Source organism: Gastrolobium bilobum, unplaced genomic scaffold (assembly GCF_033153095.1).
Source record: "Gastrolobium bilobum isolate Gb01-03AN ecotype WA unplaced genomic scaffold, APGP_CSIRO_Gbil_v1 utg22537, whole genome shotgun sequence".
NCBI classification, from domain to species: domain Eukaryota; kingdom Viridiplantae; phylum Streptophyta; class Magnoliopsida; order Fabales; family Fabaceae; genus Gastrolobium; species Gastrolobium bilobum.
The window spans coordinates 215,418-286,576 of NW_026897453.1; the positions used below are offsets into that span (position 1 = coordinate 215,418).

At 33.9% G+C, this 71,159-nt stretch overlaps 6 protein-coding genes and 1 long non-coding RNA gene across 7 annotated transcripts; 3 read left to right on the top strand and 4 right to left on the bottom strand.

The window, feature by feature from the left end:
- Positions 1-1,093: 1,093 nt before the first annotated feature.
- Positions 1,094-4,452, bottom strand: LOC133307057 (uncharacterized). The gene is made up of 4 exons (XM_061507475.1): positions 3,964-4,452; positions 3,197-3,276; positions 3,056-3,114; positions 1,094-1,616 (listed from the first exon to the last, which is right to left on the bottom strand). Exons 1-4 carry the CDS (start codon positions 4,261-4,263, stop codon positions 1,312-1,314), a joined length of 744 nt encoding a protein of 247 aa, XP_061363459.1. The 5' UTR covers positions 4,264-4,452; the 3' UTR covers positions 1,094-1,311.
- Positions 4,453-7,272: 2,820 nt separating this feature from the next.
- LOC133307052 (uncharacterized) lies at positions 7,273-8,814 on the top strand. Its single transcript, XR_009751003.1, has 4 exons — positions 7,273-7,551; positions 7,849-7,925; positions 8,025-8,089; positions 8,520-8,814. It is a non-coding gene; the product is annotated as an uncharacterized LOC133307052 (long non-coding RNA).
- A 3,757-nt stretch (positions 8,815-12,571) lies between these two features.
- Positions 12,572-15,186, top strand: LOC133307037 (peroxidase 19). The gene is made up of 3 exons (XM_061507452.1): positions 12,572-12,823; positions 13,063-13,263; positions 14,572-15,186. The coding sequence occupies exons 1-3, from the start codon at positions 12,572-12,574 to the stop codon at positions 15,148-15,150; spliced, it is 1,032 nt and encodes a 343-aa protein (XP_061363436.1). The 3' UTR covers positions 15,151-15,186.
- Positions 15,187-16,213: 1,027 nt separating this feature from the next.
- LOC133307056 (negative regulator of systemic acquired resistance SNI1) lies at positions 16,214-22,292 on the bottom strand. The gene is made up of 15 exons (XM_061507474.1): positions 22,021-22,292; positions 21,672-21,738; positions 21,404-21,497; positions 21,218-21,301; positions 21,011-21,100; positions 20,228-20,299; positions 19,846-19,915; positions 19,714-19,763; positions 19,287-19,502; positions 19,132-19,202; positions 18,943-19,012; positions 18,521-18,586; positions 18,220-18,372; positions 16,721-16,854; positions 16,214-16,435 (listed from the first exon to the last, which is right to left on the bottom strand). The coding sequence occupies exons 1-15, from the start codon at positions 22,136-22,138 to the stop codon at positions 16,363-16,365; spliced, it is 1,428 nt and encodes a 475-aa protein (XP_061363458.1). The 5' UTR covers positions 22,139-22,292; the 3' UTR covers positions 16,214-16,362.
- A 10,826-nt stretch (positions 22,293-33,118) lies between these two features.
- LOC133307038 (GDSL esterase/lipase At5g45960-like) lies at positions 33,119-36,983 on the bottom strand. The gene is made up of 5 exons (XM_061507453.1): positions 36,722-36,983; positions 35,850-35,980; positions 34,553-34,786; positions 33,451-33,724; positions 33,119-33,312 (listed from the first exon to the last, which is right to left on the bottom strand). The coding sequence occupies exons 1-5, from the start codon at positions 36,981-36,983 to the stop codon at positions 33,119-33,121; spliced, it is 1,095 nt and encodes a 364-aa protein (XP_061363437.1).
- Positions 36,984-49,738: 12,755 nt separating this feature from the next.
- On the bottom strand, positions 49,739-50,158 carry LOC133307039 (magnesium transporter MRS2-3-like). The gene has a single exon (XM_061507455.1). The coding sequence runs from the start codon at positions 50,156-50,158 to the stop codon at positions 49,739-49,741; it is 420 nt and encodes a 139-aa protein (XP_061363439.1).
- Positions 50,159-57,785: 7,627 nt separating this feature from the next.
- Positions 57,786-58,613, top strand: LOC133307040 (ethylene-responsive transcription factor ERF091-like). Its single transcript, XM_061507456.1, has one exon. The coding sequence runs from the start codon at positions 57,786-57,788 to the stop codon at positions 58,611-58,613; it is 828 nt and encodes a 275-aa protein (XP_061363440.1).
- Positions 58,614-71,159: the final 12,546 nt, after the last annotated feature.

A 71,159-nucleotide genomic window follows, 5' to 3' on the forward strand; every position in this document is an offset into this window, starting at 1 on the left:
TAATAGTATAAATTAAAAAATAACAATACATAAATTAAAAAATAAAGTGAAAATATAAATACATAAAAAAGAAAAATGTATAAGAGAAAAAAATAAAAAAGGAATAAATAAAAAATAAAGAGATAAGAGGAAAACAACTAAAAATGAGATAAACATAACCCATATATATATATATATAGAGGTTTAAGATAACACTTTTATTTTAGTCTTTCAGGTTTTATCTCAAAATTATTATCCTTCATTTTAATCCCGTACCTATAAGAAGACAAATGAGACTTATTGCACGCACAATAGACATATTTTGAGATAATAATCAGAAAGACTAACATATTGCACTTACACTTATTTTTGTTTTTTAAAATTATTTTCTTATTTTGTTCCTCAGAACTGTTCTTTACTAACTTTCCTTTTTTTTTTTTCTTAAAATGGATAGCTTTTGGTTTTCATTTCTCAATGACATCGATCATTTTTCTAAAATTTCTTGAGCTTTTGTTAAAAAATAAGTCCATTTTTCTCAAAAAAAAATTTAAAAATTATATTTTTAAAGCTTTTGCATCACCTAAATTCAACTTTAAAGCTTTTTTTAGGCTTTCAAATGGGATTTTTGTTGTTGTGAATTTTCAATATTTTTTGATGAGTTTTACCCTGTCTTTGTTACTGAAGTTAGTATTCGGGCTTCTACAATCTCCCATTTTTATCTTCCGGTTAACCCTGTAATTTCGTTCTTATGTTATGCAATGAAATCCAACGTGGCACAAAAGGCCTCCTAAAATAGAGCATATCTTTGGTGCTATAGGAATATGTACCTCTTTACTAAAAATAGAAAAATATGGGATTTAGTAAAAATAACCATAAAAATGTGGATAAAATGAGAAAAATCAATTATGTTACTTTTTTCCAAATATAATAAAAGATGTATTGAGTCTTCATTACTACTAGATATTTTCCTTAAACTATTACAGTGAACAGTTAAACTTCTCATTTTTCTTTTTTACTTGTTTGTTTGTTACACTATAGATGTAAGTATGTAACACTTAGCAAAGTTTCAATCCAAGATATTTTTATTGAAACTAGACAAGGAATGTTCAGCAAGAAAGAATAACTAAACACCGGATCAAGGGCTATATAGAAAGTTGAGTCCAAGTCTCCTTCCTTATACCAAGAAGGACAAATAAATAAAAAAGAATTTGATTACAAAAGATGAAAAAACCTCTCTCCTACCAGCTCATGTTATTCCCTTCTATTTGCTCCAATCAACCCTTCTACTTCAGTGTTGTTATTTAGTTTAGCAGGGTGTCCAATTAAAAATGGTTACATATTAGGCATGTCCAATGCTTGCAAGACATCCTTGAACTCAAAATCACGTGTTTCTTTGTTGAACCTCTCAACCAGTTTGTACCTCACATCATTCAAATAAAAAGACTGAGCAGTTTCCAAAAGCCATTTTGCCTCTGAGTCAGTCAACTTGCTGGTAAATACAATATCCCCACGGATCAGTACCAAATCCTTGCTCTCTGCAAATTCTGTGTAAAAGGACACAGTAAAGTAGGGAGCTGCCTGTGTTCCCCTGGCCTTGTAATCTTCAAGACCAGTAAAAATAATGTGTGGCATCTGGACTGCAAGAGAAGAATGAATATGTATGTGTAGATAACAACGAAAGTGTCAAAAAAAAAAAAGGCATATAAAAATACTCATAATAAATAAACCGTTTATTTCAGTTTGTTTTATTACAGTTTATGTAAGTTAAAAAAAAAATGTTAAGGGGGCAAAACCATTCTTGAAATCTTCCTCTCTTCATCCTACTCACAAAAATTGTTTTGCTGTTGACAGTTGTTTAATATTGCAAATAAGATCTAAGGATAGAGCGGATGGAAAACAAGTGAAAACAATATTCTCCAGCACCCTTTTCTTAACTGTGGTTAAGATTCCAACCAGAATGAGACTAATATCGTAAACCAATAAAAATACTCGGTTTTGGAAACTAGTTTTTGACACTAGAACTACCAATAAAGACAGTTTGTCAGCAATAAAAATGGGGAGAAAAAAACATAACCAGAAACAGAAAAAGCAAGGTACAGGACAACTTTCTTACCAAATATCAAAGATAACTTAAGGAAGCAATTTCTTTTGATACGTTTATTTTCTTCCAAGCCAAACAATACATAAGATTTCAATGTATTCCAAATTTACGATTATCATTATTTTCAAATTCTGATTTATATGCAGTTTTTACATTTTTCGCTGTTGAAAGATCAGTTTCAAAACTTCCACTAAACATTGCTGAACTGCCTAAGTTATTCAACTTCAAATATCTGTTCTATGATTGCATGCTTTTCTGTTAAAAACAATTAAACGAATAAATAGCAAACTCAAATATTTTAGAGTGCATTTCTATATAAAGATGTATCTCAAGACATTCCTTGAATCTTTTTTTTCTTAAATGATTTCAAAATCTCACCTTCTAAAAAATCATTTTGGAATGTCTCCAGTTCTTCAAATGTTTCTTCATGCATCAAGTTCTATTCTATCAATGAATATGAGGACAAACTAAAATTTCAAGTTCAAATATCCTTGTGTTTGGTAGAATATTAGGGTATCATGTACTAAATAGTATTATTGAGTTTAGCTATATTGTTTTAGTACGTTGTCAGTGTGATTGGGTTGAGCATGTAGTACAGTAGTAGTTGTACAAGTACTTGACCTAGATTATAAGTACAAATGTAAGTATAATGTCAGCGTTATGTATCACAACTATTCCAACTCTCTTTTGAAAATTATACTTGTGCTCCATCTCTATCTCTATCTCTGTTTTCTCTTTTCATCTAATCATACAATTTCAACAATTTCCTAGAATGACCTTTTTCTCTTTCACTGCAATCTTTCAAATTCTCTCATACTTCCTACATCCAAGGAATATATAATAATGCCTATTTTAAAGGGAAAAAAGGTTTCTGTTTTCAAAAGACAAGTAAGCAATCAGGCGTAACACAGTTTTGATTCACAACAATTATTGAATTTTTTCAAATAAATGATAACAGAGAACTTTATATCAAACCTTGAATAAACATTGTCGTATAACCACTTCCCCTCCACAAAGGAATGACAAAATATCGGCTGCCAAGGATAAATAAAGATGAGAACATGAAATCAAGAACATCATAAATTCATAGTATAATTATTGATCAAAATGAAATACCATTCTGAAGCTCTATGCTCCAGCAAGTGATAAAGTTTTGCTTTCATAGTTGCTCCAATATGACCTCTTCCTATGTGATACTGAAATAAAACCAGCCAATTCATACAGTTAAAAAAAAAAAAACCTTTTTTGGCATACAATTGCTAAACAGACTTACAGCTTTTTCACAAGTTGCATCAACATTCCATCAAAACTCAGAAAATCTACTCCGACTCAATAATGACAATAAACATGTCATAACAAAGAAGATGCTCCATATACAGGCCTTCAGCATATGATCCAACACAACAACAAAATTAAAAGCAGGTTCAAAGGAAAATCCTAGAGACCCACATCAAAGAAGAACAATTTGGTTGCTACTAAAAATATCACATTACTATATGTTCATGGACATTTTCTGGTTATAACTTACTAACCACACAGAAGAGAGGGTAAGCGTTTCCCATTCATCAACAAGCAGAAGCATTACTAAAAGCACAAATTTTCTTTTGTTGGTTCACTTTCTTCTTCCTCCTTGATGATCATATCCAACCTATCTTTTTCCTTTTTTTCAGTCTCTAACAACTGAAACAAATCTAACAAAAGCAAGCGGCAAAGACAAACAAAAAGCATTTTGAGAATACTGTGATCTTTCTCTAAAGGCAATCTAATACTTTATTCTATTCTTCCAACCAGCTTCACATACACATATTACAGTCTACAAATCAAACAAGAGAAAATGATAAAGAACAAAGTAATTGAAAAAATTACAGAAAATGAGACATTACATCATCCCAAACAGAAGCGATATCCTCAGGATAACGATCCTTCAGTCTCTCGACATCTACGATAGAATCCAACGGTTTAGGTTGCAAAGGGTTGAACCCAGTGGCGAACCTTGATGTCCTGCAGAATCCAAGCGAACCCCATTTCTGGAAATCGCACGGAATCTCCGGCTGATGTAATTTCTGTGAAGTTGCTCGGATGGAAATTGTAGAGAAAGAGCGCGTAGAAGGGTCGTTGAAGAGTAACAGATTTCTGGCCACAGAGGCTATGGTCCTCGAAATTCTTGAGGATACCCTTTGCATTGTAGAATTCGAAAATGAGCAAAAGAAACAAACTTGAGAATTCCCACAATGGCAGGCTTCAGTACGAGGTGCTTCAAGTGGATGCTATAAAGGAGTCGAAACCAAATTGGCGTAATATTTAGACTATTTAAGAACTAAGTTCAGTGGAGAATTTTATCAAACATTTTCTCCGCAGTTTTGATACATGAAGTATGATATACCTGAGCGCGTGGGCTTTTGTTATGGATTACACAAGGTTTTTTTTAAATAAAAAAAAAAATATTTATCTTTTAAACGACACAACTTATATCATTTCACTCTCACAAAGAAGTGGGACCCACACTTCTATTTTTTTTTTGTCAACACTCTCTCCTCCTTTATTTATCTTTTTCTCTCTCTTAAAATGACACAACTTTACATCCTTTAAAATAACACACACTTTTCCCTAAAAAAAACGTTATAAATGTGAAAATGAATATAAATAAAATCAGGGTTTAATTTTGATGTAATTTTTTTGAATTTGGATCCTCTCATGTAAAAAAAATGGTCATATAATCGTATTATTTGAATACAATCATTCATTTTCACTCATTGAGATGATAAAAGAGAACAAAAAAATGATTTGTAAGTAAATAGTTATGATGAAATAACATGACCAAATGATCATTTTTTCACATCATTCAATTTTTTTTTGTCTTACATTTTCATTCATTGAGAAAGCTTAAATTATTACAATCATTTAAAAAAGTAATTTTTTTAATGATGTGTCAACATATCATTTGATAAAGCTCAAAGATTATTTTTTGGTGAGGAAGCTCAAAGACTTTACACTAAGGGCGCATTTGGTTGAGGAGAAATTTTTTGAATATTAGGAAAATGTAATTGATAGGGAAATGGTTGGAAAGTGAGATAGGCAGGAAAATGTAAAAAAAAATTGTTTGGTGGGGAAAAAATTTATTGGAAAAATTGGGTAACTTTTATGAAATCTATGTTTGGTTGAAGGTAAAATATAGATGGAAAAACAAGTTGATATTACGAAAATAACCCTGATTTTTATTTTTATTTTTTACGGTATGTTTGGTATTACAAAATCTCAAACATACGAAAATCTATGTTTGAGATTTTGTCTTTTTGAGGCCTCTTTTTGCTCATTGTAATTTTAATTTTCAAGGTATTGTTCATATTTTAACAGTGCACTGCAGAAACAAGAAGCATCCAATTCCAGAGTTAAATGAGCCAAAACAATACAATTGAATCCAAAGACTTCAAAGTTAAAATGCTCCAATGACGGAGTCTGCCACCCAAAAATTCGTGCTACAAGTCTCATGTGTCTATTTCTGCTGCAAAAAGGGATAAGAAGAGAGCAAAAACCGAGGATGCTTTGGCAAGAGAGGTAACTGTTGCTACAAGTTTCCTTTTTGAGAGGGTATAATGGTCTCTAACAATTTCTCTACACAGTCATTTAGCTGGTTTTCACACAAAAATCACCTTCAACAAATCTTTCTCAACAGTGACAAAACCTATCATTCCACCAGCAAATGGAAAAAGCAATGCAAATAGGATAACTGAGTATTTAGATTGAATCTATTCAGCCAAACAAGTCATTTCTGGATTCCTTCCTTCATTTGCATAAGAAACTTTGAAAACTCTCTCAACCAAACACCACCTAATGGTACACTAAACTTAGACCCATAAAAGTATATAAATACTGGTTTAATCTTTCTACAATGAATGTAAATAAATTATTTATATTCGTTCTCAAAATGATATTGTTTTGAGTTGAAAAATTAAAAAATTATAATGAAAAAATTATTATAACCCTGAAATAAATTATAATTACAAAAATACCTTGATTTCTGCCTTAAAACAACGCCGTTTAGGGCTCAATATAGATAAATTATCTACATTGACCGTAGAAAAAGCGAACTCATAAATATTTATTTATTTTTCTTCTCATTCTCTATTAATAACAAATGAGAAAAAAGAAGTAAATATAATATTTCTTTAAGAAAAAATTTCTTTTTTTAATTTTTACCTTTCAAAAATATATATTTAGAATAGATATTTTTCTCAAAAAGTGAAACAATAATTAAAAATTTCAAATTAACAATGGTTAAGATGATGCTAAGTTTTGAGTTGGGAATGGTATTTCCTAATTTTGTAGTGTTCAAGGAGGCTGCTAAGGACTACGCAATCTATAAAGGGAAATATCTCATTTTTATTTTTATTTTTTTTCTAAAACTGACAACTTAAGGAAATTGTGTTGGAAATTTAAGTGTGAGTGAAAAGTCATATTGGGAATGAATAAGTTAAGCAATGAACATATAAATAAAAAGAGTCATAAACCAAATGTCTTTTATATTTTGGTTCAGATATCATGTCGAGTTAGTTTATGGTGAGTTTGTTGTTTAGGCTTATTATTACGTTGGATGGTAATCTCTTATAATTTGGGCTTCACAGATAACAGATTATCATGCACACTCCTATGTTCATTTGGTTCTGACTTACTGTCTTACTAAATTAAGAATTTAAAGATACTCATGGTTGTAGTGAAGTGTTGAAGGTGCAACAAGCTACTTCAAAATGACTTGGTAAGAAATTAGAATCTTATATAAGAATAAATCCGTAATCACATTACTAGTACTTTTGGTGTTATGGTGACTCAACCTAAGGCATATAGTATAATAGCCCATATTAATTAATTAGTAAATCAAGTGTAATTAATTAATTAAATATGTTTTAGTGAGTAAAATTAAGTATAATGCTAAATTAAATGAATCTGAGTCACTTTGGAGTTAAAAAGTGTACTCAGTGAAAATTAAGGGGTATAAATGGGTACTGGCAAAAGTACCCAAAATATAAAAATAAAAATAGTAACATTCCTAGAATAATATTCCAGACTTTTGGGTAAAGTTTGGTAATTATTGGAGTTGAATAGATAGACGAACTAATACCCGCTTAAAGCCACTTAACCTATGTTAAGTGACTTAAGCTACCAAATGACCCCCATTTCCCCCAAGTCCCGTCGCCAGAAAACAAAGAGAAGGAGAAGAAGAAGGAGAAAGAAGAGGAAGGAAGGGAGGAAGAGAGAGAGATCAAACCTTGACCGTTTTGGGTGATTCAAAAGCCTAAATCGCTTAGAATCTCGCCCTCTTTCATAATCCAAGCTTAGTTTTAAGTGGGGAGCTTTGTGTGGTGAGATATTGGCTCTCAAAAATTCGGCCCTTTGGAGAAATTTGGGGTTTTGAGAGTTTCTACCTCCATTGAAGCTTGAGGAGCCATCAATCCTTGGTTGTGTGACCATTGGTGGTAAGATTCTAACCCTTGAACCTCATGATTCCTTGAAATTTGCATGAGTTAGGGTTTATGAATAGTAAATTGGGATTTTGATGAAATGTAGTTGAATTTGCTATGTTCTAGGAAGAATGAGATTTAGTGCATGTTGTAAGAAATGCTAGGAATGACATTTAATCGGTGAAAATGAGCCTAGATAGTCATTTGATAATTGTTCATAATATTGGAAAGTTCATGCTTGGATTGGTTAGTATTCTAGCATGTTGAACAATTGGTGAGTTGAATGATTGATTGTGTCCTAATGATGTCTAGGATTGAGACATTTGGACCGACCGTGAGTGATCAACCGCTTGAACAAGCTATGGAGCTTGAGTAGCTCATTGGAATTGGTAAGCTCACACTTGTGTGGTGTTTTGAATTGAACATTTGATGGTTGATTGTGAAATACTCTTGGATGCAATGTGTTGATTGCATTACACCATGTGTAGGTGTTGTTTTTGGAGTAGAGTATTGTTGACATTGGTGGTGAACAAAGGTCGAATTGAAGCTTGAGGTAAGCCTTCGGACCTTGGGTGTAATTCCCTTGATTGTTCCACCAAGCCCTGAAAGGGTAGTGGTAATTATAATGTATATAAATGCAATGAAATAGTGTAATGCTTTGTTATATGTATGTGTATGCATTTGGTGTGGCATAGGATGGTGTTTCCCTATGTGGTATGTTGCATGACGATGCGTAAATCATACTTGGTAGTTAGCTGGCCAGTAGGACTATTTGCATCTGAGTTTCCTTAGGACAGCTTGAGAGCTCGAGGGATTTCTCCTGGAGATGTATTGCACTTTGCATAGATATGTATTTACTGCATTATTATTGTTATTGCTATTACACTGATATGGAACTGTGGGGTGGAGAGATGCTCCAAGGACCCCTGGTTTACTGGATATATTCGTATATCTCACCCCGTGTTGTGGGGACCCCCTTTCAGGTAAGGATGCCGCAGGAGCCTCTGGTGGCAAGTGGCCATATCTGGATTATGCATGAAATGTGGCATTTCTTTTGAGTTTATGCATGCCTTTTGTAGTTGACATGTATAGGATTTTATTTTGAAAGCCCATGGTCATTTGTATATCTTGATTCATTGGATGAACTTAGCCTATGCTCATGCCTTTGGTTACACCTTTTGTTGATGGGAGCCAAGGGAATGATCATAGTGTTTTGTAAGCTAAGTTCTATGATTTGTAAAGGATATGTAATGTAAATGATGCCTACTTGAAATTCAATATATGCATGCTTGTTATGTATTGAGTTGTTGAATTGGTTGGGCTGAGAATCAATTAGGTACCCTTTGTTTAAATTGGTAAACGATGAGAAAACAAAGGTCATGCTGCCCAAATTCTAGCTAAATCTCATGAGGAAAGGTTGGATGAGTGCTAGGATTTAGTTTGGGGCGTGGATAATTGGGGTTTGTAATGGGGATGCATCTTCCCCTAGGCTTGGACTTGAAAAATGTGGGAATTGGAATTCCCTGGCAGCGCGCTTAAGCGCCCAGGAGCGCGCCCAAGCGCCCTGCTGCCCCTGCGAGTGCCAATGCATTCTGCCTCCTCGCGCTGGAGCGCCCAAGTGGGGGCTTAAGCGCCCAGGATTGCGCGCTGGAGCGCCCTGGCGTGCGCTTAAGCGCCCTTTGCTGCAGAAAGTTGGGTGGCTTACTGCCCCCTCGTGTTTTAGCGCCCTGGTCCGCGCTTAAGCGCCCTTCGCCACTGAAGGAGGAGATGCTTCTGTCTCTGCGCGCTAAAACGTCTCCGTGGGAGCTTGAGCGCCCAGGATAGCGCGCCTGAGCGCCCTGTTGCGCGCTTAAGCGCCCATCCACACTGGAATGCCTGATGCTTACTGCCTCCGTGCGCTTAAGCGCCCAGATGGAGGCTTTAGCGCCCGATAGCGCGCGCTTGAGCGCCCGGTAGCGCGCTGAAGCGCGCGGGGCCTGTGACCAACACTCTCTTGTGTTGCTTCAATTTGTCCTAACTTGGGCTACAGTGCTCCGATTTGAGCGCGGTTGGAAGCCACGGGTAGCTAATGAAGAAACCTACAATATAGTAGAAGTTTTGAACTAAACAAGAAGTAAATTAATGGTTTAAAAATGGGAAATGAACATGATGTTAAGCTTAATTTATCTGTTTCCGCAAGGTAATATGGTTATGATCACGAAATTGGGTATTATAAGTTCGGTACGTTTTAAAATGAAAAATTTATCCGGATTTTAATTGAACCCATGTGATTGTAACTGCGCTTAATATCATAATGCGATGTTAACAAACCGGTTCTAGAACGGGGTGTTACATATAGAGCATCATAGATTGCATGTGAAATTGTGAAGGGTTAAGAGAAAGAGCAGTATGAACAATGTTGGGATTGCTGTAATGAGTTGTTGGATAAAAGCCAAAACTTAACAATTCAGATGAGTGTAGACAAACTTGCCCCTGGCCTCCCACCTTTATTTAACAGAGTTTATATCTGTTTTGATGCTTGTAAACATGGTTGGATAGAGTGCTGTAAGGAACATTATGTTGGGGAACTATTAACAACTGTTTGTTAAGATGGGGATAATGGTTTCTATCCTATTGCAATAGCTGTTGTTAGTCAAAGAGGTAAATGCGAGTTGGTTGTGGTTTTTGACTAGATTGATTGAGGATCTTGGACCACATGGAGCTTGGATTTTTTATATCATATAGATAGAAGGTAAGCTTTATTTTCAATTTCATGACAGCTTTTGTTTGCATTTTTGCATGTTTTCTGACTAATTATTGTAAGTTGTAGGGTCTAAAACTAGCCCTTAATGCCCTGTTGATGGGTGTGGACCATTGATATTTTTGTAGGCATATTTGGGCCAAATTTTTTAAGAAACGGAAAGGAAGGAAATAGAGACAAGTTTTGGATACTTGCAATGCCGCACACAATGGGTGAATTTGAACATAAGATGGCCGAGCTTAAGGTATTCAAAAAAGAAGCCTGGGATTATTTGGTTGCCATTGGTCCCATTCAGTGGACAAGGACTACATTTAGGACATATCCCAAGAATTATATCACCCACAATATTTGTGAGCAATTCAACTCCAAGTCCAAGATACTACCATCAGGAAATTGACACTGATTTTGAACAAATCCAATATTTGCAATCGTTTAGTTAGTGTTGGATGGTAAGTTTCTGTAAAGAACCAATTCAACCCAAAAGCTTAAGTTTTTAGGTGAGGCTACATTAATGGTTTTATATATCTCAACACACTCCCTCACACGAAAGTCCACTGGACTTGAAGGGTGGACAATGCACAGATCCACCTACCTATGCGAAGAAAGAAATTCCACTAGAAAAAAAGTGAGGGGCAACGAGGATCGAACCCGGTACACCGAGACTCTGATACCATGTAAAGAACCAATTCAACCCAAAAGCTTAAGCTTTTGGGTGAGGCTACATTAATGATTTTATATATCTCAACAGTTTCAATGTGGAGGCATAATTGAGAGGAGATGATATCACAACACATACGTGAATTTGCTTTTGGTTTTAGCATTTTTGATCAACCAAAGTTCAAAAGGATAAGAAGAAGATTAAAGAAAGAATCATCACCATCATTGTCATAATAACAGAATTTGCTCATTTAAATCATGATAATATTAATGGTTCTATAAAAGATTCATTGAAGTTTAAGGATAAGTTAAGTGAGTAACCTTATTTCAAGAACACTTGGTGATTCTTTAGTTGCATATGTGAGATCACAAACATGACATTCATACTCCAACAATTAGTATTAGAGTTACATCTTTAATTTTATTTAACAAAAACAAAAGCATCTGTGTGTGTAAAAAAATTTAACTAGTTGACCCTAGGAAGTGGAGGGTGGAACCCCAGTGAAAGGCTGTGTGACCTGTGTCACTTCCACTTTACTCACTGAATGCCCTTATGCCCATAATTCTAGCTATGCTAAAGTACATTATAATGCTAAGCTTACAGGAGGAATAAATTTGCTGAGATGGCCCACCAGCTTTTTTATATAGTCACAACAAAAGGCTCCCCACCATAAGACGAACCTGAAAAAGGAAAAGCAACTCATAGTTTGGTCCTCTACATGCACAGAACTACAGAAGGGGATGGAGAAATCAGTGAACTAAATTAATTAGTCTGAAGAGGTACACTTATTTATAATCTAGTGGGGTTTTGGTTGCACATGCCCAGCATTTAATAACTCATGCAAAGGCTGTGCCACACTGTTGTTAATTGGTGGGGTTCACTGACTCACTCTATCGTCCTTTCACTCAATTACTGCTCAAGCTATTTTTGTAAATTGAAAATATTACTTTCATATTTTTTTTTTGCTCTATTACTTTTTACGGTGCATATGGTTTTGAAACTAATATTTCACAAATATTTTGTAGAATGCATAATGTACCAATATCATTATCCTTTATAAATTATAGATATGCAATTGCTACTAATGAGACTAGTATCCTCTTCCTTATTCAAAAATTGCCAATTATATGAACTAGAAAAATGAATGACATAGTTTAACTGTTTTCAAAATAATCAATGATAATTGATTAACCATAGTTTCTCCCATTGATCAATTGTCACTGATTATTTCAATCAACTGACCCAAAGTGGCAATGATGCTTCTAGGTAGACCATACATATTCATTTGACCAAAACAAAAACCCATTATGATTAAACAAAAATGTGTCAGAAAGCTGTTATCAGGTGGGTGAACTTCAAGTCTAATTTCAAGATGTTCAAAGGGATGTCTTTTGGATTTTATTGAATTCTTTTTTTTTTTTGGGTTGTCTGGCCTTTTCTGCATTAAAAAGAACCAATTAATTCAGCTTCGTTTTTCTCTTATATGAGATTCACGGGATTTGATTCCCTCTAATTTTTAAACCCCCTTATTCTTATTAGAAACCTGTCTCATGGAAACATTCAACCTTGCCTTCACTTTTGATCTTCTACATTACTCTCACCCTTCTTTGTCCTAAACTGCCCCATTATCTAAACTCATGGCTCTCCCTTCTTTTTCATTTCCATTCATTTCTTTGTTTGTTTTCTTCATTTTGAATGAAACTTCATCATGCTTAGCCATATTTAGCAACACTACCCCTCCCCATAGCCAGCTCTCAGTTGATTACTATGGCAAATCTTGTCCACAGCTAGAGAAGCTTATTGGCTCAGTCACCTCTCAACAATTCAAAGAATCACCTGTTTCTGGGCCTGCCACCATTCGCCTCCTATTCCACGATTGCTTTGTAGAAGTAAGCCAAATTCCACAAAATAAAGGCTTTAGCTTTGCATGCATGTATTGGCTTATTTTCCTAACTATTGTCAAAGATTTTTCTTTTCCTAACTATTGACAAATATTCAAAACCAGAAAGAAAAACCCATTTGTTTTCCTAGGTGCATTTAACTTATTCATCCTTGTTTGATTGTGAATTTTGTGGTTTGGTGCTCTTTTTCTTAGGGTCACTGATAATTCTTGAATGGGTGAGTGCAGGGCTGTGATGCATCAATTTTAATAGCATCAAAGCCTGGAAGCAAGGATTTAGCAGAGAAAGATGCAGAGGATAATAGAGAATTGAGGGTGGAAGGTTTTGAGACTATAAGGAAAGCTAAGGAACTAGTTGAGAGCAAGTGCCCTGGTGTGGTGTCCTGTGCAGACATTCTTGTAATTGCAGCCAGGGATTATGTACACTTGGTAAGTTATTGCTTCTTTGTTTCAATTCCTATAATGCTTACATCTAAAAGTTTTATTTGTTTTCTTTTATTCTACCCCTACTTTTTGGTTTCTTCCTTTTGCCATTATAAAATGTGGGCACTTTACCAACACCTTCTAGTGCTAAAGTTTTGACATCAATATGTACCAGTTCACATGAAAGATAAATTAAAAATAAAGAAATTGGATAGTAGTTTTTGGAAAGAGGTTTTCTATAATGTAAAAAAGAAAAAGAAAAAGAAAAATTGAAAAAGACAATACAGCCAATCTAGTTCTTCCTAAACAGAGACAAAAAAGCTAAAAACTATGTTGTAGAATAAATTCCTCTTTGCATGGTAGTTTGTCTAGCGAGAAAAAGACACACAATGAGCTAGGCATTGGTAACTACAGGCTGGTTTTGATTCTATATCATCCAAAATCACTTAATTTAGCTCTAGAAAGTAGAAACAGACAAGTTGTTCTTGGTTCAAGAGTTTTTCCTACGTCAAAATATGGAAATGCTTCTTCTATAATAGTAATTGCAGTCTTGTAGCAGTTAGAAAAGTGGCCTGTTTCATACAATGATTTCACATAAAGTCAAATTAAATTTGTTTTCATATTGTCATAAATTGTTTGGTAAGTTAGACTCCAAAGCAACCGAACTCTTGTACTTTTACGTGTGGATTATTTGTGCACCAAACACAACGCTGCTTCTTAATCTTAGATCTAATTCTTAGTGTTGTCCTTCTCTATATAAGTTACTTCCTTTGACCAGAAAGTGTTTATAAACAGACCTATCCAATCTAAATTAAAAGGGACCATATAAAAAATTTAAAATAAAAAAATTTCTTCTTAATTGTTAATTTTTTTTTTTTGGTAATAGTTATTTCTTTTATTAAGGATTTTAATAACGTGAAAGCACCATTTATTATCCAAGAATTTAGCTAAAGCAAATGCTAGAAAAAGCCCAGGTCCACAATTTGATATTCCTAATAAAATAACATAAACTCAGCATTATAAAACAAAATGGACCCATTTTAAAGATTAACTAAGCAGCGCTTGATATAAATAAGGTTTTTGTAAAAGAAGTTATCTTGTAGGAAAAGTGAACTTGTCATGTTATAGAAATTCGTCTTTAGTTTTTTTTTTTTTTTTTGCTTTAAAAAATACGGACCCCATAAAATGTTGTATATATAAAAAAATCTTTTTTTTTTTTTTTCTGTTGCGAGATAGATGCAAATCCCTATAAATAATGATGATTTAGTCTACCAAAAAAAATAAAAAATGATGATTTAGTGGCATGTGATACAGCTAGGAGGGCCCTATTACCAAGTGAAGAAAGGAAGATGGGATGGAAAGATATCAATGGCATCAAGGGTGGGACCCAACATCCCTCATGCAAACTCAACCGTTGATCAACTCATCAAACTCTTCAACTCAAAAGGCTTAACTATACAGGACATGGTTGCTCTTTCGGGTGCCCACACAATCGGGTTCGCCCATTGCAAGCACTTTGTGACCCGACTCTACAATTACATGGGCAAGGGTCAACCCGACCGTTATATGAACCCAAAATTACTGCATGCACTGAGAATGTATTGTCCAAACTTTGGTGGAAACTCAGATATTGTTGCCCCATTTGATGCCACAACCCCATTCTTATTTGACAATGCTTATTATGTTAACTTGAACAACAACATGGGTTTGCTAGCCTCTGACCAGGCTTTGGTTTTGGACCCAAGAACCAAGCCACTGGTTCAAAACCTTGCTAAAGATAAGCAAAAGTTTTTTCAAGATTTTGCAGCTGCCATGGACAAATTGAGTTTGGTGAAAGTGGTAAGAGGGAAAAAGCATGGGGAGAAAAGAAGAGATTGTAGCATGCATATGTGAAAACTGACATGTAATTTACACAATTCTTGCATTCATAACTGCATACATAACTTCCCTTGAACTTTTCTTTTATTAAGTTCATTGTGGTTTTGCAGTTATAAATGCAATAGTTGTGCAGATATTACTATTCGTTGAGATTAATCTTTTATTTATTTTTTCCTTCTTTGGTTCGTGAGATTTTGTGTTTTGACTACATATAATCTTGTATTTAACCCGTTGTTTTAATGTATTCCTTAAGGTGGTGTTTAGTATGTGGACATATTTTTTTCCCAAGGAAATTGATAGTGGCAATCTGATATTGCCATGTTTGGTATAAAGAAATCTACCTAAAAATATTTTATTCCCAAGATTTTAAATAAAACATAACAATCCTAACGTAAAATGTCATTCAAGATGTGGTAAAATGCCATTCAGGATGTGGTATTTCAAAAATCCTAATGGATAAAAAAATGTTGACCGAAAATCAGCCTAATATTTCTGAAAAGAGTAAATACCATTTTTAATCCCTAACAAAAAACACAGTCCCCACTTTAATCCCTTACAAAAATAAATTAGTCAGTTAGTCCCTAACAAATTCAAAATGGATCCATTTAGTTGAAATCGTGGTCCCTCAAAAATTCAAAAAAGACCCATATTAGTCCCTCAAAAAGACTAAAATAGGTCCACCTTGAATTTGTTAGGTACTAACTGACTAATTTATTTTTGTAAGGAACTAAAATGGAGACTGTGTTTTTTTGTTAAGGATCAAAAAAGATCTTTACTCTTCTGAAAATATTTTGACTAACCAAACAACTTTTTATAACATTTCCGATAAACTCATTTTTCCAACATATTTATCGGGAACAGGATTCCCAGATATTTTTTTTTTATTCTCTATCAACGCCCCTAAGAGAATGGATTTATTATACATTAATATTATGTGATGATTACAATAATAAATGTTATTAAGTGATGATTAGAAATATTAATTACTAAAATTAATGTACATTTATCATTTTCGTTTATGATATATAGAAGTTAATTCCAATCAGATAAAGTAAGCTGAATTTTTTTAAAAATAGAGCAACTTCCTATACTCCATAATCATATTGTACTGCATTAAAAAATTCATATGGCACTGAATCAAAACCTCCAATGCTATCTTCAAGTCAAAATGAGTTAATCCTGTACCATCAGAATGAGTGAATCGAGTCAATGCAGTTATTTACACTCCTATGACTTCATGGAGATAATAGTTGCTGCAGTAAATAATGCCTCTTTTCCAAGGGACGATATTTCCATTTCCCTACACCATGGCAGACAACAAATTTGGACATTGTCAAGATAATTAAAAAAAAGATTTTAAAGCTTACCGAAAAAATTATGGATTTTATAGGATCTGTTCAAATTATTGGTACACTTAAGTCAAGCATAGAAGGAAACTCAAATTAACATGGTTTCATATATTAATTGTAAATGCAAACATTCTTTATAAGTAAATAAATATGACCAGTTGTCATAATATCCCAGGTCATGCAAAGATAGATGCAAAAGTAAACAAAGTTAAAATCCTAAGAAATGGTTCCCTTACTCGTCTGTGCTTCTCAAGCTATCAAAAGTAGAGATAAACGTCTGGCACAAAGCTACAAGGGCACTGACTTCTCCTTCTTTGTCACCAGCAATGTTGTCATCTACATGTCCTTCTGACAATATTGACAATTGAGCCTGAAAGCCAGTAAAAACCCAATTTAAAAAAGAAAGAACTAATTTTAGCAGCTCCTCATAGGCTCATACAATGTTCAAGGAGTATGGGCTACTATTTTAGCTTCCCAAAGGGCAAAAATGACTAAGCTTCATACTAAAAAAAATCCAAATGGCAAAAACTTCTAGTTAGTCCCAATACCATGAGAATAACAGCTATCAAAGGGGTCATTATCCAACCCCAGGGATTTAGGAAGTTCTTTGTCTATATGCAAAGGGGTTTGTTTAACTTTCATTGTGATATTCTTCTTGTTTTGATGTGTTCATTTCTTCTTTAGGAGGATTCCAATCCTCAATCTTTGTACTCCTTTTATCTAAAATAGTTGATTAAAAGGGTCCGTTTGCTTTGCTCAAAAACAAGGGACAGTACAACACTAAAAAATTGTGCTTCATTTGGTTGTTCAAATACTATAATACTCAACAAAAGTCTCTAAATTTTTGTTACCCACTAAACCAAGTGTTAGAGAATAATATAAACTATTAAAAAGACCCTCATCCAACACCTTAAGGTTTTGGGTTGAATTGGTTCTTTACATGGTATCAGAGCTTCAGTGACCATAAGGTCACGAGTTCGATCCTCACCGCCCCTCACTTGTGGAATTAAATAAGTATATGTAAAGAACCTTGGGATACACCACCCCAAAAGCTAGCTCAAAGGGTGGGAGTGCCCAAGGTCTTATAAACTCCACATTAGTTGCACATACAACCAATGTGGGACTATATATCTCAACACGCCCCCTCACACAAGAGCCCATTGGGCTTGAAGAGTGGACAATGCAACAGGCCCAGCCTACCTGTGCTAAGAAACACCACAAGAGAAAGTGGAGGGCGGCGAGGCTCTGATACCATGTAAAGAACCTTGGGATACACCACCCCAAAAGCTAGCTCAAAGGGTGGGAGTGCCCAAGGTCTTATAAACTCCACATTAGTTGCACATACAACCAATGTGGGACTATATATCTCAACAGTATAAGGTAAACTAAAAATTGTGCCTATGCAATAATCCACGCTTCAAGCCCAAAGGGCTCTTGCGTAAGTTATAAAATCTTTTCTACAGCACAAAAAGAGAAAAGGACCAATAACCTTTACCACTACATTATCCCAAGTTATATTATAATAAATTTTGCTTTCTTCAATTCAGGGATATCACAAATTTGCAGTCCTGTGCATTGGTCATCAAACAGCTAACACAAAATATTGTCATGAGATTCAAATACTTTTGTTGTCCTATTCTGTTAGTGTAGTGTAGTCTCTCAAGCACAACCAAAAAGTTATGTCATTCAAAACAAAATATATTATGCATTGATTCATCAAATAAAGACAAAGTACCTGAAAACCATGAGCCAAAAGCAACTGAACTACATCGGCACCAATTTTTTTTAGTATGCTCTTAGTGCCAGTTTTATTTGAAAAGCATTTCAAAGCCCCATCAAATGTTGCATCTTCAGTACAACCATCAGACTTACGGGTGCGAACAGAAGGCTGCAATTTCGTATATTACAAAGGTAGTTAAATCAAGAGATTATCAAAAGCTTATAGCCCACTACCAATAAAGCCTCCCCTTCGAGAGAAAGAAAATATAACGTTAAGCAACTATGAAAGATTTTCTAATAGTCTAGCGGTGGACTACCTTAGTTATGTATTTCCAAAGATACTGCACAACTATTTCAAGCTTCCATTTAGGTTCACTGAAAATCTGCAGCCATTCTCATGAAAATCAAAAGAAACTATTAGCCACAAGATAACACCCTTAAAACATGACTTGAAATTGGAATTTGGAAAGGTTAACTAGTAACTACCGAATTAAGAAGTGTCAAGTAATCCAATATTAGATACTATGTAAATAATGGTAAATCCTCATATCATTATCCGGAGATTGGTTTGTTTTACATCTTGATCAGAATATGTCCTGACAAAGGTTTTTAAAGGAAAAGCATAATCTTATACATTATTACTTCATCCAGCCCATACACAAACAATTATATGCAAAGGAGAAGAGAGTGAGAGGAACAGAGGGAGGGAAAGGGAAGAGAGACAGTATTCATGAACCACCTTAAGAAAAAGGGGAACGGTATCTTTGCTGTAAGCTAGTTCATCCAGAATTATGTCCATCAAAGGCGTTCTGTACCAAATGCACAAAATATAATATTGCATCCATTCAATCAGAAGAATGACATACAAAGAAACAAAATAATCAACTGAAGAACAACACTGTAATGAAACAAAATTTTGACAAACTACCTTGGACCATCTGCTCTTGAAGTATGACCATCAATATCTGCTTTCTTCCTTGACATATCAAGGTCCATAATCTAAAATCATCATAATGTAAGCAGACACAGAGTGTTGTTTGTAGTTTACATATATACAACAAATAAAATTATTCAGGAACATACCATCACCAAAAGTTTCTCCATAGAGACACATGTGTTCTTCATTACTTCAAGTATAGCAAGAGATAATGCAGTATGACAATTTTTGGATAACAGAGATTCAGAATTCTTTCGAAGCTCTTGATATGTACTGAGTTCATTCTGAAGAAGTAGAGGTAGTTGACAAATAACTGCCATGCAATCTTTCATCAAGCTTTTGTAATTTATTTTCCTTGATCCCTGCAAAAACTAGATCAGATATACATTTCTGCAACAACAAAAGGAAAAATCTTTCAAGGTGGTGGAATCAAGATGCATAAGATCTCAACAACAGGACATATGGAAAGAAGAGTGTTAGTATGCATATACTTAGAACATTAATTAATATAGTTAATTGTTAGTTGTTAGTCACACAAAATCTTCCAATGCTTTTGGCTTGAAAAACAAATACCAGTAACATGTTGAGCAAAGACTCCCTCTGCGTGCTCCAGTACATGGTTGCTGCAGCAGCACATTTACTTTAGAATTTACAAGCAGTTTAAGGCATAGCAACAGCAGAGATGAAATTCAACTTCATACACACCGTTACGAGGTAGAAAATCGCCTTCAAGAACAATGACAAGATATTGAAAGAGTAACATGTTCCGCAAGGGCTGCAATGAGATTATGTAAAGAAATCAGACAAATATATCTTTTATTTTTTTAAAAAAAATTGCACATAATTTGTAACTTTATGAACCAAACCTTAAAATAAATACATAACCACATGGGAAAGCTAGAAGCTTGGAATCTAAAACAAGTAAATATAGTTGACAGTAGACAACATATTATAGCCTCAGTTAGAATTTTATCCATATCCAATGGAAAATTACAAGTAGTGAGTCTCAACTCTCAAAAACTCATGCAAAACAAGTATCCATAAGATTCTAGAACGGAGTCAGAATGTACAAAATTGGTGAACTAACCTTCATGCTTGTTGCTTGAAATTCGGTCTCGGTGAAAATTTTAGCAAGTTCTTCAATCAGGAGCTGAAAGCTCTAAGGTAGGTGGAGAAAATAAAGAACAAAAATGAGTTTAAGAACTCAATATCAAATTGCAATTTAACAGAAAGAAACTTGAGAAAACCTTGTGGAAAATTTTATAAACAAAAGGATATAAATTTAAAAATATAAATAAGTTTATTGAGCTGCACTGCTTTTAATAGTTATAACTTGAATTAAAATGTGTTTACCTCCATCCTTATATTGTGCAACACAATAAAAAATTAATATAGATTACCTAAAGTAAAGGAGAGAATTAGATAACTTTTTTTGCTTGCCTAACCCAAATAAAGTACTCTAACCTAGCATGAATTTATATGATACATGTAAGAGGTGCACATATGCAACGAGTGCCATCATTGGTACATTTTCACCATCAGCAATTCCCTAAAGCAATCAGACAAGCAGATCCGAAAGTAGATCTCCTTAGATTGGGTAAATAAAAGTAGGAAGGCAATATGAACTTGTCAAAAAAATAAAAGAGAGAGAGAAAAAGTTAAGGAAAAACAACCAGTAATTCTGTATCATAATTTGAAATGCTTAAGAGCAATAATTTTGCCAAGAAAAGTTATACTCTTTTCTTTTGGCACACATAAGGATAGGAGAAAAAGTGAACGCAACAGCAAAATATTTTGCGAGTAAATGAAAGAAGAAATAAGAACACTATAGGATAAACTATAAAGTTGAGTCCAGGAGTAACCAACACACAGAGGGGTCAAGAGGTGCACCAGACTTTCTGTCACCTGCTTCACCGACAGCAGTGGCATTATCCAGGCAAACAACAATGGGAGACCATGCCTAGCAGAAAATATTTATATATTTGTAAATAAGTTCAACCAGTATCTCATATCACCATTAAATATACCTATAATAGAACAAAAACAACAGATTGAGATGACTAATAGTCATTCGTACCTCTTTAACTACAACCAATTTTGATGTAGAGTTAGAGGATGATGGGGAATCATCTGTGCCGGATAAATACACACGAGGGAAGTGCTAAACCCAAAAATAATTTAGTAATTACACATTTAAAGGTATCAGTTACAATTTAGGACCTATGAATATAAAGAGGTAAAGTCATGTGGCAGGCAAAAATACCTTGTCTAAATCAACCAGAAGCTTATAACTTGCCATAATCAACTCTAAAGACTTCCCAGCCCTCAGCATGTGGAAGACCGCCCCAAAAATTTTTCTTGACAAGTTAAAAACAAACACTAAGTAGGCATAAATAAACACAAAACACAATTCACTCTCCCACATACAACCTGCTATTGGTGGAGAATCAATGACAATATGAAACTTTTTCCTTTATAGAAGGAAAATGATAGGCATTCCCAAGTGTATGTGAGTGAGATAAAACACTTACGAAGTGGGGGATTTTCCATGTTCAAGCACAATTGAAGAAGCACGAACAGCATCCAGAAACGCAATCCCTGCATAAAAACCAAAAAAGATAACAACTTTTTTTTGTCATTTAACATGTATAAATTAAATTAAATAGCTATTTTTTCATGCCCAGACCAAAATAAAAAAATAAAAAAGAAAACACACATTTTCCGCTCAAGTTTTAATTTTTCTGACTACCCAGAAGTCCGATTAGCCTAAACACATTGATTTTCTTCGTGGGCACGAATGCAGTGCACTATCAAGTGGATATGAGAAGAAGAAACTAACAGAAACTATTTTTTTTTTTTTTAAAGGAGTGTGATTGGTACCGTCATCGAGTGCATCTTGATGAGCATCCTTAGCTTCAGAGGCATCAAGCATGGCGAGTATGTTATCGTCAATCCCTGCTCTATTTCTTCTTTCCCTACTGCTAGTAGGGTTCTCCATTTTCACTTCACTCCCCTTTTTCTTCGTTTTCTTTTTTTCACAAACAAATTTTGAAATTAAACAAATCAAAAGGTCTTACCTCTTCCCGCCAGCAAACATCATAGTCTCCTCTAATGGTTGTTTGGAGATTGATTTTGAATTGTTTTTTTTTTTTTGAGTACAAGAAAGGGGCAAAAGCCTAAAAGCAACAAAGGAAAGTAAATTACTAAGAAGCCAGCAGCAGCATCAGAAGTCAGCAAACGCCCTAATTCAAAGGGAGGGTCCTGATGAATGATCAAGCCATTATCTGGTCTACAGGGAAAATGGCGCCAAATGATCAGCGCACCTATTCGCTTCTCTTTTCGCAAAAAAACAAAGGTGATCTCCCACTCCTTCAATTTCGGGGTTTTTGACCACTATAGCTTTTTTTTAATAATTAATTACCAAATTGACCCTATTTATAAACTATTTCAAAAATTTAACCTCTCCAGAAAACATAACATCAATCTGCCCCTGTTTGACCGTTGACCATGAAGCCTACCCGGGTACACCCCTACTTACCCGGGTAAATTTTAAAATTTTTTACCTACCCGGGTACACCCCTCCCTACCCGAGTATATTTCTTGAATCTGAAAAATGTTTGAATTATTTACCCGGGTAGGGAGGGGTGTACCCGGGTAAATAATCATAAACTGGTTGTGTGCGCCCATCCTCTTTGTGTGAACAGCAAATGAAAATCTCTAAATTGAAGGACTAACGCATGGAGAACAAAATCTGAAAACAGGTTATTGATGAAAGATATTCCACTGGATCATATGCCTGAGATTAGTGAAGCAAATAATCAAGGTTCTGCTCCAACAAATGCTATTACATGTCACCAGTCAGACAATTCAAAAAAATGTTCAGAATTAGAGGTGAAGGAATTGGGCGTTAACAAGCTTGAGTTGTGGAAAACTGTAAAAGAGACAACTGAAGATGGCAAGAGGAAGATGTTGGAGAGGGTTGTCTCAGATGCTCAGAAATTGGCCATTCTTAAAATGACTCTGCAAGGTTTGAAAAAGAAACCAGAAACAAAGAAGAAAAGCAAGAAGAGAAAAGCTTGAGTTATGATTATTTACCCGGGTACACCCCTCTCTACCCGGGTAAATAATTCAAACATTTTTCAGATTCAAGAAATATACCCGGGTAGGGAGGGGTGTACCCGGGTAGGTAAAAAATTTTAAAATTTACCCGGGTAGGTAGGGGTGTACCCGGGTAGGCTTCATGGTCAACGGTCAAACAGGGGCAGATTGGTGTTATGTTTTCTGAAGAGGTTAAATTTTTGAAATAGTTTATAAATAGGGTCAATTTGGTAATTAATTATTAAAAAAGGCTATAGTGGTCAAAAAGCCTCAATTTCGAGATTGAAACAAGGGGGTGTTTGGTTCAGGAAATTTTTTTGAATGGTAGAGAAATGAAATAGATAGAGAAATGATTGGAAAGATAGATAAAGTGAGATAGGTTGAAAAATATAAAAAAAAGTTGTTTGGTGGGAAAAAATTTTACTGGGAAAATTAGGTAACTTTATGAAATCAACAGCGCATTAAAAGTCAGATAACCGGTTTTCCAAAAAATCTCATCTTCAAATTGGGTTTCTAAACAGTGCGGATATCTATGTTTCTTATAAATCTAGACAAATTGGATAGATGGATTTTTGGTGAAAAACGTTGAAACAAACATAGTATTTCTAAAAGCCATACTTGAGAAAGATAGATATCCGCTAAAAAGCTCCCGACCAAACACCACCTAAGGGAAAAGTGATTGTGATTTTAAATAACATAAACTTATCTCATTTTAAGAAACTTATCTCATTTTAAGAGAGAGATCACACACACATTTTTTTTTATTTCAATTTTAAATTATAAAAAATCACTCACTCTCTTTCTTCTATGATTTCTATTTTTCTGTGTTTATTTCTCTCCTAAAATGATATAATTTATGTCATTTAAAATGACAAACACCAAACTCTTGAATTAAATTAGGTTGGTTTTGTTTCTTTTTTTTTGGATATAGGTTGATTTGGTTTCCTAATATATTTTAAGAAAAATATTTTTGCAGTTATTGCAAATAAATTATATGTATTTAATCTCAAAACGACATTATTATGGGATTGAAAGATTAAAAAATTATAATTATAAAGACTATAATAATTCTAAAATAAATTAAAATTACAAAAATGTATTACGGTTAGGATCATCCAATGCTTCCTGTACACTATTCGGAATACAAACACTAGATAATTGTTTTACGGTTAGAACACATGATTTGGACAGTTTTTTAGTGGATACATGGTTACTGATTGGGTACTTAGCTTTTGCTTTTGGGTCAGGCTCATAGAAATGTTTGGGTATTCCTTTGTTATTTCTGGCAGATCTTCTTATTTGTGGGGTAGGAACAGAAGGTAAAACAGAATCAATGGGATCAGAATGTACCTCAATATTGTCTTCAGGGAATTCAACAAAAGATGTCTCGGGTATGTGTGTTAGATTGGGTGCTTCAGTGAGGGGAATTTCTTCTGGGTTGGTCTGTTCTGAGCTCTGACCGTTTATATTGGACGAAACAGATGGGGCAGAAGATCCTACCTGAATAGGCAGCCATGTTTCTTCTTCTCCAAGCAGTGGTGGTGCTGTCTCCCCCTGAGAAGAAGAAGAAGCAGAGACTCCCCTGAGAAATATGGTTGAGATTCATGAAATGAGACTTCTAAACTGACATACAGTTTGTGGGATATAGGATCAAAGCATCTATACCCTTTCTGGACATCAGAATACCCAACAAATATGCATTTTTTTGCACAGGGCTCTAATTTGTTTCGGAGAGGTTTGGGAACATGTACATAGGAGGTGCATCCGAAAACTCTTGGTTCAAGATTAGATACATGAGGAAGGGAGAAATGAGACTCAAGGGATTGAAGAGGAGTTCGAAAATGTAGGCTACTAGAAGGGGTTCTGTTTATTAAATAGGCAGCAGAAGTAAGGGCCTCACCCCAATAAGATGGAGGAACATGCATGTCAAACAAAGATGCTCTAACAACTTCTAACAAATGACGATTTTTTCGTTCGGCCAAACCATTCTGTTGGGGTGTATAAGGGCAAGATGCTTGATGTTTAATACCGTGGGAGAGAAGAAATTCAGTGAATAAGCCATTTACATATTCGGTGCCATTGTCAGATTGAAGGACATGGATAGAGGAGGAATATTGATTTTTAACCATAGCATTAAAGTGTTTAAAGGCAGAGAAGACATCTTTTTTGTGTTTAAGTAAGACAAGCCAAACCATGCGAGTGCTTTCATCAATAAAGGAGACATAATAATAGTAATTAGAAATCGAAGGGTATTTAGCAGGACCCCATACATCTGAATGGATTACTTGAAATGGAATAGAACTTTTATTAAAACTAGGGGAAAAAGGAATACGATGGCTCTTGGCCATTTCACAAACAGAACATTGAAAATCAGAGACAGAACAATTTAAAAATAAAGCAGGAAATAATTTCTTGAGGTAGCTGAAGGAGGGATGTCCTAGACGTCTATGCCAAAGCCAAATGGATTGCTTGTTGTGTTCTTCACTTGTAGTAGTCGTAGTATTAGCAGAGAAGTCATGTCCACCATCCGGGTCCAAGAAGTACAGCTTCCCCTTTCTAACACCATAGCCAAGAATCTTCTGGTTTTGGTTTCCCTGAAAGATACAGAAGTTTGGGCAGAATAAGACTTGACAATTTAAATCACAGGTTAATTTGCTAACTGAGAGCAAATTAAACTCAAGTGTAGGGACAACCAAAACAGAGGTAAGAGTTAAAGTAGGGGATAGGATTACGGAACCCTGACCAATAATGGCAGAGGTACCACCATTAGCAGTGGATACATAGGATTTTGTTGAGGTACAGAGAGAAGAAAGAATAGTGGGGTCACAAACCATGTGGTCTGAGGCCTCTGTGTCAATTATCCAGGTTGTAGTCCGAGAAAATGTAGAGAGAGCAAGAGACGTACCTAAAATGCCTTCAAAAATTGTATTTGCAGTAGGTTTAGAGAGGTTATCATCAGCGGAGACAGTAGCAGCAACATTGTTGAGAACCTTTCAACGAGGGCGTTTGTTGAAATCCCACCAGTCTAGGTAACCGATGATTTCATAGCATCGCAGTTTTGTATGGCCAGAATCACCACAGTGAGAGCACTGGAGAGGGTTGGATTTTTGCACTTCTTTGCGAGGCCGTTGGGTTGAGGGGCCAGAAGGAGGTCGTGCTGAGGTGGTGACAAGAACAGAAGAGTCAGGAGAGGAACAACCCATGGTGAGGCGTTGTTGGGCTTCACGGCGAACGTACGCGTAGGTGCGCTCCAGGTCCAGCTTAGGGTCCTTACGGAGGATTTCTCCTCAAACCGAATCAAACTCAGGGTCTAAGCCACTGAGGAATATATGCACTCGAAGGCGAGCCATGGTGGTATGCAGGTGAACGATTCCATTAACAGAGGCAGCATCAAAATTCATACAGTGGTCAATCTCTTGAAAGATTGAGACCAGTTCATTGTATTTTAGACAGAGAGAGGTCGTCCAAGCTGTTTCGTGTTGAAGGACCTCTGATTCAGTTCGAAGAGGCATGTTTCATCAGACCCATCGTAGAACGTACGGAGTGCCGCATCCCAGATTTCATGAGCCGTTTCAAGGCGGAGAAATCGCTGCATCAAGGACGGGTTCATGGATTCAATCAGCCAACTTTTCACACGCTTGTTGTCCGTTATCCAGCCTTCATACGAAGGATCATCAGCCTGAGGCTTCGGCGTGGAACCTGTCAGAAACCCAGATTTGTTGCCCGCGCCAATGCGCATCTCCATGAGTTGAGACCACAACGGGTAGTTGGAGTCGTCAAGGATAACCGTGATAGGGAAGGAGAAGGTGTCATGGTGGATGACGATGTTGGAAGGATGGGGGGTGGTCGAAGATTGGGGGGCTGTGGAATCGTTTGGTGGGTCAATTTGTGAATTGGGGTTTTCCATCTCTGTTGCGAAAAGAAAGAACGAAGCACAAATGGGTAAGAATTCGGGTCGGGTGGGTTAAGATCAGAGTGAAGGAAGGGTGTGAGTCGGATTCAGGTTGGATTAAATGAAAAAGAAAAAATGGGCGATGTGGGACAAAGTAGAATAACCCAGGATCAGAACTTGCAAACTGATACCATGTTCAGAAATATACTCAACATACTAGCAGATAAAGGATACTATAAGATACAGGAAAAATTGCTTCATTAAATTTCTTTCCTCAATTGAGATCTTATAAATACACAAAACAGATATACAAGGAGCAACAAACCATAATCTTAAAACAATCTAAACAACTTCTAACAGAAAGATATACACCAGTTGTTTCTAAACAAACTCAAACAATATTATCTATTCTTTACAACAGAAACAAACTGAGAAACAAACCCAAACAATATTTCAAAATTGAACTTCAAGTTTAACAATATATATATATATATATTCAGATATAAAAATTAATCCGATCTAATTACATTTTCATATTTCAAAATTTTCAACTCTATTCTTTAAGTTTTCTATTCATTTTTTCAACATTCCTAGTTATTTCCATTAACAATTTCAGTATTCCAGGAAGAAGATATTATAAATTTACTGTTATAAATATATCTGATTTATCCCCGTCCATTTGATTGAACAAGGCAATCTCTTTTCGTTGAGATTTCACTATTGAAAGTTGAAAGGATAAAAATATTTTTATTATAAATATATTTGATTTATTCCATCAATTTGATGGAACTATGAGAGTTTGCAGATTGAATTTGATCGGTTTTGATGAGAAAAATCGTTCTAATTAGTTTGTATATTTGATCAATTTGATGGGAATTCTATAATTGTATATTTAATTTTATGATCTGCAATAATTAATTAAAAACATAACTAACAAATTATTAAAGTTTAATTAAACTACTCTTAAACCACCAAATAAATAAAAGGAAAAATTTCAAAAAACTCCATTATCCCTCCCAAAATTTTGAATCATTTGCCCCTTAACTTAATTTTTTTTTATCATTTACCCCCTAAGTGAAGGGTAAGTGATAAAAAAAAATTAAATAAGGGTGTAAATGATTCAAAATATTTGTGAGGGGCAAGTGATAATTGAGAAAACTCATATTATAAATTTGTATGATTACTTTTTTTATTTTTTATTTTTTAATGAGTGGTGGACCCTACCACATTATATGTTATAGTAGGAAAAAAACTATCCTCAATAATATGAGAAAATAGAACCTCAAAAATTAAAGTATAAGGTGGTTTTCTTCTCTTTTGTCTGAATCAAACACTCGCTCAATTCTCCAAAAAATGGATGATAAGAAAATCAACTTCTTCAATACTGGAATAGGGGGTTTTTGACCCTTTTGCCCCTAATTAAATAATTAATAACCAATTTGCCCTTCCCCCAGAACTATCCACCATCCTGCCCCCATTTAGTCGATTATGTTGCACTTTTAATCGACTAAATGGGCTAAACTCAGAAATTATGAAACGCGAATTTTAGTCGACTAAAAACTCATCTTAATCGACTAAATTGTTTGCACTTTTAGTCGACTAAGCACATTATTTAGTCGACTAAATGTCGCAGATCAGGTTTTTTAAAAAACCCCCCATTTCGCAAAGGGGGTTATTTTCAAACCCTAATCGACTAAAAGGCTGCATTCCGTCCCCTCTCTCCAACCAAGTCTGAATCTCAACCCTTGAAGGTGCGATTGAAGCTTCCTTGGTTCACACTTGCGAAATCGACATTTAGGTAACGTATTCTGACTTGCATTTGGTTTTAAGTTTAGTTTTTTTTTTGGTTTTCTTGATGCATTTGATTTATGTTTGCGGTTTTGTGGATTTAGGTTAGGGGTAGGGTGCTAAGTGTGTTGTGAGGGTGAGGGTTAGGGTTGATGTGGTGCCTTAGGCTTAGGGTTAGGGTTATGTTAGGGTTAGGGTTAGGGTTAGGGTTAGGGTTAGGGTTAGGGGTAGGGTTTACGTTGCTGTTTTGGTTGGGTTGTAGTGTTTAGGGTTATGAATGGGTTTTCGTGTTCTGTTTTAGGGTGTAGGGTTAGGGTTAGGGTTAGGGTTAGGGTTTCTGTTTCTGTTTTAGGGTTAGGGATTGGGTTTCTGATTTCTGTTTTATTTTAGGATTAGGTTTTGTTTTTTATATTGAATTTTAAATTTTTTGATATTGTTATTGTTCATTGATTTTTGTTTCCACTTGCATTGTAGGTACAGTTGTTCCCATGGTTGGCCGTAGAAGATCGTCTAGCACTGGAAATGAGAGACGACAAAAGCTACGACAAGACCATCCGTCTTCGTCAAGGCCACAAGAGGAAGACCCCGCTGCTGTGGACCTCCCATTCGAATACTTGTTCGAGAATGACCCGGTGGTTCATGAAAGCCTCAATGCACGGGTGAAAAGTCCAAAATACCCTGCGAAAGACAGCCTTATCGGTGTAGACTCGTCGTTCGTCACAACACTGATCCGTATCAATCTTGAACACAGAACCAGGATTTATTTGTGTCATGTAGTTCAGCCAACCAGGTAAGATGGCATATGATTTTTCCCAGTCGCCAAACAACTTCACAATGGCTTTCATTTTAGCCTTCCAAGCCTTCCTATAAGATATGTTGTATCCATACAAACTTTGTACCCTCTCCTGAATAAGAACTGGTTTCGTGGATGGATCTTCTTTTAACATACCTACACAAAATTCGAAGTCAACACAATCAATAAATATACCGAAAAATTAAACCATAAACAAAAATGAATGTAATACATACTTATAATGGTTGCACAGATTACATCAGAATCCAGCTGTCTATGGTCCCGAGTAAGGCCTTGGTTTAGGCAGGTGTGTTTTTTACCCCACTTACTAACAACCCAACTATTTCCATTCTTGGGCAACATAGCCCGCACGTACCAGGGACAACCATCATTATGGTGTCGACACTTCATCACAAATCTATGGTCATCACTTTTTGCCACCACAGCAGTACGATGAGACTTCATACAATATAATTTGACAGCATGTTGCATTTCAGATTTAGTTCGAAACTCCTGGTACAAATATAATGGATCTCCTAAATGCCAGCCACCGTGGATGTCATCGTCGCCATACAATATCTCCGTCTCATCATTAGGGTGAGCCCAATTAATGAACGAATAGTGTGGGCTGTCGTTCCAAAATGGCTCAATCTCAGACCCTACGTCCAAATTTAAACTTATCCGTCAGTACGAAAGAAAACACAAATATATATATATGCAAAATTAAAACTTCATATTACAATCTTACCATTGCTAACAGGGTCAACACGGAGCGGTGGCATAACCTGGGAACTCAAGTTTCCTGAACTAGTATCAGCGTCAAAATTCCCCTCTACGTTCGTATCTGAGGTGTCACCCAGCGGAATAACACTCTCGGGTTCACCATCGTCTTCACTGTCCATATCCTCGTCATGCCCATCCTCATCCTCGTCTATTTCCCTCAGTGGTATCTGACTTAAGACAGGTGCAGGTGCAGATAAACCGACCACTCTGTCTTCTTGACTTTGACTTCTTCCATGCACAGGTGCAGATGAAGATTGACCACAGTCTATTTCAACATATATCTCAATAAAGTTTTGAAATTTTCGGTCCACAATTGCATCTATGACACAATCCACATCTTCATCGTCACATATATCATTACCAATGTAGAATATAGCATCCTTACCAACTGTAGACTCTACCCTGGCGATCATTCGTTGAACGCCATGGCTCCCGTGTAGCCCCAATTTTTGGTTAATCCTCCCCTTCAGCTCATTGTACGTAGTGCCCCGTTTGATTTTCAACATTTTCGTTTTTCCTTCAAATTGAACACCGTTGGGGCCTTCATAATGCTTTCCATCATAGTAAATCATGGTAACATACATATTTGGACTTGAGCTCATCTTTCACACGAATTTTGGGGGTAGGAAACAGATTTTAGGGGTTAGGGTTCAGATTTGGGGGAAACAATTGAGAAATAAAGGAAAATGACAATGATTTCACAATTACTATGTCTTAGAGGTGGTGGGATGAAATGAAAGGGTGATTGGAAGGTTCCCAGCTGACAAACAAGAGAAAGAGACTAAGAGAGAAGTTTTGATTTCGAATATTTTGAAAATGAGCCCAAGAGAGGTCTGGATATAGGGTTTTTCGCGATCTTTAGTCGACTAAATAATGTGCTTAGTCGACTAAAAGTGCAAACAATTTAGTCGATTAAGGTGAGTTTTTAGTCGACTAAAATTCGCGTTTCATAATTTCTGAGTTTAGCCCATTTAGTCGATTAAAAGTGCAACATAATCGACTAAATGGGGGCAGGATGGTGGATAGTTCTGGGGGAGGGGCAAATTGGTTATTAATTATTTAATTAGGGGCAAAAGGGTCAAAAACCCCTGGAATAGGAGTATAAGATTTTTTAATGAGCAATTTTTTTTTTAAGAGAAAAAATACTTTGTGGTCATGGACTCATAACCGAGTAAATATCCTTGTAAGAATCAATCTCACATTCAATAAGTTCGAGAACTATTCATAATTTAAAATAAATGATAAAAAGTCATGCTCTTAAAAATGATAAATTATCTTGGGATATTTAAGTGTGATGAGTTCCACATTGGTTGGTAATGGACTAAGTGAATAGTATATAAGTGGAAGGACCCATGAACCCAATGCCTTAAGGTTTTGGGTTGAGACATGGTGTCGGATCAACTTGTTACGGTTGGTGTAGCCTTAGCTTATTGGTGGTATCAGAGCCAGATTGGGCTCGAACTAGCTTGGTGATTGGCTAGGAGGCGGGTTGAGTACTTGGGCCCTGGGAGATTGTTGAGTATATTCAAGTGTGATGAGTCCCACATTGGTTGGTAATGGGCTAAGTGAATAGTATATAAGTGGAAGGACTCATGAACTCAATGTCTTAAGGTTTTGGGTTGAGACATGATGTCGGATCCACTTGCTACTGTTGATGTAGCCTATTGGTGGTGGCCCTCCGCCACGGGGTTTACCCTGCACCCGCCTGACAACTATTTTTCAAAAGTTTTGTGAAATAAGAATATTCGATAAACATCATAAAAGTGATGTAACTTTTCCACCAATGGTAGCACGGTAGGCCATCCACATGAGGACATTCACATTGAAGGCAATAGCTACCTTATCCTTTTTCTTGCCACCCCGTCCCCATTCTCTTCCGCTGAAGTTGTCCCTCTCCCTAGTTGTTGAAGTATGGTTTTGCTCCCTCTCGTTGATTTAAGCAGTCAATATTGTATCTTATTATATATAAGAGCAAAAACTTGGTATATACATTTGGATATATTCTCGTGCAGGTTACATTCCATCTATCTCTAATAATTTTAATTTATTAATTATATAAATTATTAAATACAAATAAAATTAACCAGTGAAATCGGATGTAACTTTTTTATTCTTATATTCATATGATATATATATATAAGCTGGATATTCTTATACCGGTGTAATAATAAAAAGTCTTACATCAAATTTGATCATTGATTTAATTACATGCATCTAACTATTCATAAATTAGAACCGTTAAATATAAATAGTGCCAACGACAGATATTAAGAATATAACTTATATCAGTGTAAAATAATCCAAGACATGATATATATATATATATATATATATATATATATATATATATATATATATATATATAATCTATGACAAATAGTGTGACTTAAGAATTTACTAACCTTACTATAAAAAAAAAACTGCTAAAATATAATTCTATTTAATGATCCTGCAAAAACAAACTACAAAAATATAATACCGTTTGAATGATCCAGGACATAAATTAATAATAAGAAAACTGTTCTTTCTATTTTCCAATGAAGTCCTTTTTGTTTCGTACAGCAATAAACCATTTTTTTGTTCTAACAAATCAAATTGATGGGGGGAATTATATAGAAGGAATCCTAGCCGTTGATAAGTGCATCAATGTTGTGACGGGCTGCCATGAATAGGTTGTGGTAAACCTTCTCCGTAGGGTGCAATGAATCAAAGAATACATACTTTGATGGATCAGAGCAAACATACGAAACCTCATTACACAAAAACGTGGTTTCGATGTAACCACTTCCACAACAGCCACTATCAACCTCATCCAACCCTACCAAGAACAAATACAAGAAAAATAAATTATGGTTAGCCAAATCAGGTTTGTGAACTAATATATATACCTCATTAGAACAAATATATATATAATCTTAATTAACCAAGCAAGGGACTAAATTGTCTACTTAGTTACCAAATTTTTCATGCTCTTGAATCATGTTGGCCAACGGTCCATATATGTCAATGTAAGAGATCTTAGCACCAGCAGGATTAGAGAAATTAAGTTGCATTAAGAACAATTCATGTTGAAGCATCACATTGTGATCTCTTGCAACAGCGGAATACTTGTCCACACAATTGCGATCAAGAAAGGCATTGTCGGAATTGAAGGTGATCATGATCGGCAAGCATCCCATTGGAGGTAGTCCAACAAAAGCAATTTTTCTAGCACCTTCTGTCCATAAATTCTAAATGATAACTAGTGTTATTTAATCAAGCCATGAACATCTAATTTTTTAATACAAATCAAACAAGTCTTCATTCAAAGATTGGATTAATGTAAATCTTTGTACTATATTATTTTATTTTTACGTGTATTTATATATATATATATATATATATATATATATATATATATATATATAGGGTTTAATATTTATCCTCGGACACAACTTGTGTCCTTTTAATAGCTTTGCACTATGTCTTACCAGTAAGACATAATTATAATACGAATTTTTTTTTTCACTTTCTATGTCTACAACTGAGGAAAGAGAAAAAAAATTAACTTTTCGTACTGGTAAGACACAATGTCAAGCTACTAAAAAGACACACATTTTCTCTCTCTCTCTCTCTATATATATATATATATCGTAAAATCATTTTTACAGCCGCTTTACGATACAACAGTGACAGGTGTATGGTTATGATTCTCTACATTTAATACTTTTCACTTTTGTATGGTTATGATTCTCCACATTTAATACTTTGATGTATATATATGACAAGTATTTGACTGCTGCACGTACAACAGCTATAGAAATATAAACCCTTATATATATGGGTCAGCATCATTTCACACCAGTGTAAGTTACACTCTTAATCTTGTCTGTTAATCTCACTTATATCTAAGAGCTCAGATTTTTTAGTAATGTGAGCCATTGGATACAAGTGGATCAATGATCAAAATTGAGTCTAAAACTTCTAACTCTTACACCGGTGTAAGAATATCCTGCCTATATATATATATATATATGCATGAAGGGAAAAAATAGAATGTAGTTGATTGAGAATCAAACCTGTATGAAATCTTTTACGTGTTGAAGCAAGAACTGGCCGTAGTTTAAGAGGGTGAAGCTCTTTCTTCGTATTGGCAACGTAAAGTAATTAATAACGAAGTCATTTGTTCCCGCACTGATGAAAAATACAGCATTATTCATATGATTTTCAGTTCTTTGCTTACCAAGCATACCTTCCATCCTCTTTTTGCATTCTTTGAAATGTTCCAACTGCTTTGGTATTGGAATCACATTCTGAAATTAATAGCCAGACAAAACAAAAGAAAATTTATTAGGAACACAATCCTATCTGTTTCTTACTGATCATAGTGGGGGCAAAACAAAACAAAAAAAACTAACGTTTTTACACACTGCTCCAACACCTATATAAGATGAGAAATTCTAATTTATTCTTAGTTCTGACCTAATTAAGAAGCATGGATGTAGATACATGGCATAAATGCAACACGGTACCAGTACTTAAATATAACAAATTTTCAAAGTTATAAGACACGATATAACTTAAATATAACATAAAAATAATATAATATTAGTATAAAAACATAAACCGTTGGATTTACATTTCGCTAATCATGATTAGAGTGTTTCCTAGTTACATGACAATAACACCAACCCATGTTTCAAGGTTTGTGGGAATAATAAAATAATATTTTATTCAAATATGTGTTACTTGTATTAACACGAAAACTCAAATAGTAATTAGAAAATATAAGTTACAAATATTCCTAAGTATCCCAAAAAATATGGGTATAATAGATATATACACAATTATTTTAAAGTATCGGTACTTTTTATACTTTGACAGAAGGGGTATGTTTTTCTCATGTTACATGAGATAACATACCCCTCCTACTCATACATCAAAAGTCGTGCTAGCTTTTATTTATTTTTTTACTTTTTTTTTAAAGAGTAGGTCCCACATATTTTGAGTCTATGGCATGAGATAGCAAGTCTCATGCAACATGAGACTTGTATTTCCCTTGACAGAATTAGTGAAAACATATAACAAATATCACATATATGAATGTCTATCATTTAGTTAAATTTATAATGCTATATAATAAAATTTAGATAAAATCTAAACCATTAAGAGCATTCTTACATAAGTATTTCTACATGCACCGATAGCACAAGTATATGAAAAAATGATAAAAGAAAGTCTGACACTGTACATCTCCAAGTACCCTTGATTTGTTGGCGTAAATATAAAGTATGAAGCAGATCATAATGGGTTTTAGATAATAACGAACACGCAAATTAAACGGAGAAAGATTGAGGCAGAGAAAAAGAGTTATACACCCAGAGTTGGTGTAAGTGGGTCAAAACCAGAACCAGCTGAGGCGAAACTGACTCCTGTTATGAGCTCTTTATCACTGAGATTTGGATCCAAATATGGTGGCAACAACTCTTTCAGGCCTAGATATGAAGCTGCATGTGCAATTCCAAATAGAACATCGAGCAAGGATAGATCAGTTTTCGCAATTACCCCTTATTCTCTATAAGTTACATAACAATGATTTTTGAAATATGGTAGTCAAACACACACAATTAATTAAAATAATCAAAAAATAAAAGGAGAAGCATCATTTTCTATTTAGGGTATACCTCTAATAACATGTTTTTACGTATTCTACTCATTATACAAGTTACAAGAAAATATATATAAGCTATTCATGAATTCAAATCCAAACTAACAAGACTACTCAAGACCTCTTCCTAGACTCCACTTAGATAGCCCCTAATATGCTGGCAAAAATTATTGGATATATTAATAATATAATTCAATAATATATTTATATACAGACCCAATAGATAAGAGTATGGATATTTGGATCCATATTCGCCGGAGCTCAATAACCTAAACTATCTCTAGCTAGAGTTTTTCTTAATACTGTTGAATATTCTAATCTGATGTCTCTTGGTATAATACTTCGAGCACCTATAAATCTCTTTGTTTCTCAAATCCATAACCTCCCACAAAAACATATGTTGTCAACTAAATGTTGAGTTATATCCAATAAATTTAACATAGGGCAAACCCCGTGCACAAAGGCTTCCCAAAACTAGATTTGAACATGTGATCTTTTCACGAAAAAAGAAGCAACCTTATCATCGCCGTACATAAAAATTTAACATCCAAAGAAAAAATAAAGAAGAAGAAGGAGTTACCAAGAAAATCAGTGGCAAGCTTCCCATTTGTGAACCTTCCCGTAGGAACTTGGTTGGCAAAATCTCTACCATAGGGTGGAAAATCGCTCTTGAAAGCCGTGTTTATGTAGTTGTTGTTTCCTGAGTCTACTGTGGAGTCTCCAAAAACATACATGGCAGAGACCTTATCGTTTGAGGCTTCGATTGTGACCATAAAGCACAACAAGCAAAGCATGCAAAGGTGTACAAGAGAGAGCAATGGGTGTGTATCAGAGGTTTCCATGATCAGAATAAAGTACGTGATGATGGACTCTGAATAATAAAATGAAGGATCTTGAATATCTATGTATAAATACCGAGATATGGCCATATGGGCCTGTAGCTACTGTGGAGTAAAATACAGGGTTGATTTTTGGTAACCAAAACAACCCTCAAAAGTATGGGACAATTTACAATTTGTCCATTCCTAACGCGACGTTGGGGGTAGCGTTGGTTGGAAAATTCACCAAACATTTCCGAAACTTCAATAGCTTCTTAACAACCTTTCTTACAAAGTGAGTGTTTGATGAGATACGAGGAAATTAAATATGTGACAAATATTATACTAAGTAATGCTGTAATATTAATATATAATTTAAGGATGACGATGCATATGGTTTGTAAAGAACCAATTCAACTCAAAAGTTTAAGTTATTGGCATGAAGGATAGACAATGCACAAATGCACAAGCTCACTTACTATGTGCTAAGAAACTCTACAAGACTTAAATAATTATTAACTAAATATGAGACCCATGACATTGAGACTCTTGTACCATCAATTCAACCTAAAAGTTTTAAATTGTTGGGTAAATTAATGATGATTTTATGATATGGTTGTTGCAAAGCTTGATAGAAGGGGGAAATAAAAGAAGGTGACGCTATCATGATAGGATTAAACATGATGACAACATTTAATTATGGATCTCGTTCACCTAAAAGTCTTGTGTTGAAGAATGCCAAGAATATGATGCGCCCTCCTCTGCTTGTGGGATACCCACAATGATAATCTTTTCTCCCAATTCCCAGCTAGTCTGGTTTTTTTAACATGTTTGAAGAAATTGTTCGTTTAATCCATGAAAATACGAGAATAGTTGGTATAATCAAAGTAAGTTTCAGATGATCAATATAGTGTGCATCTATACACACATGTATACATATATACCTAAAGCATTTCAGTTGAACATACAATCATGATCACTTGCCTTTGTCCATATATAAACACGTTGTCTGTACTGACGTCTAGTGGCGGACCCAGCAAATTTTCTTTATGTCTGCACATTCAGGGCGGGGTTCGGGAGTGCCGCCCCCTATTTTTTTTTTAAAGATCACAATCATAATCCAATTTTTGCTTCCACTTCAAAAGTAAAGCTTTGGTGAATCAACCAAAGTTTCAAGGAAATAATCGATAATGATAATTAAAAAATAAATAAACACCACAAAAAGACATTTGTAAAATACAGTATAATTATAGGGGTTAATCGATCAAAAATCCACCTTTATCGATGTCTATTTGATCCAAAGTTGACCAGTTTTGTTTCATAAAAAAACATGAAAAATCCTGTGTGATTCTCCTCTGGTCGACTCTTTACCTTTTTTCCTTTTAATCTTTCTATTTTTTTTACTTGACTTGAATCACACACCCTATGTAAAAAAAAAAATTTCCTCCTCAACTTTGTGTCTGCAAGTCCAGACAATAAAACTAACCTAGGTCCGCAGTGCTGACATCATTAATTATCATTGGCGAAGCCCATATCGAAATGATATTGAATGGTGATCTCGACAAGTTTCTCTCTAGGAGTGTAATATGTCAATATAACAATGATGTAGTGAAGGTAATAGTATAAACTAAAGCTCAACGATGGAGTCACCGTGTGAGTCCGTAGCAAACACTAGGATGAGAATCAGGGGGATGTAAGGCTGAAATTAAGCAAAGTACAATAATGATGAGTAATGTGTAAAATATGTCTTTTCAATTAATGGAGGAGAAAAATATTTATAGGGGAAGGAGATTCCATGGTGTGACAATGATAGGTCTTAACATTTTGCTCTATGGACTCCACTGTAAATGATGTAGCGCCCTCACCGGTGTTTGAGGCATGTATGCATGGGAGTGGAAAATCAAGTGAGATAAAATTGTACTTTTCTAACTTCTGTGATATAGAAGTTCAACTCTAGATTTGGAAAATATCTTTTAGTGCTATCGTCACACTTACTGTTCCATATATCCTTCAAATAAAAATTAAACATCAAAAGCGAAGAGTTTTAATTGTAGTTAAGCTCTACCTCAGAATTAGTTTTGTTGTAATTTTGGAAACACTTTTCACAAACAATAACCAGCTGACCATAACAAGCAGTATTAAAGAAAGCATAAAGAAAAGATACACCAGTATTTTACAGGTTCAGAAACTCAGTGTTAGTGAGTTTCCTACGTCTTGAGGCCTAAAGAGGGTTAAACGTCCTTTGATATCACACTTTATTCAGAAAGCAAGAATCACAAGTATAGAGTTATGGCATACAGATACATCGATATGAAACTAAGCATGTGGAGAAACTATTTAAGACAACAAATCAACAAGAACCAAAGAAACTTGAACAACAGACATCAAGATTACAGATCGGTTAAGAAGCATAAATTCAGGGCCCAAGAAAATGGAGTAGATATCACCAATCTTCACAAGACTGCATAGGAGGCGTTGTTCCTCTCACTGGACCTCCAAGCTAACCACCATGAGCTTCACCGGTCCTCCTTGTAGATTAGTTACTCCACCGTTTGAACACCAATCGAGAATATGCACCGATCAAAAGAATCACCTTGTTGAGATGAACAAGGTTCTCCACAATAGCAAACAAAGTTACTCACTCTATAAGCCAGATTTTAGCAAAGTCTCTCTCTCATAAACCCTAATCGAAAGAACCTTCAAGAAGGTATCAGAGAAAAGGAAATAGCAGATATTTCATGTATCAGTCAAATGCCACGATGTTGTATACAGCTTGGTCACCAAAGGTTATTAAACTTTCTTATTGATAAACGACACTGTTTTCAATTAGTTGCTTAAAACACTCAATGGCAACAGCAGCTGATATTGACAATGAGTATAAAGGGCCTTAAAATAATAATAATGGTATTCAGCCCAATAGGGATGAAATAATAATAAAAGCCCAATACTTTAGAGAAATACATACTACAAAACTCCACCTATTTTTCTAAACATATAACAGAACAAGTATGAAAATACCAGATTTGGTATAGGCATTTAACCCATAGGCCCATTGCAATGCATGATCATGGTGGTTCAATTTTTAGCAAACCTATAGCATCTCTAAATTTGCCAACAGGTACAAATTTTGTAAAAATATCAGCAGGGTTAATAATGCCAGAAATCTTATCAACAATTACTTGTTCACTAGCTATTATCTCCCTAATAAAATGAAGCCTAACATCTATATGTTTTGTTCTTTCATGAAATGCAGAATTTTTTGAAAGATGGATAGCACTTTGTGTGTCACAATTTACCTTTGGTGGGTTCTTACCTAAACCCAACTCACCTACTATACCTTTTAACCATATGGCTTCCTTGACAGCTTCAATCAATGCCACATATTCAGCTTCTGTTGTTGATAATGCCACTATGTGCTGAAGATTACATTTCCAGCTCACCACATTACCTCCCACAGTAAACACAAAACCAGTTAGTGATCTACGTTTATCAAGATCAGCAGCATAATCAGAGTCACAATATCCAACATTATTAAAATCATTAGAATCAAATGCAAAAAAATTTAAACAACAGTTAATAGATCCATTCAAGTATCTAAGTAACCATTTAACTGCACTCTAGTGCTCTTTGCAAGGTTTACTCACAAACCTGCTTATCATGCTAACTCCATATGCTATGTCTGGCCTTGTGCCTATCATAGCATACATTAGACAACCAATAACATTAGAATAGGGAACAAATGACATATATTGTGTCTCTTCAGGAGATAATTCTCCAGAGACAGCTTTGAGCCAAAAATGAGCACCTAATGAAGTGCTAACAAGTTTAGACTGATGCATCTCAAAGATTCTTAGAACCTTTTTCACATACTCAGACTGGGATAAAGATAGATGTCTATCTTCCCTTGTCTTTGTAATTTCCATGCCAAGAATCCTCTTGGCTGGTCCAAGAAATTTCATTTCAAATTCCTTTTTCAGCATATTCTTAACAGAATTTATTTCACTTAAATTTTTAGATGCAATCAACATATCATCCACATATATCAACAGATAAATGTAACAGTCATCATGCAGATTTTTAAAATAAACACAATGATCAAAATTACTTCTATTAAAACTTTTTGATAAAACAAAATCATCAAAATGTTTATACCATTGTCTGGGGTCCTGTTTGACACCATATAATGATCTCTTCAGCAGGAAAACCATGTTTTTCTGTCCCCCTCTTTACAAAGCCTTCAGGCTGTTCCATATAGATTTGCTCATCAATATTGCCATGGAGGAAGGCAGTCTTGACATCAAGCTGCTCCAGCTCTAAATCATAGATTGCAACAGCAGACATCATCAACCTTATTGAAACATGTTTGACCACAGGTGAGAAAATCTCATTGTAGTCAATTCCTTCAACCTGGGAGTACCCTTTAGCCACTACCCGAGCCTTAAAACTTGCTGGTTCCACTCTTGGTATCTCTGTTTTCTTTTAAAAATCCATTTACAGCCAATTACTCTCTTTTTCTTTGGTCTCTCCACCAAAACCCAGGTATTATTTCTCTTTAAAGAGTCCATTTCCTCATCCATGGCTTTTACCCAACTACCCTTGGATTCCAGCCTCATAGCCTCTTTAAATGTAGCAGGTTCATCTAATTCAAGCACATCCCCAACTTGTAAGGCATATGCAACCACATCAGCATGTGCAAACCTACTTGGAGGTCTAATATTCCTCCTAACTCTGTCTCGTGACAACAAGTAGTCATCAAGACCACCACTTCCCTCTTCAACCTGTCCTCCTTCATCAAGGGGACCAGTTTCAAGCTCTGGTTGACCAGGAACAGCTGGCTGTTCCCTCAATTCTTCACCATCAGCATGCTCCCAGGTATGGCAGTTTGATCCACCTCAAACTGAAGAGTTCCAGGTGGTTGGGAAGAACTGGAATCACTCATAATGTCTTTGTAGAAAACATTTTCTTTGAAAATTACATCTCTACTAACCACACACTTTCTTTCAGCTACAAGCTAAAGCTTGTAGCCTTTTACACCAAGGGGATAACCTATAAATATTGACTTTAAGGCTCTAAGACTTAATTTATCTTTCCTAATATGCATATAGGCAAGACACCCGAAAGGTTTTAGGTGACTTAAATTGGGTGGCTTATTTGACCAAAGTTTCATTGGGGTCTTAAAGTCTATGGTGGAGGAAGGACACCTATTTATAACATAGGTGGCTGTAGCAACAGCCTCTGCCCAAAATACCTTGCCAAGACCAGATTCAGCAAGCATGCACCTCACCTTATTCAAAATTGTCCTATTCATCCTCTCAGCCACCCCATTTTGTTGGGTTGTTTCAGCACAAGTCCTATGTCTTTGGATCCCATGCTCCTTGCAAAAATCAGCAAACTGATTGTTGCAAAACTCTAAGCCATTGTCAGTCCTAAGGACTTTAACCCTTTTTCCAGTTTTATTTTCAACCAAGATTTTCCAATCCTTAAAACTAACAAAAGCTTGATCCTTATGTTTTAGAAAATAAGTCCAGACCCTTCTGGAAAATGTGTCAACTATTGAAATAAAATAGTGACATCCAGATAAAGAACTGGGGATATTTGGAGACCCCCACAGGTCTGAATGGACATATTCCAACACTGCCTTAGAGGTATTGCTAGCAGTAGAAAAAGGGAGCTTGTGAGTTTTCCCAAAATGCAGTTTTCACAAAAATCCACACAAGTTGCCCCTTTTGAGCTAATAATACCTTGCTTGTACAGCTCAGACAACCCCTGATTGCTGATGTGTCCAAGTCTCCTATGCCAGAGAATGGATTCATCAACTTTAGCAGCTGCCACACAAGCTTCTTGTGTGACAGCTTGGCCTTCTAATATATAGAGTCCATTCACAAGTTTTCCTCTCATGAGGACTTGTGATCCCTTGACAATATCAAGTAACCCTTTCTTACTTCTAAACTCAAGGCCACTAGAGTCAAGCATCCCTAAGGAGATCAGGTTTCTCCTTAATGTGGGAACAAATCTAACTTCCTTTAGAATTTTACAACTCCCATCACTCATCTTGAACTTAACAGACCCCACACCTTTTATCTCACACACTTGGTCATTTCCCATTAAGACTTTGCCACCCCTTTGAGACTCCAGCCCACTAAGCCACTCTTTTCTGGGTGTCATATAGTATGTACACCCAGAATCCATCACCCATTCAGCTTCAAAAGTTTTATCAGACAGAACCAGTGCTTCAACACTGTCAAACTCAGTGAGTACATTTACATACTCAGTTTTACCTTGCTGTTTGGGGACAATCCTTGGGTTTTCAGGGCAATGCCTTTTCAGGTGGCCCTCTTTATGGCAGTGCCAGCACACAAGCTTGGCTTGTGGTTGACCTTTACTCTTATCTTGGTTTCCCTGGACACTTTGATTACCTTGGGGAACAGTGTTATTGTTCCCCTTCCTTTTATTGTTTGACTTTCCCTTTTTATTTCCATTCCCTTTAACATAGAGGCCTTCAGCAGTGGGCTTTTCGTGAGAAATTATTTCAACTTCTCTAGCCCTCAAGGTCTCAGTAATTTCATCAAGAGTCATATCCCCCTTACTGTATTTTATAGCATCTTTAACCCCTCTGTAGGAGTCAAGAAGAGAATTCAAGAGGATCAGAATTTGATCCTCCTCAGAGACAACAGCCCCTGCATTCTCAAGTTGCAGAGTTAACCTATTAAACTCATCTAGGTTGTCCTCTAGACACTTACTAGGGTCCATCTTGAAAGAAAAAAAATCTTTCCTTCAAGAACATTTTGTTGGGGGCTGATTTGGTTTGATACAGACTCTCTAACTTCACCCAGAGCTCATGAGGGTCAGTAATCTTGCTAACCCTACGCAGTACACTATCAGAGATATTAACAACTATAAGACTATGGGCTAAAGATATCAAGTCTTTCCTTTCTTTTGGTGTCAAGTTTTCAGGCAGGTCCTTTTCAGCTGCAATTGCATCCTCACATTTTTGCTGGACCAAAGCAGCTTTCATTTTAATTTTCCACATATTAAAATCACTTCTCCCATCAAATTTCTCCACCTCCAGCTTAATGATGCCCATCTGGCCGAACCTCCACAGCCAAGAAGCAAACCGAATGGTAGAGGGGGGAAAGATTTGTCAGACAAAAGAAAAGAACAAAAAGAGAAATGAAACATAAGCTCTTGATACCAATTGTTGTAATTTTGGAAACATTTTTCACAAACGATAACCAGCTGACCATAACAAGCAGTATTAAAGAAAGCATAAAGAAAAGATACACCAGTATTTTACAGGTTCAGAAACTCAGTGTTAGTGAGTTTCCTACGTCCTGGGGCCTAAAGAGGGTTAAACGCCCTCTGATATCACACTTTATTCAGAAAGCAAGAATCACAAGTATAGAGTTATGGCATACAGATACATCGATATGAAACTAAGCATGTGGAGAAACTATTTAAGACAACAAATCAACAAGAACCAAAGAAACTTGAACAACAGACATCAAGATTACAGATCGGTTAAGAAGCATAAATTCTAGGCCCAAGAAAATGGAGTAGATATCACCAATCTTCACAAGACTGCATAGGAAGTGTTGTTCCTCTCACTAGACCTCCAAGCTAATCACCATGAGCGTCATCGGTCCTCCTTGTAGATTAGCTACTCCACCGTTTGAACACCAATCGAGAATATGCACCGATCAAAAGAATCACCTTGTTGAGAAGAACAAGGTTCTCCACAACAGCAAACAAAGTTACTCACTCTATAAGCCAGATTTTAGCAAAGTCTCTCTCTCACAAACCCTAATCGAAAGAACCTTCAAGAAGGTATCAGAGAAAAAGAAATAGCAGATATTTCATGTATCAGTCAAATGCCACGATGCTGTATACAGCTTGGTCACCAAAGGTTATTAAACCTTCTTATTGATAAACGACACCGTTTTCAATTAGTTGCTTAAAACACTCAATGGAAACAGCAGCTGATATTGACAATGAGTATAAAGGGCCTTAAAATAGTAATAATGGTATTCAGCCCAATAAGGATGAAATAATAATAAAAGCCCAATACTTTAGAGAAATACATACTACAAGTTTCATAACCAGTTAAGAGAATTATGAGAAAACTCAGGGACCGACTCGTAGAGGTAACTGGAGTCAGTGTATAAAAAAAAAACCAGCATTAATATAACAACGTATTAGCGCTAGGAGAGAAAAACAGACCGTAGCTGGCAATTGTCTTATTAAACACAGGTGCCTTATTTTGAAAGGTCGTAATACTCATCACTGGGTGCTCCCTTGCAGTGGCAGAGCCAGGTATCAGCTGGACGTGGTCATGACCCTGGCTAAATTTTAATAAATTATATTTATTATATATAATTATTTAATTAATTATAATTTGGCCTGGGTTAAAATTATAATTTGACCTAGGCTACAATTTATAATTTGGTCATATCAAAAACTTAAATAATTTTGGTGAAAGATTTGATTAAGTTATATTAGGTTATGTGTTCAATTTTCACTTGTTTAAAAAAATAAAATATTTTTTATAAAATTAAAAAATATTTAATAAAATTATAACTCTTCTTGGTGCTACCTGTTCAGGTGCTCTATATTTAATATAATTTAAATATATTATGATATGAACTAATTAAAATTACGAAAGATAAATACACATATAATTTTTTGGTCCGAATTCAAATTAAAGCCCGGCTCCGTCACTTATCCATTGATACTAAAATGCGCTCCCAGAATTGGGCCTCAATGCCCGGCGCATAGTATTAGTCTTAGTGGCGGGTCCAGATTAAGAGGGTATACATACTCTTCCGTATGAATAATTTGCGTCTGTTTAGTCAAATTTTTGTGTGTGACAGTATTAAAAGAATATTACATGTATACGTAATTTGCTATTTTTTATTTTTATTTTATTTTTGGAAATAAAACATCGAAATGGGACAAAAAAATTTCAATAATAAAATGAAGGGAGTGGAAAGCATTTACCATAGAAAAGCTATCCCTGATGAGAGGTGAAACGGTCCAATGACTGGTTTCCATGTCCTTGAATGCAATGTCAAATTCACTAGCATAATCAGTGTAGAATGGAGAGCCTCTAGTTATTGAAAAATCGCCTAATTTATTTTGGTATGGAGAGTAAATGAAGTGGGATCTATAACTTCAAATTATAAAAAGAAAAGTAAATGTGATCAAGATTTTAATGAACTTATCAAGATCAGATCTATCGAAACTGATGTGTGCATAACGAATCCATTGAAGTTACAACCTGCAATCAAATTAATTCAACAGAGAGTGGGAGTTACAGCATTGAACTGGTAATAAACCAGCTATTTTTTTTTATTTTTCTTAATATTATTTAGTTTATCCATATTCATGACTCAATTACTTATTTTATACCAGTTAAATAAATCCTTCGGCAGTTAAATGTTTAGTTCGTTGCATACCAAAAAAAAAAAATGTTTAGTTCGTTTTTTAATTACTTTAATTAGTATATGCAATATATAACAAGCACGCCACATGAGATAGTTCTTCTTTCTTAAATTATCATTGGTTCAGATATAATTCTAGAATCTAATTTCTTATCTATGCCTTCATTGTTGGCTCAGCTAAGCTTTGACCCTTCATTTGCTAATTTGGTAGTGTTAGTTGCCATACAAGTGTTACTTATTTTACTCCTTTTTATACAAGGGACATAATTGGTCCGTGGAAATATTCATTTTCTCAAGAAATCAAAGACGATACTTGGTCGGTTGCAAAATTCGTTGAAAAATTAAGTATAAAATTGTCCGTCGATGATGTTGTCTTTTTTAGTAATGAGATAAACTAATTAAAAAACTACCCAACTTCCATATATTACATAATGAGTAGGGGTGTAAATGGACTGAGCTGGGTTTTGGTCTTCCTGGCTCAAGCCTACGTAAAAAAAAAATCAGCTTATCTGACCTACTGATCTATTAAAGGTTTTATTTGTAGGTCAAGTCCGGCCCATTTTTAAAAATAAGAAAGCCTGACATGGCCTACAGGCCTTGTAGGCCTACCTTTGTAGATACTATGCAAAAATAATAATTGTATAGAGCAATGAAAGTTCCATTCATGCATGCTCTAGTACTTCTCATAAGAAAAAAATGACAAACAAGAAAGAGTCAACATAATACCCCAGCTCTAGAATGTATATCATAGAGGAATAGAGTCAAAGAAATGGAGAAAATAAGAAAAATACAATTACTGGATGCTGAAATAAAGTCTACAAGAAAATGTCATTCATCTAAAAATCTTTAAACCACCATCAAGACAAGGGAAACAAGAATTATTGAAAGATCTTCATCAGTAACATCATAATCCACCAACGTACCCATTGCTCCATGGTATTAAGCTGCAACAACATGTAAAATTTGGAGACATTAGACAAGTTTTCCTTTCATAAAATAAAACCAACAAAAAGTAAAAGACGAAGCCGAGAGTGAGAAGCGGCGGTGCACATAATAATTAGGGTTGGTATTGGTACTTTGCCACATAAAATAAATATTATTTTATTATTTTATTTTAATAAATTAAATAGGCCAGCCTACAAGCCTGTAGGTCGGGCTTGGCAAAATTGGCCTATGGCCTATTTGTTATAAAAGCTTTTTTATAAGCCTAAGCCTACTCTACTTTTCTGAAAGGCCGGGCTAGGCCGGGCTTAATGTAGGTCGGGCTGTAGGTTGGGCTAGGCTAGCCTGACCCATTTACACCCCTAATAATGAGTGTTTATCATATGCTGATAATCTAAATCTTGAATATAGATCTTGAATATAGAAAGATTTGTATTCTATTATTTCAAGAGAGAATGGAAGTCTTTCCTTATTGTAGAGAAGTTATAAATAGGTGTGTAAATGAGTTAAGTTTGGCCAGATTTTGACTTTGATAACTTATGCCTATATGAAATATTTAGAGCCTATACTGACCCATTAATTAATTAAAGGTTTGATTTATAGGTCTGGTCTGACCCGCCTACCAAGTTGCAAACTAAAGTTTATAGGCCCAAACCAAGGCTTTTTGACCACTATAGCCTTTTTTTAATAATTAATTACCAAATTGAACCTATTTATAAATTATTTCAAAAATTTAACCTCTTCAGAAAACATAACACCAATCTGCCCCTGTTTGACCGTTGACCATAAAGCCTACCCGGATACTCCCCTCCCTACCCGGGTATATTTTGAAATTTTTTACCTACCCGGGTACACCCCTCCCTACCCGGATATATTTCTTGAATCTGAAAAAAGTTTAAATTATTTACCCGGGTAGGGAGGAGTGTACCCGGATAAATAATCATATATTTTTAGAAGAGGTTCTGGTCTATGTTATGAGGCTTCTAGTACTAGTGATTTGGGTTTGCAGTGATAGTGAAACTATTAAAACTAAGGATGATGGTGTGTTCAAGAAGGAGCTATGAGTCTTTTCTTTTTTCAGTCCCTGTATTCTCTCTTCTCCTCCAACTCTAATTTTTCATTTTTTTTTGTCTTCCATGATGAAGGGAATTGTGAGGTTAATGGTGGTTGAGGATGGAAAAATGGGTAGGTCTCTTCCCCTCTTCCCTTGGTTTTTCTTCACTCAAATAAAAAGTGAGGCTCCCCTTAGATAAAAATATCACTCCCCTTTTTTTCTAAATCGATCGCCCTCCTTATATAAATATAACTTCTGCTCCCTCTTCGTGGCTTATTGCCAAGGTTGACCAAGCTTGGGTCTTTTTCTATGTCCTCTCCCATGCTCCATTCATGCTCCCTATCCTTTCACGCTTCCCATCCTCTGTTGGAATTTCCTTTGTTATCCAGTAAATTTTTTTTGTAACATTAGCCATGACAATCTTCTGCTCCAAAGCCTGCACCCTTATTCTGATTATATAGCATCTTTAGGCTTTGTAGAGATAAACCTTCCCCTTTTAATTTTTGATTTCTTTGAGCCACTTTGCTCCTTGCACCTTCTTGTTTCATGCTTAGAAAAAAGATTCTAAAGCTACCAACTTTCCCTCCTCTTTTCTATAGCTATTTTTGACTAACCCATCTGATTACTTTTGTTCAGTGTGCGCAGGTAGGGTTTGTCTTCTTGCAAAGAGAAGTTGACCCAACAAGCCATCAAACATTTAGCTGAAAATATCACCTTTGATTTTACTGACTTTTGTATAATGAGATTCCCATAATATTCCATATTTTCTCTGCTTCTTTATAACCCTTAATCATATAAATAATCAATCGGCACGAAAGGGTATGATTATTTACCCGGGTACACCCCTCTCTACCTGGGTAAATAATTCAAACTTTTTCCAAATTTAAGAAATATAACTGGGTAGGGAGGGGTGTACTCGGATAGGTAAATAATTTTAAAATATACCTGGTAGGGAGGGGTGTACCCGGGTAGGCTTATGGTCAACGGTCAAACATGGGCAGATTGGTGTTATGTTTTCTGAAGAGGTTAAATTTTTGAAATAGTTTATAAATAAGGTCAATTTGATAATTAATTATTAAAAAAAGGCTATAGTGGTGAAAAAGCCCCCAAACCAAACTAAAAGATAAAATTTCTTATTCACAAAGATCACATGAAACAATATTTTCATTAACATATGAAATAATGTTCGTAAAAATCACATGAAAATCTCATATATATATATATATATATATATATATAATTTGCACTTTCTTTAATGATTTAATTTAATATTATATTTTAAATAAATTTTTATAATTTATTAAAATAACATCAATCTTATTACTTTGAAGCAATAAATAAAGAAACTAGGGAGAGGCAAGTACACGGTGAGGCGTTTCATTGCTAGAAGAAGGAAGATGAGCAAGAAGATCATGAAGGAAACGAAGAAACAAAGGGTTGGAGGAGTTTATCATGAGGATCTCCTTGGCAGTGATGATGGCTTTGATGTGTTCCATGTTGACAACAATGGCTCTGTCACGTCCTAGGATGGAAGAGGGATTAGACAACATAGGATTGAGGACCCTAAGGTCACGCGCCAGCAACCCAGTTCGCCTCATAATGGAGTGTTCTTCAACTTCCTCAAGTAATGATAGCCCTTTCTTCGATACCACCATCCACTTCTTCACTCCCATTCCCATACCCTTACGCCGACCCTGCGCTTGAGCATTCATCGTCATCCCCACTTTTCCTTTCTCTTCCTCGATTATTTGCCTCATTTTACCCATCACTTAAAATCCAATACCATATGTATCTATTCATATTAACTATCCCCTCTCTCTAATAAGCGCCTACGCCGACCCTGCGCTTGAGCATTCATCGTCATCCCCACTTTTCCTTTCTCTTCCTCGATTATGCGCCTCATTTTACCCATCACTTAAAATCCAATACCATATGTATCTATTCATATTAACTATCCCCTCTCTCTAATAAGCGCCTACGCCGACCCTGCGCTTGAGCATTCATCGTCATCCCCACTTTTCCTTTCTCTTCCTCGATTATGCGCCTCATTTTACCCATCACTTCAAATCCAATACCATTTGTATCTATTCATATTAACTATCCCATCTCTCTCTAATAAGCGCCACTTCAACCCAAAATTGGAGTGGCGCTCATTTTTGGGTTATGCGCCTCATTTTCTTGCTACTTCTTTCATTTTCTCACCCTCTCTTTTAAATTGGAGTTACTAATGGGTTCCCAGCAAATTTTGGATTCTTAAGTGAGCAAATGTGCTACCATTTCCCATGTATTCTGGTTAAACTGCAGAACCAGACCTATTCTCAATCGGGACCAATTATTTTCTGTGGCAGTTTTAAGCTATAAGCCTACCTCACTTTTTATTGTATGCCTTTGTCTGTTAATGTTAACTAACTAATATTGAAGAACGTAGTTGACTATTTTTTTTCTAAGGAATAGAATAACTAGAAATAATAAGAGAAAAAGAATGAAACCTAAATAAAATATGGAAAATCAATGAACTTTTACGATTCAGTATCTAGAAGTGTATATAGATTAGAATCGAATGAAACTGATGTCCTTAGAAAAAGAAAAAGAAATTGAAAATCTAGTAAATCAAGTCAAAATAACAAAGACTCATTGGAAACAATTTTAACTATGTACAACATAACAAAATAACAAAGACCAATTCTAGCTACCTTACAATATATTATTTGTGCTTGCCAAGCTAGTCTTAGTGATGATCACATATTCATATGGTCTCTCAAAGCACATAGTTGAAACTACCAAGTACTTCAACATAACTGTCAGTTTTGGTAATAATTCTTCCTCCCAATGCTTAAATAAATAATTTTCAACTGGTAATAATATGATTATATTTGATAGGTTTTAGATATTTGTTTGTTAATGACAATTGCATGAAGTTTAACAATCCATATTACTGTGCAAAATCTTTTCCTTTCTTCCTTCTTCTTTGACCAACAACCTCCTTTTATTTATAGTCCCTTTCCTTTTGTAGCATTGTCAATCCATAGTTAAATACTCTTCATTCAAGCGTTTCACTCCTTACAGAGTCCTTTCTCAAATCCTCATTGAAGTTGAATGTAATCACTGCCAAATTAAGATTAATGTGTAAATTTGGGTAATAGATATAATTTTTTTGGTCCTCAAAATCCTAAGTTATTATAGCAAAGTACATAAGTACAACAACTATGGACATTCTCTTCTACTACTTTATGCCAACGTCACCGCTAGCAATTAGCATACATCATGATTTTCAAGTCAATACTGCAGTACACCCTACAGGCAATGTGAAGAATTATTTAATTAGATCATAGAGTCGAGCATGAATAGAAAAGTGCTTAAGAAAGAAAGAACAAGTAGTCAAGTGCTTCAAATCAGGTGCTGCAATAGCACCAATACTTTTTCACACAACATCGTCAAACCAGTCAGTACAAGCATTTGTTAAACCCTTTTTACCATTATATTCATCTTGTGTAGGACTTCAAACGGTCATTTCATAACATTTTCATGTTACATCATTCAGGTATATCTCCTACTAGAGTTACATCATTCACTCTTTTTGTTAACTATCATTTGTCATCTTGCGCTAATCAATGACCATTTCATAACATTCTCATGTTTCTAACTGTAGTTAAGATCATATCCATCACGATAAGAGAAGTAAAATCTCTTGTCTATCAACAATTTCAGCTAGGGAACTTGCAGATTCTATTTGAGAGAAGTGCACTAGAATACTCTATCAAATACCATGTCTCTAACAGGACAAAGATGGTTTACTGTCTATACTAAGATGCTAAAAATATATATTTATTTTTTTGAAGACAAGCGATGCTAAAAATATTTAATTATCTATCTATTGGAGTATTTCACAAAGATGGTTTAACTAATATATATTTCTCTTTCCTCCTATTAATGTTTAATATGAAACAGCATTTCCAATTCATGTCTTGATGGCATTTTGTAATTTGCTCTCATGCATATCTTCTAAAAGGAACACAATGACCATTTCCTCCTATTTTTTGTTTTTTGGTGCAAGTGTGATAGAGTAGATAACACTTCAAAGGACTAGAATGTGCATGGCTACATGAAAGAAGATGATTTTTCTCCTTTAGTAAACAAAGAAGATGATTTTTTGTATAGACATTCAATGGCAAACTTCTTAATAGTTTTATTTGGCAATTATTTCCCTTATGTAATATTAGTAGAAAACTTGATTAGCTCATATGAACTTAATACTTGGTATCTTGTATAAATTCTTCAATGGTATCAATAAAGATACTTACATATCCAAAATTGAATATAGGGTTTGGAGTTTGGTTCATGCTCCATCGTATTCTCTATTTTGCTTTTGAGCAATTTTTAAGATTATTTTCTTTATAGATGTAATATTTATTAAATTTGAAATATTTTTAATTAAAAAATTCATATATTTAGCCACATTCATGAATGTGGTTAAAAAAGATTTCAGACATAATTAGCCACATTTTTTTATTCTGGCAAACTATACAGTTTAACCACATTTATAAAGTGGTTAAATTAACAATAATTGTGGCTAAAAAAGGCTACCACACTCAATCAAAACATGGCAAAGTGAATAAATTAATGTGGCTAAATTATTGCAACACCACTTTTAACCATATTTAATCAAAATGTGGTAAAGTTTGTTAGCCACATTTTTTATCAATGTTTGAATGTGGCTAAATAGAATTTTTTTTTTGTAGTGTGATAAGTATTTACATTAAATATACAATACGATAAGATATAATATAAATAGATAACATATCTTTTATAATCAAATTTTATAAAAACAATTTAAATTAGTTTAAAAATTATTTATTTATACACTAGTTCTTATTTTAAAATCTAAAATAAATTAAAATATGTATTTTAAATGAAATATATTAAAATACATAAAAAAAGTTTATATCTTTATAAAATAAATTTTTAAATTTTGTGTAATTATTGATGGTAAGTGGCTAATGATGATTATGGCTGGTAGCGGTGATCAATGACAATGGTAATGGTAAATGATGGCAGCAACAATCAATGACAATAACGATGACAGTAGTTAATGGTAGTTATAATTATAGCAGCTAGCTAATGGCAATTGTTGCTTAAGTAAATGTGTTTTTATTTTTTAATTTAATGTAATTTTTAAATGTAAATAAATTTTTATTTATACTTTTATAGATAAATTTATTTAAAATAATTTTATTAATATATTCACCTCATCATCAAATGTCTTGAATTACAAAATGTCAAAAGATAGGAGCTGTTACAGTATTGTATATATATAGAATAATTATAAATATTTGAGAGATATATAAGTATAACAGCTAACGAAGTTTTCACAACATTAGACATCCATTTGTTTCAACTCCTTGAAGATATTACTCATTAGAATGTCAATTCAATAATTCAATTTTTATCATAAATTTAATTATTTAAGAGTTAAAATAGTGATGTGTAAGTATTTTAGTTTATACTGCTTATATAGAATTACATATAAAGAAATGATGAAAGAAAAAAGAAATCAAAAAAATAAAATAATAAGAAGTAAATAAAAATGCAATAGAAGAGTCCAGATTCCAAACGAACAAATTCAAACTTGATTGAAAAGGACCTTTCTGATTCTCGAAGAAAAGAAAGGGGGGCAAAAGGAATGATCGAGAAATATTTCTTGTTCTTATTATAAGATCGTGATTGGATCCACATAGGTTTGGTAAAAAGAATAATCTTCTCCTTTGAGAATAATAAAATTAATCTGTTTGGATCCTCTTATTTTTAAGCTAGAAGTTACTTATAAACTAAAGCTAAAAAAAAACTTAAAAAAAGAAACTAAAAGCTGTTTGGAAATTACATAAAAAATTTAGCTTAAAAATTACTTAAATGCACATATTTCAAGAAAAATATCTTACTCTATCTTTATCACTCTTCATTTTTAAAAAAAGCACACAATTCAAGAAAAACATATAAGAGCTTAAAAAAACTCTTCCTTGGAGCTTTTAACTTTCAACTTTTTTTTTATTATTAAAAAAAAAGTTTTTCATTATAAGAGCTTTTCTCAAAACCTGTTGGCTTAGCTTATGTTTATAAGTAACTTATAACTTAAAAAAAAAATCCAAATAGGCACGAGTATCTACAGATTTCATATTCTTTCAAACTAGTAGTATCTACAGTACAAGCACGGTTGAATGTTAATAACCTTGTCACTCGCATGCACTCTAATCAAGCAAGGTAAAATATTAACTATTAAGGGATTAAAACCAATTGTATGCGCTTTAATTAATTTGTTATCCCTCTTAGCGTCTAGTGCGAGGGACACAATTAAAGATCAGTATCTCATCCGTTAACTACGTAACTACTCATTGAATAAAAATTTGTTATCTTTCTTAGCGTCTAGTGCGCGGGACACAATTAATGACCAATGATCCATATTAATGACATTTTTGGCATTAAAAGAAAAATGTAAACCGATCATTCAATCACTCTAAGAATATAATTCAAATAATAATTTTTTATTTAATAATTGTAATGAAAATTATAAATCTTTGAATAATTTGCTTGACTAGACAAATTCACCGTGAATTTTTCACCTATTTAGTTCTTGGAGCCAATTAAACTACCATCATTTGATTGACCTAATGAGTTACGGTCAAATATAGGGCCTTGCGGGCTGGCTCAGCCCATTTTGACACCTCGCACAAGTAATGGCAAATTATTATGCACAAACAATAAGCAAATAGCTAAAGGAGATGTGTGTGTGCAACAATAGCTAAAGAGAACAGTGTTTCACTGTCACAAGAGTTATATGTAATTCTGTAAAACTTAATCCTTTTATATAGGAGTTTACTTGATGATGGATAAAGCTCATTCTCGAAGAGTAATAGGACCCACTACATAGGTTCTGAACAAACTTCATCAATATTAATTTTAAGGAAAAGTTCAAAAATCTCCTATGATTTTGCTTTGAACTACTTATATTCTTATGCTTTTTTTAATCACTTACAGTACTCTTATGATTTTTTTTCCATCCAAACACATTCTTAACATCATTAAAAACTAAACTAATCTATCTATTTTACCGTTCTTAGAAAAAAAAAGTAGATCGAGGAAAAAAAGAGAAATAAAATCAAATATATTAAAAACTTACAATATTTATAGAAAGACTAAAAAAAAAAAATAGTCTGAGAAGACAAAAAAAATGAAAAAAAAAATATCAAATATATTGAAAACTTATAATAGTAACATAAAAGATTAAAAGTTAAAAATATAAAAATAGTCTAAATAAAAGAAAAGAAAATAGATTGAAGATAAAAAAAAAAATAGAAGAAAAAATAACACTATTTGTCTATATTAGATTGAGGACAAAAAAATAGAAGAAAAAATAAAACTAAATATTTTGAAAATTTACAACACTGATTTCTTTTTCTATTATTTCTTTTTTGTCATATTTTTTTCCATTTCTTTTAACAATGATATATAAGACTAAAAGTAAAAAAATAAAAAATAGAAGAAGAAAAAAGGCCAAACATATGTAAATAAAAAATAAAAAATAGACTAAATATAAAAAATAAATAAATATGTTAAAAACTTACAACAACGATTTCTTTTTCTTCTTTTTCTTTTTTGTCTTATTTGTTTTTTTTTCTTTTTTGTCTTTAGTCTATTTTCTTCTTTTCGATTTAGATTATCTTCATTTTTTTATTTTAATCTTTTTGGTTATAAGTTTTTAACATATTTGGTCTTATTATTTTTTTTTATTCTTAATCTATTTTCTTCTTTCTGATTTAGACATATTTAATATTTTTTATTTTTAGACTTTTCTACAAATGTTTTAAGTTTTCAACTTATTGGGTTTTATTTCACCTTTTCTTTTCTTTTTTGTTTTCAACCTATTCTCTTCTTCTTAGAAGGATAAAATAGGCAAATTAATTTATTATCTAACTATATTAATGATGACTTTGGATAGAAAAAATCATAGGCATAAGTGATAAAAAAATGAGGGGTATAAGTAATTCAAAGAAAATCATGGGGTTTTTGAAGTTTTCCTTTACAAGTATTTGGTCACACCCAATATCCATTCAACTAGCACCCTATGATATTAGGTTTCTGGAATCGTAGTAAATGACTTGTTAATTACTATGATAATCTCGGATCAAAAGAAACTCTTACACCATGTTCTTAATGAGAATATTCTATTGATGGTTTAATAAATTAGATCATAACAATATATGCATAATCTATATATATATATATATATATATATATATATATATGTAATTTAATAAACGGAAAACAACTTCTCCTTTCAAAAGAGAACAACTTTCTTCTGAGCAGAAACAACTACTCTGGGTCCCATTTAATTTTTTTGAAAAAGAAAAAGAAAAAGAAAAAAGGCTGGACACAGTAATCGAAATTTTTCAATGCAGCACATGAGAGGTATAAACCCCTTTAATAAATTAGATCTTTTAATCTCCATTCAATAAGACCATCGTATTGATTTCGGATTCCTAATGTCCTATTCTTAGTGATCATACAATAAAAACAAGGAAAATAGTTGTCTTATGTCACATAAAATAATTATCTTATATTGCATATTCATGGAATCTTGTGTCTATTTTTCTTTTACTTTTATATTTTTTTAAAAATTATGGATCCCACAATTTTATTTCACCCACATAAAATACTTATATTAGGTGACATAAGATTAATAATTCCTAAAAACAATATAGATTAAATTGTGAAAGACTTAACTGTCATTATCAGGACACCGTGTCCGTGATGACGAGTCTCTAAATCTATTCAAGGAACTTCTCATATAAATTAAATAATCAAATAACAAATATGACCATAAAACAATATTGAATGCCACGTTACATATCAAAATAAATCGATTACAATGCATATCATGAAAAGATTGGATCTTGAGCACACCAATTTATCACCAACATAGATATGAAAAAAATACAAATAAAATTAGCTGTTCCAAACCAAAGAAAAAGCAACCAATCAAGTTCACTGTCGCCAGCTTTCAAATCCTTCTGCCTCTCTGTTCCTTCATGTTTCAGTTTGACGAATATATTCCAATTCAATGCATAAATCATAAGTTCCAAATGATTGAACAAGCACACAAGTCAAGAGGGATGCAATAAAATAATGAAACTCATTATTTCAACACTTTTCTTAATGTTGAAAATCATATCATATCCTCCATGAACTTATCTGGTCTGTGGATTAACGCACAAGTTTCCAACTAGGTTCCCATTCATTTAGCAGAATAAAGCCAAGCTGAGCTGTCAAAAAATGTAGTCTTTATATAACTTCACTCATAAAATCCATTCTCCTATATTATTTACTTATGTGACAGCCAACATGGCTATTCATGCAGATTCTGAAGGGATTCTTGAGAATGTATGGGCTAAAATTATCAATAGTGACAGAGCATATGATAGAAGGGTTGATGCAGCAGAATTTCCCAACTCCTGGGAAGAACTTCCTAATCCTGATGGAAGAGATGGTTCTATGGAAATTCTGAAAAGGCTTCCAAGTTTAGGGAGATGGATATCAATGGGAGCTGATTTCTGGGAAGAAATTTTAAATGGTGTTCTACCTGCTGCAAGCAATACAGAAGATTCTGGTCATACCAATTTGGAAATTGGTAGTGCTACTAAATCCAATAAAATGATAGAAGATGCTGTGAGAGTAGATAAGGAAGTTGCAAAACACTATAGGGGAGTAAGGAGAAGGCCATGGGGTAAATATGCAGCAGAGATTAGAGACTCATCTAAGAAAGGTGCTAGAGTTTGGCTTGGAACATTTGAAACAGCTGAAGAAGCAGCTTTAGCTTATGATAAGGCTGCTTTGAGAATTAGAGGTCCAAAGGCATGTCTTAATTTCCCACTTGAGACAGTTTCACTTGATTTAGGAATTGAACAGAAAGGAACTGATCTCACTAGCCTTGCCTGTGGAACTTGTTTGGAGAATTGCTCTGCTTGCACATACACTAGGGACAGAGAAAATTCTTGCAAAACCCGGAAGAGGAAATCTGGAGGAAGGGAAGAATTTGTGGATATGGTGAATGAACAACCTGCAACAAAAAAAATGGTAAGCTTAGAAGGGGTGGTAGAAAATGAAGTAGATGTTTTTGTGTTTCAGGACTTGGGGAGTGATTACTTGGACAATTTGCTTTCTTCTTGTTGACAGAATGATCATTAAGGTAGTCATAGAATGTGACTGCAGATAGAAATATTGAAGCAATTTATCAGGTATAGGTATATATCTTTTTTAGTATTTGCTATCAAACTTCAGAGTAGATGGATCAGCAGAACAAAGTATTAAGCACCTTGATTATGTATCACACTAAAGTTATTTATTATTTTGTAAGTAAATGTATCATAATAGAATTCTCTTGTTTATTTTTTTGTCATCTTACTATATTAGTTCAAAACTATTATCAAAGTTTGTACTTAAAATAATGAAGACAGAAAGGATAAACACATAATAGTAGTGTGGATTACTAAAAAAAAAAAGCAGCAAAGGCCGTAGTTGAACTCAAGGGTTTATTAATTAATAGTTACACATGCTTTTGTTGACTAAACACTAATAAGGAGGAGGAAACACGCTTTATTGTTTATTATTATCACAGCTGATAAAATTATCAGTTTTGGGAAAATTCACGTTACAAAAGAATAAAAACTCTAAAATAAGGTCATTTTAAGGTTGCAGATGACTCCTATCATAAGAAAAATGTTTTTTTTTTTAAAAAAAAAAAAAAACCTATTGAAACACTACTATTATACATTATTAGTGTTTAATTGGAATTTAAAATATTTGTAAGCGTCAGCATCTGATGGAAGACACATAAATAAAGAGAACAGATTTACAGAAAAAAAGAAAAAAAAGAGAATGGTGACAGATTACCTCCATCCGATGTTAGTATGAAAGTAAACTCCACCCATTAAAGCCAATCCAAATATTGGTTTTGCCGAGCGATGTGCATGGAGCGGTTCATAACTGGTTTTGGCAAAATCCAAGCTAAACCAGTTTGAAATGGTTTGGTTTTCAAACCGAACCAGTTTTTTTAAAAAAAACCGGTTTTTATTATCCAAACCGATTTGAAACCGGTTTCAAAACCGGTTTATGGTTCATAACCGGTTTTGATTCAAAACCGGTTTTAAATCAAAACCAGTTATGAACCATAAACCGGTTATCAAGTTAAAAACTAGTTTTTTAACAAATTCAAAATCGATTTTTGATGGATTGTGCTATAAGTAGTCGTTTGCTTCTCCCGGTTATAGGTAGTTGACCAACTATTTCTTGCAAGAATCTTCATTGTTTTGGAACTCTAAGGACGAAATGATTCTTATAGAAATTGTTTCACATTATTTTTATGGAAAACATTTCCATCAAAAAATAATTTGTCGAATTTTTTTACGGAATATAAATTTAGTCAAAATATTTCCCTCAAAATATCTCACAAAAAAACATATTCATCAAAAATTTTGACGAAAAAAATTTCTATACAAATTTTCCATGAAACACATTTCCTTCGAAAACTTTTGACAGAAAATAATTTCATCAAAATTCTTTACAGAATTCAAATTCCGTCAAAAATTTTCGACGAAAACATTTTCGTTAAGCTTTTCGACAAAATATTTCCGTCAAGTTTTTTGATAAAAAACTTTTCCATCAAAATTTTACAACGAAACACATTTCTATGAAAAATTTTCGTTGACGAACAATATTTCGATAAAAATTTTGACAAAAATGTTTTTCGTCAAAAAATTTGAGAGAATTTAGATTCCGTAAAGAACTTTGACAAAAAAAAAAATTTCGTCAGAATTTTTTATAGAAATATATTCGTCAAAAAAAAATTCTGAAATATTTTTCGTCAAAGTTTTTTACGTAAATATTTTTGGTCAAAATTTGTGCTATAAATATGTTTTGAAAATTTTTCTGAAAATATTTTTCGTCAAAATTTTTTACGTAAATATTTTTTGTCAAATTTATCGCTGTAAATGCGTTTTGTTGAAAATTTTGCTGAAAATATTTTTCGTCAAAATTTTCGCTGTAAATGCGTTTTGTTGAAAATTTTGTTTGAAATATTTTTCGTCGAAAATTTGGACGAAAATATTTTTGTAAAAAAAATTGACGAAATTATTTTCTGTCAAATTTTTTGATGGAAATGTGTTTCGTCAAATTTTTTTACAGAATTATTTTTCGTTGAAAAGTTTGACAGAATTGTTTCTGTTGAAATTTTCGACGGAATTTAGATTCTATCAAGAATTTTGACTGAAATATTTTGTCCCTAAAAAAATTATGTCAGTGATTATGACAAAATCTTGTTCCGTCTCTAGTTTCAACGAAAAAAAAATTCGTCTCTATTTTTTACGTAATATGATTTTTGTCAAATTTTCGACGAAATATTTTTCTTTGATAAATTCTGTTAGTATTTGAGACTTTTCTAATAATGTCACATTTAAAAATGATTTATATTTATGTAATTTTCACATCTTAATGCTAAGGATAAAAGATAATACTTATTTGTTCTTTAATTGTAAAATAGTTTGGTTATGGATAACCATGGATAACCAATTATTTTTATGGTTTGGTAAATAACCAGTTTATAAAATAAAATGCAGTTTCATATGAAACCGTTTTTTAAAAATAACCGGTTTTTAAAAATGGAGCGGTTTTGTTATGGATCGGTTTGGTTCTTTTGGACATTTTGCACATCCCTAGTTTTGCCTTGAAAAGAAGTAGAACAAACTGGAGCCTTGAAGCAACGACCTGCAATCACCAATTAAAGCCTCCAAAGCCTTGAAATGGTGTCAGTGTTGGTGCATCATAGGTCCAACCATGCAGCTAATGTTACACACGTTTCTCACACTGACACAAATCTCACAGGTATAACACACACTCAGTGAATTATTGACACTGGTGCCACTGATCACATTAGTTTTAGGGAAAATATACTTTTATGTTGTAGGAGAGTATTTTTCTCTCCTACACATACATCGATTTTCGTGTTACCTTTTTATCTTTTTATCTTTTTTCTATAAGTGGGTGGATCCCACACATGATTGTCTCTATAACATGAGAGATCTTCTCTCATATTGCATGAGATCAATAAATCCCTTAGTTTTATAAGTACATCTTTTTCTTTCCTTCAAAAAATTGATCCAATAACTATAAATTTACCCAATGGTTCACAAGTTACATCTCATTTCTCAGGTTTTGTTGTTTTGTCAGCCACTCTTGTTTTACAAAATGTGCTCTATGTACCAAGTTTCCATGTGAATCTGATTGTTGCGAACACGGCAAGTATATCGATCGTACAAGTAATAAAGTGAAATGAGTTTTGGGGCTCATACCAGTCAAAGCCAAAGCACTAGTATCAGATGACTTGTTGTGCTGACTCCTTTGCTTCTTATCATCCTACCATTGGAACTCATACTATAGCCATAGCTGATGGCTCACATATATCAGTTGCGGGTTCTGGTGACATAAACTTACAGCAGTCCTTACATCTTAAAGATGCTCTTCATGTTCCTAAACTCTCCACGAATCTTCTTTCTATTCATAAAATTACAAAAGATCTGAATTGTACTGTAACCTTCTTCCCTACCCATTGTGTTTTTCAGGATCTCGCCACGGGGAAGACGATTGGTAGTGCTAAAGAGCAAGGTGGGTTGTACTATCTGGTGTCACAATCTCCCGCAAATAAAGTAACAGATCACATCTTGATGTCTCATGGTCAATCAACTGCTGATTCTTTGATTTGGCTTCATCATAAGTGCTTGGGACATCCTCCATTTGGTTTACTTAAGTCTTTATTTCCGTCATTGTTTTTATCTAAGCCTGTTGAGTCTTTTCATTGTGATGTTTGTGAGTTTCCTAAACATCATCGTGTGTCTTTTCCTTCTAGTAGTACTAAGAGTGTTGAACCTTATGATCTTATTCATTCTGATGTTTGGGGTCCTTCTAAAGTCCCTCATGCTTCTGGAAATAGATGGTTTGTTTCTTTTATTGATGATTGCACTCGTGTAACTTGGGTTTACTTAATGCATGAAAAGTCTGAGGTACCACATCTGTTCTTTCAATTTTATAAAATGGTTGAGACCCAATTTGGTAGAAAAATCAAGAGACTAAGAACAGATAATGGTACTGAATATGTTAATCACAGTTTTTCCCAATTTATACGAAATCAAGGTATGATTCATGAACTTACTTGTGTAGACACCCCTCAACAAAATTGGGTTGCTGAAAGAAAAAATCGTCACCTTCTTGAAGTTGCTCGTGCCTTACTGTTTCAAACACATGTACCCAAATGCTATTGGGGAGATGCCATTCTTACTGCAGCGTTCTTGATCAACCGTCTACCCACTCGGGTTCTCGATCATGTAAGTCATATTCACTCCATGACTTCTTTTTTTCCTTGTGTTCCAACTTTGCAAAGTCTTCCTCCTCGAGTATTTGGGTGTGTTGTCTTTGTTCATATTCATAAACAGCATCGCAGTAAGTTGGTATCAGAGCTCTCGATCCTGAGGGCTCTGCTTCCGCGCCTATTGTCTTTTTTTTTTTTACAAAACCCTAATTTCTTTGCCTCTTGCCGCCATCAGCCGCCACCGGAAAAAATTTTCCTGAGACCTTTTGGACCAAAGGGACCACTGTTGACCTTCTTTTTTTTCGTTCTATCATTCTACGCAACGTTCCTCCGCCACAAACGACCCAAACACCTCCGACCGCCTTCAACCAGTTCTGTCTTCATCGTTTAGAACCCTTTCCGGTGACTTTTCAACCGCAACCACCCACAGACAGGTGCGCGCTCACAGGACGACCACACCGAAAAAATTTCAGCCGGAGAAGCCTTGCCACACGCTCTCACGCGCCGCCTCTTTGTCCGAGAGTGAAGCCCACGCGCAGCTGCTTTCTCCGGCGCGTGGAGGCGCGTCCAGTTGTGTTTCTGGACCGGACCACCACCATTCTTCTCGTCTCCTTGTTCTCTTTCAGGATCTGTGTTGTTTTCTCAGATCGGACATCGTTTGGTATTTTTTCCGAATTTTTTGGCTTCTTAGAGCCTTTTTCGTTGACTGTTTTTTGTGCAGTATGGCCTCTTCTCAAAGGAGTTCCTTTACAAAGTTTTATGATGGTGCATCTTCTAAACCTAAGAGAGATGATCGATGGTGTTCTTATTGTAAAAGAACAGGTCATAGCAAGGATTTATGCTTTCGCCTCCATGGAAAGCAAACTGTCTTAGAAAAGATGGCAAGGATGCGTGGTGAAGCGCATTTTACTTCCTTTGGAATAACTCCTGCACCTAATGAGACCCAACCTGCATTTCGTCTAGATGAGTTAGAACGGCTCCAAACCATCCTTGATTATCTGAGTAAGCTCTGATACCAACTTAAAAAAGGGTTATGAAATATTATTGATTTGTATTTGTATCTGTACATGGGGTCTCTATTTATAGAGACTTCTTGACCTAATTTTGACCTAATGGGCTTGGCCCAATATACAAGTAACGGACTAAATAAATACAAATAAATGACTACATAATTACTAATAAATGACTACATAATTACTATTTATAACAGTGATTAAGTAAGAGTATCGTTCCCACGAGGACTAAATTCAAGCAATAGTTTCGCCATTTTTATCTAGTTAGACAATTAAAAAGTAATTTTGCATGTAACCAATATTTAATTAAAAATTAAATAAAGACGACAACAAAAGAAGTTAATTAAAAAGCTATTTTGAAATAAAAATTGAGTTTTAAAATCAAGAATAAAAAGCAGTTAGGTTTACTTCACCTTTGATCCCCCTTAATTGGTTTAATTACAATTCAATAATATTCTATCTCAATTATTTCAAACAAGTCATCTTCTAAAAATTAATTGGTTAAATCCTAATGTCTTAGTTCTTTAACACTTTAACCCAATCAGAATCCTAATGTCTTATAAATCCCTTTTAGATTAAGCCTTAAGCGCGATGAATTATAAAAGTTTGCAATTCCTACAAGCCTATGTCTAGATCATGCAAGAATTGGTATTCTACCACTGTCTAGATCAAGATCTCAATATGTCTATTGTGAATCCTAACCCTCTTTATCCCTATATAATTGGCCAGATCATAAAAGAATTTAAACATGCAAATCAAGGTAAACACAAATAATTTGAGACAGTTTATTAATGAAAAGAATTAAACCAAAACAAGGATTCACGTTGGATCCATATCCCTAACTACTAAGAAAATTAGCCAGACATATTCCTGTCTGACTTTTAACAAAATATTAAAAGATAATTAAACTAAATTACTGGATGAAGATTGATGAATCTCCACGTTTCTACTTCCATCCTCCTTCAATTCTTCACCGCCTCTAGCATCTGAATCCTAGGCTCTATGCGCACCTTCCTTGCTCTTTGTCTCTGTCCAATTGTACCTTTGTGTTTCCAAGAGATGCCTTTTTATAGGGATGAAATCATATCTTTTAATTTTCAATAATATCTTGACCGAAATCTTCACTAGAATCTCTAATCGTATCTTTGATCCAATCCTTCAAATCTTCTCCTTTTTATTTAATGGAAAATTTTCCTTAAAAATATTCAAACGAAAATTTGATAAGATCTTGAATGATTCAGAAATTCAAATCAATCTACTTGATCTCTCCAATTTATCTCTTTCTTGAGCTGAAATTTACTGTAAAATATAAGAAATCTTATTTAAATTGGTCCTTATATATGCAGTTAACTAATTAGTTGAGTTGTTAGAGTTAGTTAGATTCAGTTTTAACTCTTTCACTTGGAGTGTGTATTTCAGCTCCTATATATATTGTTAATACTTTGTAATCAACTCAGATTTTCAGTTTATTCAATACAGTTTAATATTCAGATATGAGCATTCTTCTTTTCTGATACTGTACATAAAAATAAAAATAAAAACTTCTTGAGAAAAAAGCCTCGTAGTCTTATGCAAAAGAGATGACTCATTTCCATTTTAGTTAAGGAAATTGAAATTGGAGAGAGCAGATTGGTAAACTTTCACAAATTTGAGAGAAAAATTCAAAACATATGCTTGATAAGGACACATAGAAAACAATTATTACCAATATGAAATGGGTTTACGGGATATAATGAGACTGGATCTAAGGTTTGGTTCGGTCAAAAAATTATAATTATATATCTTTGAGAAGGGACAGGTATATTTATAAACTTTTTTGTTTACAAACTACACTATGTTCTCCCGCGAGAACACTATTTACACTATGTTCTCCCGGAAGAACATAGTGTAATTTGTAAAAAAAATTCAAAAAAATTTGTAAACGGATCCTTCCTCCTTCGAGAATATATAGTTACAATGTTAAAATTATTTTTTTTCTCTCTTAAGAATTATACCGTCACCGATATAGAACATGTGATACGACACGACAAGATAATTTTAAAATTTCAACACGTTAGCACCCATTGCGATATTAAATAATATTTTTAATATATATAATATACTTTACAATTAATACATATAACATCTCTTAATAAGTCATATAACTAATCAAATATTAAAATTCCATAACATAAATAAAAAAATCATGTCAAATTTCATAACAGAAAATGTTTAATTTATAAATTAATTTTTCATATTTAGTTAAAAAGATAAAATAAAATAAAATTTGGATTAAAAAAAAAGTGTCGGAAAACATTGACCACGTGTCAGAAAACATTGACCGCGTGTCAGAACGTGTCAGAGCATTGACCACATGTCGAAAAACATTGACCACGTGTCGGAACATGTCGGAGCATTGACCGCGTATCAGAAAATGTCAAAATGTGTCGGTGTCGGCACGTGTCTGACACACATTTTTTACCCAAAATAACGTGTCAGTGCTTCTTTGATTGTAACTATGTATTTTCGGGAATACATAGTTATAATGTTAAAGTTTTTTTTTTCTCTCTACGTTAGAAAGACAAAATTCAGTATAGTTATAATTATGTATTCTCAGAAATACATAATTATAATCCTGAAGAGAGAAAAGAAAAAAAATTAATATTATAACTATATATTCTTGTCAATACGTAATTATAATGTTTTAATTGTACCAAACCTTATATACAGACACTCTGTACAAATTAAATTGTGGTTATTTCAAACGGTCTTCATTTGTGTAGTGTAGCACCAGTGCACTACGACTTTAAATTTAATAAAACACTATCCCTTAGAAACATTGTGTCGTGAAAGGCAAAAATGATTACCTGTCCATCCTTAACATCATCTACTTTTGAACTGGGTTCTCAGGGAAGATACATGTGTAGCATTTTCTTTATAGGCTCCATTAAAAGCCAGAGCCAAAATACCAAACAGAGGTTTCATAATCCATTATAAATTGGAGATTTAATTTAAATCAAAAAAAGATTTGATAAGAAAGAAGAATCAATAAACTTTTGCACATATTGTGATCCGAGAATAACATGCAATTTTTTGTTCCCCTGTTTGGCAAACTAATATAACACAGCCAACCCGTTTTACAGAATTTTCAACAGATTCCTATTTCACCCGTGCTTGTATTTCCCTAGGATCGTACTGATTACAAGTACTTGACTCAGAATCCTGGTAATTGAAGTTCCTTGAGCTCAAATCAGGCTTAGAATTCAATTGCATAGAAGGTGGGAAATTCAACAAAGCAATGGTTTTAGCCTCGTTGAGAACTTGGTAAATTGATCATGTCTTGATTGAGAATCATTGTCGTTGTTTTTAAGCACTTATTATTTTGTTGTTTTTAAGCACACGAGCAGGTTCATATTGACTTTTTATTTTCTTTTTTCTTCGATAAATTTCAATTTCAAGTTTGAATCTCTCCGTCCTTTTAAGAGTTGCAATTCTTAAAAATCAAACTCCTTATCTTAATCCTAAAATTTAACGGGGTCGCTACTATATAAGTAATTCACATTCGCTTTAGGAGAATAAAGTAAAAAGCTAAGGGTTTCATAAAAGGGTTGCATTGACAAACACCTAAACATTCGCTTTAAATTAGGTGAATAAAGTAAAAAGCTTAGGGTTTCATTAAAGGGTTGCATTGACAAATACCTAAACGCATTAACACTAAAGTTTCTATTTCACTCTTTTTTTTTTTTTTTGCACTTTTTAATTTACGTCTTAAGGAAATGTGTTGAATTAAAAAAAGACTGCTTGCCCACTAAATTGTTTTATAGTATGAATGGTAGCCAAGTCATCACTCACATAATTTATATTGAATGAATAAAAAAAATTCATTATTAATATAAATTTAACTTAATCATAACAAAATTTTATAATTTATTGAAGAATAACTTTATTATTTGGCCCATGTGATGCACAAGTAGAAAAATCTAGTGTATAATAATAATAATAATAATTTTTATTATTATTATTATAATTCATTAAAAGTGAGTTAGTAATGAGAAAGTTAAGTAATTCATAAGAGGTTATAAATTCAAAGTTCCATGTTTATAAAAGAATTCTTTAGAATCAAGGGTTTTACTAATCATCTTCTTTTGTCTTTAATTATCAATTATACGAGTATAAATAAAAAATATTCAAATGAAGAATGTTGAAAAAGAACCAAAACCCTCACAGCAGAACATTTATTAATTACATTGAGTATTGAATATAATATTTGAATATTTCTTTGTTGCCTATTATTTTTAACAGGATATATACTAGCGTTTTTAAGAACTAGCAGCTAATATTTGATTACATATGTCACTTACTTGAAAAAAAAAATTATAATTTCTTTTTGTATTTACATTTCAAGTTAATGGAAATGTGATTGAATATTATACATTAATTAGTAGAGGATTATTTATGATACCTCCGAAAAAGTATCTTTTAATTTTTTTTGTTTTTTTTAATATTTAGTTGTGTTAAATTTTTTGAAAAAAAATTAAAAAAATATAAATAAATAGATTTGGAAATACATATTTAAACTTTTATTAGTTATTTTAGTTTTTCCAGTTATAAATCCTTAGCTTTATAAAAACTCAAAGCCTAATCATAATCGTAGATTGAAATTCAAATAAAAGTGCAGGGGAGAGAGAGAAAGCAAGAGTATCAAGAATGGGAGAACAGAGTGATTACAATTACCCTCCATGCGCTTCTTGCAAGTACCAGGGGAGAAAGTGCATGAAAGATTGTGTTATGGCTCCTCACTTCCCTTCGAAAATGACTAAAGAATTTGAAGCAGTTCACAACGTCTTTGGGTTAAGATATATGACAAAGATTCTCGCGAATCTTATGAACAAGAAAGAGAAGAAGCTGTCAAGTCTCTTAGATGGGAAGCACTTATGTGGCAGCAAAACCCTGTTCTTGGTCCTCTTGGTGCCTTCAACAAAGCCTGTGCCATCATCCAACACCTAAATGAAGAACAACAGAAATTGATGATGGCCATGACCCAAGATTCATCACTATTAATCAGCAATGCCACAGATGAGGTTCTAACAGTTTTCAAGAATGTAAATTGTGCTCCTTTTGTGACTAACACTAGGGGTGTAAATGGGCTGGGCTGGGCTGAGCTTTGGCCTTTTTGGCCCAAGACTACGTCAAAAAAAATTCAGTCGATATGGCCTACTGGCTTATTAAAGGCTTTATTTGTATGTCAAGTCCGGTCCATTTTTAAAAATAAGAAAGCCTGACATGGCCTACAGGCCTTGTAGGCCTCCCACTGTAGATACTAAGCAAAAAAAATAATTGTATAGAGCAAAGAAAGTTTCATTCATGCATGCACTAGTACTTCTCATAAGTAAAAAATGACAAACAAGAAAGAGTCAACATAATACCTCAGCTCTAGAACATATATCATAGAAGAATAGAGTCAAAGAAATGGAGAAAATAAGAAAAATACAATTACCGAAAGCTGAAATAAAGTCTACAAGAGAATGTCATTTATCTAAAAATCTTTAAACCACTAATAAGAGTATTATTGAAAGATCTCCATCAGTAACATCATAATCCAGCAAGGTACCCATTACTCCTTGGTATTAAGCTGCAACAGCATGTATTTGGAGACATTAGAAAAATTTTCCTTTCATAAAATAAAATAGCACAAAAAGTAAGAGATATTGGTATTTGGTACTTTAAGTCTTTGCCACATAAAATAAATATTATTTTATTATTTTATTTTCATAAATTAAATAGGTCAGCCTACAAGGTTGTAGGCCGGGCTTGACAAAATTGACCTATGGCCTATTTGTTAAAAAAGCTTTTTTATAAGTCTGAGCCTACTCTACTTTTCTGAAAGGCCGGGCCGTAGGCTGGGCTGGGCCAGCCTGGCCCATTTACACCCCTGACTAACACTAATGGTTACCACGGAAATAGTTTATATTCACATTCAAATGTAAAGCCTTATAGATATTCCTGCCCTAATGCTTTGCATCCTACCCAAGCTTTGAGACCAAAAAATTTGACATATCAAATTATCAACAAAAAAAAATTCATAATTGCACAAATCTATTAGAAAAAAAATTTCTTTAAAATTTTCAAAGTAATAAGATCGATGTTATTTTAACAAATAATAGTTATTTATTTAAAATTTAGAATATAATATAAAATAAAACTAATAAAGAAAGTGCAAATTATATATACATATATGAAATTTTCATGTGATTTTTATGTTCATTTACATGTGATCTTTGATGACATTATTTCATGTGATGTTAATGAAAGCTTATTTCATGTGATGTTAATGAAAATTGATTTCATGTAATCTTTGTGAATAAAATTTTTTATTTTGTATATTTTAATTTGATTTGGGCCTACAAATTTTAGTTTGCAACTTGGTAGACTTTACAAGTCGTATTCGGTTTTTTTAGTTTTTTATAATATGGCAGGCCATAAATCAAGTATTTAATAGGCTAATAGGTCAGTATAGGTTCTAAATATTTTACATAAGCTTAGGCTATCAAAGTCAAAGTTTGGCTTAACTTGACCCATTTATACCCCTAGCCGCGACGTGTGAAGAACATTAACATAGAAGGACAGCAAACTTCACAATTAATAAGAAACATGGAATAATCAGCGACAAATGTCTAAAATTATTTAAATGACGTTGGATCCACATAAATCATTTAATTAGTGATTGCAGAGAGAGAAAAAAAAAAACAACTTTTGATATTATAACTGTGTATTATCGGTAGTACATACTCTTAAAAATTCAAAGACACAACTTGTATTATCTAAGAGTACAAACCTTTTTCCCTTGAGTAATATGTCATATATATGTTTATGACTTGTATGTTAGTATGTTAACACGAGTGTAGAATGCCTAAGAATTCAATATATCCATGTATATTTTGAATCATTTTTAATTGTACCAAACATAAAAATCTTAATTTCCTCTATTTTTATAATTATACTTTGTGTGAAAATGTTAGCATCATAAACACCTACGTTGAATATGCATGCTAAATATTTTCGACATTGCTAAATTGGACTATTTGTTCATTAATCACATTCCCATCAGTGTAAATATTTTCAACATCTTTGCATTACCATTTGTCCATTGATCTCCTTCTCATTATGATACTGAAAATCTCTAATTTGGCATGGTTGTTGATCCATCTCTGAACATGGGATTGTTTCCCACAACAAATGCTACTGCAAATAATTGGGCTGCACTAAAGAACTATTTTGGAGCAAGGCTTGTTCATGATGCAAAGTATTAGGGGCAAGAATATCTAGATATAAGGCTATTTACATATGAATATGAATGTGAATCTAAAC

Coding starts and splice junctions, on each gene's coding strand:
- LOC133307056 (XM_061507474.1), bottom strand. CDS start 22,138: ATGGAGAACCCTACTAGCAGTAGGGAAAGAAGAAATAGAGCAGGGATT. Junction 19,013..19,131: donor TCAAGAGCAGATGGTCCAAG/GTAGTTTGTCAA, acceptor CATTTGGTACAG/AACGCCTTTGATGGACATAA. Junction 18,587..18,942: donor CCGTTCCCCTTTTTCTTAAG/GTGGTTCATGAA, acceptor GAATGGCTGCAG/ATTTTCAGTGAACCTAAATG.
- LOC133307057 (XM_061507475.1), bottom strand. CDS start 4,263: ATGCAAAGGGTATCCTCAAGAATTTCGAGGACCATAGCCTCTGTGGCC. Junction 3,115..3,196: donor GAGCATAGAGCTTCAGAATG/GTATTTCATTTT, acceptor TATCCTTGGCAG/CCGATATTTTGTCATTCCTT. Junction 1,617..3,055: donor TACGACAATGTTTATTCAAG/GTTTGATATAAA, acceptor CTTCTCTTGCAG/TCCAGATGCCACACATTATT.
- LOC133307038 (XM_061507453.1), bottom strand. CDS start 36,983: ATGGAAACCTCTGATACACACCCATTGCTCTCTCTTGTACACCTTTGC. Junction 35,981..36,721: donor GCTTGCCACTGATTTTCTTG/GTAACTCCTTCT, acceptor TTGCACATGCAG/CTTCATATCTAGGCCTGAAA. Junction 33,725..34,552: donor ACGTAAAAGATTTCATACAG/GTTTGATTCTCA, acceptor GTTATCATTTAG/AATTTATGGACAGAAGGTGC.
- LOC133307037 (XM_061507452.1), top strand. CDS start 12,572: ATGGCTCTCCCTTCTTTTTCATTTCCATTCATTTCTTTGTTTGTTTTC. Junction 12,824..13,062: donor TCCACGATTGCTTTGTAGAA/GTAAGCCAAATT, acceptor GGGTGAGTGCAG/GGCTGTGATGCATCAATTTT. Junction 13,264..14,571: donor CCAGGGATTATGTACACTTG/GTAAGTTATTGC, acceptor CATGTGATACAG/CTAGGAGGGCCCTATTACCA.
- LOC133307040 (XM_061507456.1), top strand. CDS start 57,786: ATGGCTATTCATGCAGATTCTGAAGGGATTCTTGAGAATGTATGGGCT.
- LOC133307039 (XM_061507455.1), bottom strand. CDS start 50,158: ATGGGTAAAATGAGGCAAATAATCGAGGAAGAGAAAGGAAAAGTGGGG.